General features: G+C 51.1%; 2 protein-coding genes and 1 pseudogene across 3 annotated transcripts in view; 1 reads left to right on the top strand and 2 right to left on the bottom strand.

The window, feature by feature from the left end:
• Window positions 1-51, bottom strand: part of LOC311202162 (olfactory receptor 14C36-like) — a gene marked incomplete at both ends in the record, with an annotated part of 1,035 nt that extends 984 nt beyond the window's left edge. Inside the window, one exon of the mRNA XM_084276704.1 lies at window positions 1-51. This exon is cut by the window's left edge and continues 984 nt beyond it. Coding sequence (XP_084132830.1) covers window positions 1-51 — 51 coding nt within the window.
• A 23,038-nt stretch (window positions 52-23,089) lies between these two features.
• Window positions 23,090-35,697, bottom strand: LOC311202160 (ATPase family AAA domain-containing protein 2-like; the record flags this gene model as incomplete). Its single annotated transcript, XM_084276701.1, has 12 exons — window positions 23,090-23,140; window positions 24,446-24,574; window positions 25,518-25,579; window positions 29,827-30,141; window positions 30,579-30,669; window positions 31,148-31,307; window positions 31,649-31,737; window positions 32,005-32,179; window positions 33,351-33,466; window positions 33,705-33,837; window positions 35,260-35,398; window positions 35,694-35,697. The coding sequence occupies 12 exons, from the start codon at window positions 35,695-35,697 to the stop codon at window positions 23,090-23,092; spliced, it is 1,464 nt and encodes a 487-aa protein (XP_084132827.1).
• Window positions 35,698-40,246: 4,549 nt separating this feature from the next.
• Window positions 40,247-41,007, top strand: LOC311202159 (dnaJ homolog subfamily C member 9-like; annotated as a pseudogene). The gene has a single exon. The product of its transcript is annotated as a dnaJ homolog subfamily C member 9-like (transcript).
• The last annotated feature ends 30,528 nt before the right edge of the window (window positions 41,008-71,535 follow it).

Genomic DNA, 71,535 nt, shown 5'->3' with positions numbered 1-71,535 from the left:
TGCAAAGGCCAGGAGGAGGAACTGGCTGATGGAGCTGCTGCTGTTGGACATCTGCTGCCATCAAGTGAGGAGACCTGTCCAAGGAGGAAAAGGCACAATGAGAAATTAGGGAACTGTTCTTTGAGGAAAACCTCTTCCAATTCACATTGTCTTTCTACATTCAGGAAGACTTTTGTCAGGTCCCTTTTGAGAGGTCTGCTTTGTGCTGGCTTGAGTGTGTCACTGCTGGGAGGAGGGGTGGCTGTGGGGTCTTGAGAACTCAATCCTGCCTGGCAGCAGTCAGTAAATAGAAGGATGGTGTGATCTCAGACTAAATCCCCTGTTGATAGCAATGAGCTTTTCAGCACTGTCACTCCAATTTCACCCAAGGGCAGAAGAGATATTTGGAGCTTTGTTTTTCTTCCTGCCTGTACCTGAGGAGAGTTTTTCTGTCAGAACTGCCTGACATTGCTGCTGCAGTGCCAGTAAAACCTTTCCCTGAGTGCAGAGTGTGGAGACCTGCTCTGTCCATCAGGCCTACTCTCAGGTGCCCTGTGCTGGACACTCTGCTGCCTGAAGCTGTCACTCTACCTGCTTCTTTTTGCCTATTTCCCCTCCAGCTCTGTACTCACACACCTCATCCAATCTGCCCTGTACTCAGCTCTGCTCTGCAGACTCCTCCTGGCATCAGGACACTGCCCAGGGGAACCTCTGTGTGTGCAGGGCTCAGGAGATGCTCTGACAAGTCCTAATGACCAATGAGTTTGCACCTGGAGTGGAAAATGTATCCCCGGTGTTCTTAAAAAGTCACTGGGAAGTTCCCTGGGATCAACTGCAGCTGGTAGCAAACCTATCCTACACAGCACACTTAGACAGCAGAAGGACCCTACACTGTCCTTCCATGGGTCACACTTGCCACCCACAGCTTCTTTCTGCAGCGGTGCTGATGGAAGCCCAGCAGGCAGGCTGAGTGCTGACCCTGGCAGCAGCAGAGTCCTTGCCCCAGCACACACCCCCAGGGTGCATGGACCCTGCTCTCAAGGACAGCCCTGAGCACCCATCAAACATGCCCAGGAGAAGACAGCTGTTCTGCCCTGTCCCTCTGATGGGGCACAAGGGCATCCCTTCCAGGCAGCACCTTCTGGTCCTATAGAGAACCTGTCCTCCTGACAGACCCCACACACTGCCCCATGTTCCAGCTTTAGGAGATCCCTCCAGGAACAGAACCTGCATTGCCCTGCACCCACAGACATACCAGGCAGAGACTGTGCAGATTTCTCCTCCAGTGACCTCTCAGCGTCTGTCAGCTCTCTCAGCATCACAGGTCTCCCCTTGTTGCCTACAGGCAGTGTCCCCAGCCCTGTGTGCTTGGCAGAGGAGGTGCTCCTGGGCACAGCTGTCTCTCTGCAGCTCTGCTGGGATGCCATGAGCTCCCTTCATCCCTGAAGCCTGGCCCAGGTCATCAAGAGAAGACCAGTTCTTGTAGGCTCCCTGCTGGTGTCTCAGGCTTCATGGGGATTGTTCTCATCTCTGACATTCTCAGGATATCCCTGCCCAGGGGCTGGGGGTCAGCATTGGCATTGCTGCTTCATCAGACCAAGCCAGGGTGTCCTCAGCCATCAGAGCTGCCTGTGCTTTGCCTGGGTTTGTCCTCATGGCCTCCAGTTGTCTGCTCTAACGAGCCCCTGGGGAGGCTTTGTCAGGAATGGCTCCCAGTGGGGCCTGTTAGTGCTTCAAGGTACTTTGGGCATTATTCCTGACTTGAACTTCTTGAGAGGTTTCTTCACTCTCATCTTGGTATCTGAGGTCTGGGGATTCAGCAGAAAAGACACCATGGGGCTCATTAACATCCAGAAAGCCCTTACAAGCATGGCTCTTCAACTAAGTTTCATTAAAGAGCTCAAAACTCCTACAACTACTTGGATTATAGTTGGGTCCTTAGTGATACAGGTTTCAAAGGAATTTCCCATGGAGGACCTTTTTCCAGTCACAGGTATTTTCTGTCATGGCTCAGTTGATAGAAGAAGTGACAGCAGCATCCTCTGATGGATATGGGTCTGCTAAGGAGATTTGGACAGGCAGGAAAAGCAGTCCCTTGAGATCCAACCCTGTCTGGATATCCTTGCTCTTCCCCAAGCCCAGCAGTTCCCTCACTGGCCTCCTGGGACTCCCAACACTTTTCCTGGCATCATCTGTGCTCACAGGCACAGACAGATTTCTCTGACAACAAACAGCAGTTAAACATGATGCAGTTTAATAACCATGAAATCTCTCTCCTCAGCTGCTGCTATGGCCAAGCAGCATGTGAAGGGGGTCAGCTTTCAGAGGAGATTCTCTCCCAGAACAGTTTTATTCAGATACATAGAAAGGTCAGTTATTGTTGCAGTCTGGCGTAGCTGGGTGCTGGGAGAGGATGCGGGCTGCAGAAGTGGCTCCTGCAAGAAGCAGCTAGAAGTTCTCTGCAGGCCCTGCAGAGCAAACATTGGTTGATCCAAGGGCAGAGTCACTGCTGACCAAGGCCAAATTCATCAGTGATGGTCACAGTGCCTCTGGGAATCACATTTAGGAAAACATGAACACAAGAAGCTGCCTTTTTCCACCAGAGAAGGGAGTGAGAAGATGTAACAAGCTGTGCAGACACCAAGACTGGGAAGAGGAGGGAGGATGCCCAATGTGCCAGAGTGAAAGATGCCCCTGCACCCTGGGGAGAAACCCATGGTGGAGCGGGTGTCCCACCGCAGCCCATGGAAAAAGCCCAGACCCCACCTGCAGCCTGTGGAGAGGCCCCACGCTGGATGGAGCAGGTGGAGACAGACAGGAGATGCTGTGACCCACGTTGGAGCCAGCCCCTGCCAGCACTGGTGGCTCATGGAGAGAGACAGAGACACAGAGATGAGCAAGGGAGAGATTTGTGCCAGAGCAGTTTTGCTGGGGGGAGGCTGGTGACCCCGTGGAGGACTGGGACTGAGAGACACTGTGACTGATGACTGCACCCATAGCAGTGACCCACGGTGGGGCAGCTGGGGAAGAGCTGAAGTCCTGTGGGAAAGGACTCACCTTGGAGAAGGTCGTGGAGGACTGTCTGCCATGGGTGGGACCCCACGGTGCAGCAGGGGGAGGGTGTGAGGAATGAATGACACCCCCACCCCGGCCAAGAAGGAAACCAACTTGCAAGGGACTGACGGAAGCCCCCATCTCCCAGTCCCTGCCCCTCCCATGCCACAATGGGGGGGAAGAAGGGAGCAAAATCCTGACTACACTGAAGTCTGCAAGAAGGGAGGGGTGGGGGGAAGGTGCTTTAAGATCTGGTCCCGTTGTTTTAAGATCTGGTCACGCTTCTCATTATCCAACTCTGGTGTCACTGGGTGTGCAGTGCAGTGTAAGAAACCAGAGAGTTTTCTGTCCTTCCCTCTCTTGAGTCTGTTTTGCCCATGTCGTTCATTACAGGATGATCTCTCCCTGTCCTTATCTTGACTCCTAAGCCTCTTGATATCTATTTTCTCCCCTGTCCAAATAAAAAGGGGAGGGATAGATCGACTTTGGTGGGTGTCTGGCCTCCAGCCAGGGCTAAACCACCACACCCACACAAGCTATATGCCTCTCTCAGCATCAAAGCTAATCCAGCACCAATGAAACCACAATGTCATGCACAAGTAAGGTGCACACTCCTGGCCTGTCCACCACTCAGGCAAAGGTGATACCACAGCATCTACCACTGACATGTCCCCATTCCTGGCTTGTCAGCTATTTTGGCACCACTGACATCACAAGGACATTCACAAGATATCTGTCAGTTCCTGGCCAATCATACATCCAGCCACCAGTAGCCTCAGAAGGACCTGTACTGTCCATAAGCCTGGTCCTAGACTCAGGCTCGAGATATTTCCTCAGAACCCACACAGCCTATTGGTCTTTTCCCAGCCTATCAACTATTCAGGAAGTAATGATACTCTCTACAGCAGTTTTGGGCTTTGTCTGAGCTATCAGCTACTTGGGAACCACTGACATCACAACACAGACCATCTGCCTTCTCTTGTCCTGTCAGCTGTTCTGGAATCAGTGACCTCACAACAACCTTCACTGTCCACAGCCTGCTCCAGATCTGTCAGTATGACCTCACAAGCACGTATTCCCCTATTGGCCAAGGACACATTGTTGAGATATTCAGTTCCCACTGACCTCACAAGCATCTACCCAATCCATGAGGCTACTCTCCACATGCTTGAAGTATTCCATCTCAGACTTCTCAGGGCTCATTCTGCAGCCTGTTTAGGTGGGGGACCCGGATGGCTTTATCTTTGTGTTTCCTGTCACCTTTAAACATTTATTCTTCATTAAATTAAACCTTATTGAAGCAGGTTTGATCCATTGCATACCTAAGTGTCCTGGTTTCAGCTAGGATGGAGTTAATTTCTTTTCTTATAGTTGATGGAATGCTGTGTTTAGGAATTAGGATGAGAGCAGTGCTGAGAGCACCCTGATGTTTCCAGTTGTTGCCAAGTAATCAAGGACTTTTCAGTTATTCATATTTCCCTACTAATGAGAAAGGATGGGACGCAGCCAGGAAAGGTGACCCGAAGTGGCCAAAGGGGGTATTCCATACCCATTCTGTCATGCTCAGCACAAAAGCAGGGGCTGGTTGGAGGAAGCAGCTCCAGGACGTGCAGTTTTAGGGACAGTCCAGTTTTCGGGATGGCTCTGGGCTGGTTCCCTGGGAGGGAACATCTAAGCCTGGGCTATAAAGGACAGTGAGGAAGTTATGCCTGGGGTAACTGCTACCAAATTCCACGGTGTTCAAAATTCTTCTGTTTCAAGGAAATCCACAAGATGAGCTGGTCCAGCTGAGCCTTGTCTCTTTTGGGAAACTTGGGCTGGTGACCTGTGTAATTGTGGGTTTCCCACTCACCAGTCGGAAACCAGTTAATTCAGTTACAAATTTATTTTTATTAATTTAGCAGGCAGAGCAGCGCTGGGCAGCTGGAGAGTCTCAGCTCTACCAACGGCGCGCACGGTCCCCGTCCGAGTTAAGGTTTTTATAGTCTTCTAGTTCCAGGTCCCAATTGTTCCACTGAGACTTCGTTTAGTTTCCCGCGCGTGCGCCAGTTGTTGGTAGGGGCTCGTCTTCTACCTGCTGGTGGTCAATGGGATGAAGTCGCTTGTCTTCCTCACATGTTGACCCCTCTCCCGTATTTGGTCATCTTTAACAGCAAGCTCATTCATTGGCTACTTGATTTCTGTGGTTTCTACTTCTAAGTGACCTATAACTCAGTTCTATGCTTCGTTAGCAACTTACAATATACGTTACACAATCACTCTTACAAAATCAGAATGTTACGGCCTGTTTCAAGGTACATGCGGTTTACTGAACAAAGGCTCATCTATCACACCCATTTTCCCAGTCCCTGCCCCTCCCTGTGCCACAATGGGGGGAAGAAGGGAGAGAAATCCTGACTGTAGTGAAGTCTGCTAAGAAGATAGGGGTGGGGGTAGGGGCTTTAAGATCTTGTTGCACTTCTCATTACCTGAGTCTCAAGTCACTGGGTGTGCAGTCTTAAATTAGAGAGTTTTTTGTCCTTTATTCTGTGTTGAGTCTCTTCTGCCCATGACACTGATGATCTCTCCCTGCCCTTATCTCAACTCCTGAGCCTCTCAATATCTCTTTTCTCCCCTGTCCAACAAAAAAGGGGAGTGATAGACCGACTTTGATGGGCATCTGGCCTCAAGCCAGGGCTAAACCACCCCAGGTATTTCATCTCATTTCTCATTTCTGTGACAAAACAACATCACCTGAAATATAGTAGGATATTTCAAGGTCCCGTTGTCAGACTGTTTTCACCACTGACCAAGTGATGTTGGGGACACCATTCATGACAATACCGTTTTAATTTATCCCTATTCAGGGGTGTCCCTCCAGATTTACTCCAGTTCTTTAAGATGCAGCCTCAGGGAGAGCAGAGAAAGACTTATTTGGATGAAGAGAAACTTCCCTGCGTTACCAATACAGCGTGTAGGAACAAACCCACGCTGCTGATAGGACGTAGGCAGAGCTTAAGCCAAGCAGAACTCACACTGCTTCCTGAAAAGCCTTGCTTTCCCCCCATTTCTGTCCCTATGAAGTGGAAAACTCTACTTTATCAATACAAAGCCTTCCCCTGGGGCAAGCCTTGAGGTTTCTGTCATCACAGAGCCACTTTCAGTGCTGGTCCCCAGCCCAAAGTTCCCCAAGAGACAAGGCTCAGGAGGACGAGGCCATCTTGTGGATTTCCTGGAAACATCAGAATTTTGCCAGCCATGGAATTGGGGAGCAGCTACCCCAGGAGTATCTTCCTCACTGTCCTTTCTACCCCAGTCTTAGGTGTTCCCTGTCAGGGGTGATGAGTAACATGATTTGGGAGGAGAGGTGAATACGATGGACATGTGCCTGTGCCCCTTTGTTGGGATTTCATCATCTCAGGGTGTCAGCTTTGACAGCCAAGAGAACCAGCTCCCCTGGGCTGCTCTGCAGCCACTGTCACCTCGTCTGTCAGGCAGGTCTCAGCGTTGCTCTGCAGTCGCTGTCACTCCCTGCAGCACGCTCTCCAGCACACGGGACATTTCAAAGATCCAACCAGAGCTCAGGAATTGGGGCAGTTGCCCATCAATGCTGGTTTTCACAGAATCACAGAATCGTAGGTGTTGGAAGGGACCTCCAGAGATCATCGGGTCCAACCCCCCTCCCAAAGCAGGTTCTTTAGCACATATCGCACAGGTCGATGTCCAGATGGGGCTGGAATCTCTCCAGGGAAGGAGACTCCACACCCCCCTGGGCAGCCTGTCCCAGGGCTCCCTCACCCTCACTGGGTAAAAGTTCTTCTGCATATTGTTGCAGAACTTCTTGTGCTCCAGCTTGAAGCTTTTTCCCCTTCTCCTGTCTCCACAGACCATGGAAAAGAGGCTGGCCATTTCCCCCTGTGTCCCACACTTGAGATATTAATAACCATTAATAAGATCCCCTCTTAGCCGCCTTCTCTCATGGCTGAACAGCCCCAGCTCCTTCAGCCTTTCCTCATAGGGGAGATGCTCCAGTCCTTTCATCATTCTCACAGCCCTTTGCTGGACTCTCTCCAGGAGATCCCTGTCTTGTTTATCCCAGGGAGCCCAGAACTGGACACAGTACTCCAGATGGGGTCTGAGCAGGGCAGAGTACATGGGGAGGATCGCCTCCTTTGACCTGCTGGCAAGGCTCCTTTTGATGCTTATGGCAGAGCAGCAGGTGAAGGCAACACCTCTGGGATCCTTCAAGGTGTCCCTGCAGCTCCAGGGAACCAACTTGGACTGACACTGAAGTCCTCAGTGACATTTCCTCCCTTGGTTGGGGAAAAATCCTTCTGTCCATCAGAGCATAGCTGGACAGGAGAGTCACCTTTCCTTGAGGAGGCAGGACCCCCAGGCAGGGATGGGGACGGGGGTCTTTCCCCTGTGGAGTATAGGGGGTATGACAAGTGACTCGAGACACCTCATTCTTCCCTTTCAGCTCTGGGGCTGGAATTGGATGCAGCTCTGGCCTATGGCTGCCACAGACCCACCAGTGCTGGGATTCCACTTTCTGAGTTCTAGTGGGCACAAAATAGGCACTTTCTGTTTGGGACCTCTTGGTCCCAGCTCCTATGGGAATTACTGGGGCTGGAGGGAAGGTGCCAGGATCCCCTTCCCCATGAGTGAAATTCATCTGATGGAAAGTGTGTGTCAGCCCCGTTTTCCCATACCCAGAACTGAAGACCAGGAAGGACTCTTTGGGAGCCCATGGGAGAGGCTTCTGCTCCTCAGCACACCTGGGAGTTTGAGAGACAAATCCACCATTTTAGATTTCCATGTTATAAATCTCTCCAAACTTCTGTCTTTTCCTTTTGCAACACTTTTCTATACCCAGAGTCAGCAAATGTCCAACAGCAGCTCCATCAGACAGTTCCTCTTCCTGGCCTTTGCAGACACTCCTTGGGAATTTGCAGGACTGGTACCGATAGCAGCAGAATAAATACTCACTTTTCCTTGTACCTGCATTACCCCATGTCTGACTCTGTCCTCTCCCTCATCATTCAGGTGTTTTTACACCTCCTGATGCAAAGGCCATGCCTAAAGACATCTTTTCCTGAGACTGGCTGAATGTATGCACTTCACTTGGCTCACTGGTTTTCAACTCCACTTGCTCTTTGGTTATTCAGCTGCCACTCAGCTCTCTGGTTTATGCTTTGGGCTTCAGAGAGTTGGAAAACATCTCATCATTCAGAACTCTAATGAAATGTTCTGTCAGAAGGTCAGTGTGTTGATAAGTGACCTTTCTATGTGTCTGATTACAACTGTTCAGGGAGAGAATCTCCTCTGAAAGCCGACCCCTTCACACGCTGCTTGGCCATAGCAGGCAGCTGAGGAGAGAGATTTCATGGTTATTAAACTACATCATGTTTAACTGCTGCTTATGCAGCCCCAGGGCTGCAAAGCAAGGACGAGGTGCCTCGAGTCACTTGAGATACTCCCTACACTCCATAAGGGAAAGAGCCCCCTCCCTGTCCCTGCCTGGGGGTCCTGTCTCATGAGGAGACAAGGAAAAGTGATTCTGCTGCCCAGCTCTGGTTTGATCAGGAGAAAGGACTCTGCTGGACAGAAGGATTTCTCCTCAGCCAAGGGAGGGAATGTCAGAGATGAGATCACAGAATGATCCCCATGGGGCCTGAAGGAACCAGAGGGGGCCTAGAAGAACTGGTCTTCTCCTGCTGAGCTGGGCCAGGCTCCTGGGATGGAGGGAGCTCATGGCAACCCGGCAGCACTGCAGAGAGACAGCTCTGCCCAGGAGCAGCTCCTCTGCCAAGCACAAAGGGCTGGGGACACTGCCTGTAGGCACCAAGGGGAGACCTGTGAGGCTGAGAGAGCTGATGGATGCTGAGAGCTCACTGGAGGAGAAATGTCCACAGCCTCTCCCTGGTATGTCTGTGGGTGCAGGGCAATGCAGGTTCTGTTCCTGGAGGGAACTCCTAAAGCTGGGATACGGGACAGGGTGTGGGGTCTGTCAGAACAGGATCATCATTGGACCAGTAAGTGCTGCATAGAAGGGATGCCCTTCTACCTTATCAGTAGGACAGGGCAGGACAGCTGTCTTCTCCTGGGCATGGAGGCAGAGGTGTGAAGCAGCATGTGCACCCAGGGGTGCCCGGGCTGTCCTTGTGAACAGGGTCCCTGCACCCCAAAAACTGTGTGCTGGGGCAGGGACTCTGCTGCTGCCAGGTTCAGCACTCAGCCTGCCTGCTGGGCTTCCAGCAGCATCACCCCAGAGTGGCCAGTGACCCATGGAAGGACAGTGTAGGGTCCTTCTGCTGTCAGTGTGCTGCGTAGGACAGGTTTGCTCCCAGCTCCAGCTGATCCCTGGGAACTTCCCAGAGACTTTTCAAGAACACCAAGGACGCTTTTTCCACTCCAGGTAAAGAGTCTTTACTTTGAATTTTTGGCTCCTGTTTGCTGGGTGGGAAGTGGGAGCTGAGCTTTTCTTGGTCATTAGGACTTGTCAGAGCATCTCCTGAGCCCTGCACACACAGAGGTTCCCTGGGGCTGTGCCCTGATGCCAGGAGGGGTCTGCAGAGCAGAGCTGAGCACAGGCCAGAATGGATGAGTTCTGACAGCACAGAGCAGGAGGTGACATGGGGAAAGAGAAGCAGCTGCAGGGACAGTTCCAGGCAGCAGAGACATTGTCAGGGAGGGAGAAGGAGCTGCTCCCAGAAATGCCCTGGCTGTGGAGATTTGGGACCTCCCTGATATCCCCAGCAGTGTTGACACACAGCTACCCCCTCATTTCTACCACCCAGACTTCCAGGGTTTCAGAGTGAGTTCCTTTCTGTCTGTCTTTCCCTGACTCTCCAGTTATGAGTTAGCCCAGGCTAACTCAGCTCACCAGTGCTGGCTGCTTGGGGAGGTTAACTCTGGACTGGCCTTAACCAGGACACTGGCCTTGAGGCAGCTGGTGTTTGCTCTGCGGGACCTGCAGAGAGCTTCTGGCTGCTCCTTGCAGCAGCCACCCCTGCAGCCCCCCTCTTCTTTACCAGTACCCAGCTCCACAAAGCTACGACAGGCTCTGAGCCCCAAGTCCAACTTGAAGCCCTGACATACAGGACTCCATTCTCTCTTCTGAGCCCCAGGACTGGCCCCATGAGCTGGGTTTCAAGCCCCCGACATGCCAGACTTGGGCTCTGCTGTAAGCCTGCACATGTAGGGCCCGTCTCTGCCTCCCATGGGGGTGCCCCGACACTATGGGCCTGATCCCAGCCTCACCACATGCAGCTGCTTCGCCCAGCCTTACCCCACGAAGCACAGGTGAGGTCTCAGCCTGGCCCAAGGCTCCTGGGCCAGGCCTAAGGCAGAGTGGGAGCTGAGCCAGAAGCCCCCGGTGCCCACTCTCAAGGCCCCAGCAGCCTGGAGCTCACACCCTGACACCATTACCATTATTGTGGTCGTCGTGGGGACACCACGTTGGTCCTTGTCCTCCCCTCCTGACCCTGGGCCAGAGCTTGGTGCAGCAGGTTTCTCCCAAAGACCCCTCCCCACTAAGCTTCTCCCCTCCTCCCTGAGAGCGCAGCTCAGAGCAGCCCAGGCCCCTCAGCCCCAGCGCAGCCCACGGCTGCCAGCCCCCAGATCAGACCCAGCGATAGAGGAGCCATGTTTAGTTTATTGGCAGGCTGTGCTGTCCTGGGGCAGGTGGCCCCCACTTCCTGGGGACCGCCTGCCACCTCCCTGTCACAGGTCCATCGACGGCTGGAAGGGTCCTGCGCGGGAGGGTGCGGACGCTGCGCTTACGGTGCCCTCCTCCTGCGCCGCCGCCTCATCCTCTGCTTGCCGGTGCGGCGGCGTAGGACAGAGCGGCCACCTGGGGAAGAGGGAGTCTGTGAGTCCCCTGCCCCGCTCCCTGCTGCGCGGCCGCCCTTCCATCGCCCACTGCCCACAGCCCCAGGACGTCCCACGGCGCCTGGGAACAGGCCCCCGTTTCCATCGCCTACCTCGGCGTTGCCGCCTGCGGCTGGCAGCTGGCTGCCTCCGCCTTCTCCGGCTGAGTGTCTGCCCGGAGCGCCTGGAGCGGGGTCTCTGCCGTCGTCTGCTCCGGCTCCGGCTGCGGCTGTGGCTGCGGCTGCGGCTGCGGCTGCGGCGGTACCTGGCCATGGCTCCTGCTGCCACGGCTGGTCTTGGGCTTCTGGCAGCCCCACGGCCACGATGCCCCGATCTGTAGTAGGGGTGAGTGTGAGGTGTGATGACATCACAGTGTCGAGGGGTGACAGTGCAAGGGGGCAGCCAACCACTTGCCACCTCGTGGGTAACGTCAGCTCCTGGTGTTGCCCGGCAGACCAAGAGGAGCCGGCGCTGGCCATCAACATGCCCCCAGCCCCTTGCCCGAGGAGCTGAGGGTCAGCCGGGGGCTGAATTCATTCGAATTTCTAAGAAAAGACAGGGTCATGCACATTATTTCCAGGAAGTCATTCACATTCACTCCTCCCAGATAGAGCACACTCGGGGACACTTAGGGGGTCTTCTGGTGGTCTTCAGCACATGTTCTTTATGGTTTTCTCCATAGTTTCTAAAACTCATTCCTGCACAAACTCATTAATAACCCCTTATAGCTGATAATTGGTCGTTGGTCTCATTTATGACTCCCCTGTCGTCTTTATCTTCAAGACTGATACACTGTTTGGGTTAAATTCTGTAGCTGCTCTCACAAAAGAGCTCACACGGCTACAGCCATATTCTACTAACATCCAAACCAGATCTATTCTCAAAACAATAATATAATTTCTTATATTAAAGTGATATTAATTAATTGTCTCCTAAGCTACATCTCTATGAATCTACTCAGCATTACTGCATTTCATTGAATCAGTATTTGAGAGGATTCCTTCCACCTTTCAGGTGAGGACATTCCCACTTGGCTGCTCCGATGCTGGGATATGGAGGCCAGTAGCCTGGAATCATCCGACAGGGAGGCCAAGCAGCTGGGATCCCTGGATAAGGAAGGAGGAACTGACAAGGCAACTGGGAAAAAGTCAAAATCTCTTCAGCTTTTGGAGGAGACTCACTTCAAGTGTGAGGGAAAGGCATCCCTTTGGTGAAGATCTTCTACGTCAGCCAATCCAATGGCTTGCCGTGGAGAAAGCGATCCAGTACCTGAGACAATGAGCTGTGCCAGAGATGCTTTATTACAACCCCGACAAGGTGCAGTTTCCCACCCATCCTGATGAAGCCCAATGGACCCAAGCCACGGGGTGTAAGGGTGCACAAAGCCACCATCTCTGTACACCAAGTCACTGTCAAGAACAGACTGGAAAGCCAAGCAGCACCAGCATGGAATGAACTGGCAGTCGGACTCCAACAACAGGAAAACAGTCTTGCTCCTTCCCTTGCCTCACCAGTGGAGAAACTGGTCCAGCAACTCCAAAGACAACCTGCCCTACTCCTCACCTCTCCAGAGCAGTATCCCAGCTCCAAGGAGAAGGCATCCCTCTGCTCTAGAGAGAGACTAGAGAAGGTATATGCCACAACTCATGCAGGGTTTGTACCCGTGTGACAACAAACACGCCCCTCCCCAAAACCCCACAACAAATCCCAGGTGAAGAGGAGAGAATGGCGCTTCCAGCCAGCTTGGTCTGGTTTCATCTGGCAGCAAAGCCACTGGCACCCAGGAGGTGCCTTGGTCAAGTTCTCTAGGGCATGTGGTGGAAGCCATCCCTTCTGTAGGAGGCCACGCAGGTGCTGGCGGAATGGCTCGAGTCCCAGTGGGAGCAGCGACGGGTTCTGTCGGAGCACCAGCTGCAGGAGCTGGACCAGCGGCAGCGGGTGGCAGAGACCCGCCAGCTGCAGCGCTGGAAGGAGGCTGAGCTCCGCCAGACACAGGCGCTGCTGCAGCAGGAGTGCAGCACTGCCACTCGCCGGGCTCGCCACCTGCAGCAGGCCCTGGCTGAGGAGATGGTGAGGCCCATCAGGGGCAGGAGGGAGGCCCTCAGCAAGCTGCGGGATGTCATCAGCCAGCTCCCGTGGGAGAGGGATGGCAACCAGCCCGTCCGTATCCGCATCCTCCAGAACCAGCTGCGGCTGGAGAGGGAACTCTTCCTGTTCTTCCTGCAGCGCTTCAAGGGTGAGCTGCCCACCTCCCCTGGCACGGCCCAGCCCAAGGACCCTTCTGGGCAGCAGGGAGATGCGGAGAAGCAGAGCTCCTGCTCCTCTGGCAGAAAGGAGCCCCAGGCCCTGGCAGCACCACAGAAGAGTCTGCTGGAAAGCCAGAACCCTGGACACCTCACAACAGGCAAGGCTGTGGCACATGCTCAGCTCCAGGTGCCGGAGGGGGAAGAACTGGTGCTGCCTGGCAGCATACGCAGCCTTCTACTGGAGAAGAAGAGCTGCCTGCAGCAACTTCTCCAAGACCTGGAGAAGGAAGGGAGGGCCATTGGGATGAGGACCACCCAGCTGAGAAAGGAAGGCTTTCCAGAAGCAGGCAAGGAGGTAGAGAACATGCAGCAGACAAGGGCTAAACTCACTGCCCTTGCCATGAAGCTGGCTGAAAAGTCCAGGCACCTGGAGCAGACCATGAATCACCTGGGCAATACTCCAGTGCCATGGCCCATCCACAGCTCTGCTGAGGAACTCTGCACGGCACCGGTTCCTCAGCAGCAGGATGGAGAAATGGGAGAGCCTGGGCAACTCACACCAGTGTCAGGGGAGCCAGACTCTGCCACCCAAGGAAACATCTGTGTTCCCACCCAGCCTGAAGAGGCCCAGTGGAAACTGGAAGCTGAGAGAGAAGTGGCAGAAAGGAGCCCACAGCTGCAGAAGGAGCCAAAGGGGACAATGTTCTTGCTCCTGAGGAAAGGCAGGCGTTTGTGGAGGTCTGAGGCTGAGCTACTCAGGCAATACAGAAAAATCCTGCAGGGCTTTCAAGCCTGCTTGGTTGACCTGAATGTCCTGTTGGGCATGCAAAATGGACACCAGAAGCTGTACCAGGAATGGGAACAGCTGGAAAGATCCAGCTGTATCAATTCCAGGCAGCACCAGGCTCCCCGTGACAAGGAGTCCATCCTCCTGGAGCCCATGAGAAAACAACCATTCAAGCTTCGAGCCTTCATAGCTCAATACAGCTACAACCCTTTCCAGGGTCCCAACCAGCGGCCTGAGCTGGAGCTTCCTCTTGTTGCTGGACAGTATGTTTACATCTATGGAGATGTGGATGAAGACGGGTGGTATGTGGGCGAGCTGACAGACGGCACCAGAGGATTCGTCCCCTCCAACCTTGTTGAAGAAGTCTCCGATGAGGCACCACCTGATGACAGTGGAGACTCTTCAGACGACAGTGACTGGTCCTTTCTTCCAATGCCTTCTCCATAAAGCTTTTCTTGACAATCTCTGTGTAATCTCAGTCTTGCTCCACTGTGTATGTGAATAGAAAAAGATCTGTCATCACACATGCCACTGCTTCAGAAAAAGGGTTTCTAGGATGCTGAGTCAGAAAAAGAAATTGGACGGGAAAAGGAACAGTGGGGCAAAGAGGAGGAGAAGGGAGAGGAAGAGAACACAGAGGAAGCACTATGCTGACAGAAAGAGAAAGTATCAGAAGAGTGGAGGAAAGGAAGAGAGGGAGAAAGAGAGGGAGAGAAGGAAAGGAAAGGGAAAGGGAAAGGGACAAGGGCAGGAAGGGGGAGAGAGAAATTTCATTTCTGGTGAAAAATAATCAATGAAACTCAGAAAAGAACCCCTCAAAAAAAAAAATCCCACAACAAGTTCTCATATTTGGAAGGGGTAAACTGGTGTGTCCAAAGAAAGAGAAACACGATCCAAATCCCAGAAACACTTTCAGTATTGATTCTTGGGACTATTGGGCAAAGGCCTAAAGTGAAGTGATATCTTCTGTGAGCCAGTCCATGAGAACATAACTGAAAGGAGCTTCAGAGGGATGAGAAAACACTCAAGGCAATGGCAGAGCTTACTCTTTTCTTCCACTGGACCAGCTGGGCAGTGACACCACCCGCATCAGGACATCTCAGTATCACAGAATCACAAGGTTCAAAAGACTTTTAGGATCATCGAGTCCAACCATTCCCATCCTGTGCTAAACTATATTCCTAAGTACCTGATCTCCCCTTTTTTGAAACACATCCAGGGATGGTGACTCAACCCCCTCCCTGGGCAGCCTGTTCCAGGCCCCAACAACTCTTTCAGTGGAAATATTTTTCCTAACATCTAATCTGAACCTGCCCTGGCAGAGCTTTGTGCCCTTTCCCCTCGTCCTATCTCCTGTCACTTGCAATTTTAGCATAGAAGGCAGGTTGGTCAGGCAGTTGGTAAACTCATGCCGACTCTTCCTAATCCCTTTCTGCCCCCAGCTTTCATCACGAATCTCCTGAAGGACAATGCTCCAAACCCCAGGGGATGGTGGGCTTCCTTTCTCTGTGCCAACACACTTGCAAATCTTTGCATAGTGTTTTTACTTTCTCATTTGAACACCCAGAAAGCACTGAGCAGATTAAAGAGCAGTTTGCCACTTAGTCCAACACTTTCTCTTCATGGATCTTCCTGTTGTCAGTGTTGGTCAGTGCATAACCAGCTCAGGAGGAAATATTTCTGTCTACTGCTGAAGGGAAACTCTGGCAGAAAATTGATTTACTCAACATCACACCTCAGTCTGTTGTCAAGGCGGGAGCAGAACTCGGGCCATGCTCCCTCCTGGTCACATACTCATCCCCAAATTCATCACATGACAGCTATTGCCAAGAGCATACTCTTCCATTCCAACCTGTGAGACAAATAAATACTTCTTCCATCCCGTGACCTCAGCCTGAGGTTTCGTTTACATTATAAACACACGTGTCTAATTTACAAACCAAAAAGCGACACAAGGGCAAAGTGAGGTATCTGAACTGCAACATGCACTTGGCTCTGGAATAAGGCATTACTGGGACCACCAGCTCCCTGGGGTTGGTGAAAAGAAAGCATGTACACAATTGCAAAAGCACAAAGAACATTGTTTTTGTTGGAAATGGGAAGTGAAAAATATCTTATTCAGGGTTTTAATAGGAAAACGCCCAGCAGGGTGATGTCCTGATGCTCCAGGGAAGATAAAGCAAGGGCAGGATGTGATTGTGGGGTGGGTTTCACGTCTTCTCTCTGTTTTGTAAGAGCCTGTGGAAGGATGTGTTACACAGCAGGACTGCTGCCACGTGAGACCTGAGGTTAGGAAAGGTGCTGCGCTTCAGTGTGACTCCCTGAGTTACGTCTGCAGCAGATACAGACAGATTTGCTCTCTCCGGGGTGGTGGGAAAGAGGCCTGCAAGTGGATCCCGGCTGCTCCTCGGGGTGGCAGTCAGCAGGTGCTTCCCTTTAAACGCTTCTATCCCCCACCCGCTTATTCAAGTTCATGTGGATCCCAGAGATCTCACAAAAACAACCCCCCAAAATGCCCAGAAAATGCTCCCCTCTGTTCTCCACTCCCCAGGGGTGTCAGGTTGGCACTACACACGATGGTCAGAGCACCACGGCCGCCCGGCAGCCCCTGCCCCAGGCCTGCAGCTCCCAGCATTCCCCATGGCAGGCCTTCCCGCGGCCTGACCCTTGCAGGGACACTGTGCCCTGGCCCACTCCCGCAGGGCTCATGGCAGCAGCCCTGGAGCCACAGGGAGAGCTGGGACATGGGACTGGAGGAAGGAAAATGCTGCTGAGGGGCTGGCAGAGGGAACGAGTGGGAAAGAGACAGAGGGGCAGGGGAAAGCGGGGTGCAGGAAGAAACCGCCTGTGAACCAGCAGCCCCGAGGCTGCGAGAGAGGAGCAGAAGGGCCGGGAGGAGGGCAGAGGGATGGGGTGACACAGGCAGAGCGAGGGAGCGGCACAGGGGGCAGCGAGAGAGAAAAGGGGGAAGAGAGCTGAGTGAGAGGCACGTGGGCCGGGGAGCAGGCCAGAGGCACAGAGGGGAAGGGGTGAGTGCAAAACTCCCCTCACATCCCAACCACTCAAATCGTTTTGTTCTCCAGACATGAAAGATCAATCCATCCAGTAATATTATGTATCATCCCACTAATGAAGGAAGGAGTTTGTGGTGTGAGGGATACTTTGTGTTCCTGAAACAGTCAGTGTCTGTCACTGGTTGGTCAGTGAAGGTTAACAGCAGCCAAAGTCCAGCATCTGGCAGCTCAGCGCTGAATAGTTCTTGGCTTTGCTGATTAAAACATTGTTGCATTATTGCCAGACTGGGTTCTGACTGAGAAGGGGGGGCTGCAGAAGCTCTCTGCAAGCCACAGGGAGTAAACATCGGCTGACTGAGGGCAAGAGTTGCTGCTGACCAAGGCCCAGCCCATCGCTATTGTCACAGTGCCTCTGGGAATCACATTTAGTAGAAAAAAACCCCACAAGCAGCTGCTTTTTGCCCCCAGAGAAGGGAGTGAGAAGATGTGAGGAGCTGTGCAAGCACCAAGGCCAGGGAAGGGGGGGGGAGGAGGCTGTCGCAGGTGGGACAGAGGGATGCACTTCACTCTTAAGGGAGAGGCAATAATATGTTTATGGATATAAAACAAAAGTCTGTAACGGTGTTTGGTAATAAACGTGACAGTGATTAAGATTCCATGGTAAGGTAATCGTGATTAGTTAGTGCACAGAGAACAGGGTCAGATGAATCTATCAGCGAGACCCTCCCGTTGAGTCACGAGGTTCAGAAAGAATCCCCTTGCTTTCTAAACTCCTGCTCAGAGAGGAGAGCCCAGGTGCGGCTGGATTCAGTCTCAGTGCCAGACTTGGTCAACGGTTTATGTCTAAAGGATTATGTGTACAATCAATCCTTTCTATTTCTTAGCCAAGATCACAAATGTTAGTGCACTTATTCCCATCTCACTTACCCAGGATCTGTTGCGGATCTGTCGCAGCAAGGATTCTCTCGACCTCGAGGAGTCACCTTGAGAGGCGTCCCTTTCAAGGGGAGATCCTGACGTGCAGCCCGCTGTCATCTCAGGAGAGCTCAAAGGGCTCTTGGACCGCTCACTATTTATGGAGTAAGATGATTGGCTCATAGTCATATTTACATACCACCCGTATATGCCAGTGGACACTGACCAGTGTTTGGTGTGCACATGAGCATAGATAACCCTTGGCTATTGTGTTGTTATCTGTCTTCCTGAACTGTGAGACAGATGCAGAAATCACAATCAGCACCAATGGTTACCAATCAATCCATATAAACAGGAAAAAGTCAGGAAAACATGGGGGCAATGGGGGAAGCATACCGTCACATCTGCCCAGCCAGTTTGTAACCCAGCTGAGGCTCCACCTGTCTAGGCCAGTGGCAGCCAGTTTCTCAATCAGAATGCAGACAGCTGATTTTTCATGCACAGAACTGGGAAGTAGGGGAAACCAGCAGGTGCTTTTTTATATATTACTTTTTAATTTTAGCTCTTCTAAAGGCATACAGGAGGAAAGAGACACAAGGAACTTCTGCTGTTATTCAGTGTTAGCTGCGTTAAGAATCTGGCTCTTTGCCTCTAAAAAAAGCAGTCTCAGATTAGTATTATTCTAAAATAATTCAATTTAAAGGAGCAGCAGAATGCTGGATCTACTTTTACTGCATGACTAGCGTTTTTCAGAGTAGCTCATAGGAAATCATAATCATCAGGGGAATCAGGATAGATTATTTTGTCAGTCTGGCTGCCTGAACATCCAGCCTGGAGGTTTGCGCACAGCCTGTAACTGGAAGTTCTTAAAGAGCTGTGGCATCCTGGGAGGGTCTGAAGAGGAGGAATGCTGACGTCCTTGTTCGGCAGAGTCTCTGGATCCCATAAGGCAACAGAGCCCAGAGTTCCAGAACTGAACCACAGGCAGAATGAGCTCCATGCACTGAAGTACAGGGACTGAGGGTGTTCCAGAAGTGAGAGGTGCTGAAGATGGATGGGTGATACACTTTTGATGGAATGATAGGTATATTTGTAAAGGGAGCAGCAGAGACTTTTCTGGAACATCCTGTATGGTACTCTGTGGAACTCACGTTAGAAGCAGTGCCGTAGGATAGTAGTGCATCACATGGAATTGAAATACACGCAAGCGGACTGATAGATCTTCACAAGTATTGTCTGTCAGTGAAGAATCATGGTGGAAGGGCAATTTTTCTACCAACCTTTTCCAGGTGACAGTGCTTGATTCAGCCCTAGTCACCACCTGCTTTATTTAGCGGGTGTAAAATTGCTGCTCTCAAGGTATGTGAACGGTGAAACATAAAAGAGCATCAGAAACAAAAATGGAAACTAAAGCCATGCAAATTCACACGTGACCTGAAAGCAGTATTTGAAGAGTGAGGACACTGAGACTGGAATGAACTGGAAGTGTTTAAAACTCCCTTTTGCCCGGAGCACACAGCACACATCTCAGGGGTTTGCTGCATTCGGGCTGAGAGGCAGCAGAGCCAAAGGATCCAGGCTGATGCCTGTCTCAGAAACACTTCCCATGCTGATGTCCATGGCCCTCAGAGCAAGGCCTGCAGTGAAGCGCTGGCTTCTGCCTGCCAGCCCTGGCTGGGCTGACTGGGCCTGAAAGCCCTGGCCCAGCCCTTGCAGAAGGAGTGTTCAGCTCTGCCCCTGCCCGGCAGCAGCCTGGATCTGTCAGGCAGCTCCTGACAGGAATCTCTCCCGGCTGCCTGGATCCTGCCCATGCAGGGAGCTCCAGCAGGCAGCAGAAGCCCCTGCGCTTGGCCAAGGGCCTTGCTGCCTCACAGGGACCCCAGCCTTCAGCTCAGCTTGGTCGCAGCTGGAGCAGAGACTGGGCCTGGCCAGACCCCCATGGCCGCCCAGTAGCCCCATGACCCAGGCCTACAGTACCCACAATGCCCCGGGAACCACCATGGCCGCCCAGCAGCCTCTGCTCTCTGACTCCTACCATGCCCAGGAACTATTATGGCCGCCCAGCAGCCTGTGGCCCACAGCTCCCATCACGCAGCGGGGCCGCTGCTTCCTGCAGTGGGACCGTTAAGAGACACCGTCCCCCAGGCCGGCCCTGCCCCCGCAGGCCCCATGGCTGCCTCCCCAGGGCTGCCCCTGCCCAAGAGGGACAGCAGATAGACAGAGGGACGGCCAGAGAGCAGGACGGGGGGACAAAGAGAGAGAAGAGGCGGAGGGGAGGAGAAAGGATTGACAGGAAGCAGAGAAGGGCAGGGAGCAGGAGAGAAACGTCTGGAGAGAGGGAAACAGAGCAACAGGCTGCAGGACAGACAGACAGGGACCAGGAGGGACAGACAGGCAGTCAGGGAGAGACAACATCAGCCAGTGTCTCTGGGCCAGAGAGGGGAGGAGTGAAAGAAGAAGACCAGGCAGCAGAGACAGAGAGGGAAAGAGACAGTTCCTGGTGGGCTGCAGGCTGGGAGGGAGGAATCACAAACTGGGGGCAAGGGTCTGGACAGAGCACTGTGGGGGAGATGAAAACCAGCACTGATGGGCAACTGCCCCAATTCCTGAGCTCTGGTGTGATCTTTGAAACGTCCCGTGTGCTGGAGAGCTGCTGCAGGGAGTGACAGCGACTGCAGAGCAACGCTGAGACCCGCCGGACAGAGGTGGTGACGGTGGCTGCAGAGCAGCCCAGGTGAACCAGTTCTCTTGACTGTCAAAGCTGACACCCCTAAATGTGGTAATCTCAAGAAAGGGGCACATGCACATGTCGATTGTGTTCACCTCTCCAAATCATGTTACTCGTCACCCCTGGGAGGGAACACCTAAGCCTGGGCTATAAAGGACAGTGAGGAAGTTACGCCTGGGGTAACTGCTACCAAATTCCACAGCGTTCAAAATTCTGCTGTTTCAAGCAAATCCACAAGATGAGCTTGTCCAGCTGAGCCTTGTCTCTTTTGGGAAACTTGTGCTGGTGACCTGAATTGAAAATGGCTGTGTGATCCCAGAAACCTCAAGGCTTGCCCCAGGGCAAGCCATGGTATCTATAAAGTAGAATCGTCCACTTAACAGGGACAGAAATGGGGGAAAGCAAGGCTTTTCAGGAGGCAGTGTGAGTTCTTCTTTGCTTAAGCTCTGCATAAGTCATATGAGAGAGAGATCCAGCAGCAGCATGGCTTTGTTTCTACACGCTGTATTGGTAACGCAGGGAAGAGATCCCTGGGTTTCTATCTGAAAGTTTGGAATTCTGGCCTAAGAAACGTTGGTTTAGGAAATAATTTTTTGGTACCAAGATGAGTTTCACTTCTTGCAAGAAAGTTTTTCTCTGTTGTCCCTTTGGAAGCATCTTAAAGAACTGGAGTAAATCTGGAGGGATGCCCCTGCCTAGGGATAGATTAAAATGGTATTGTAATGTGTGGTGTCCCCAGTATCACTTGGTCAGTGGTGAAAATGGCCAGAAAATGGGACCTTGAAATATCCTACTCTATTTCAGGTGCTGTTGTTTTGTCCCAGAAATGAGAACTGGACAGAGAGCGCATATGCGGGCTTGCTCTTGGCATTGCAAAGTGATTTGGATATTAGACAGAGATATGGATGGATTTGGAATACCAGAAGAGAACCTATACTTGAAGTGAGGAAAAAAATAAAAGGAAAAGGTCTGTTTGTGTTGTGCTGCTCGTAAGCTCAGAAAGGAGGGGGTGTGTTGTGAGGATTCTAAGATGAAAACCGAGTGTGTTTGTTGTAGTGACTGCAAGATGAGAAACACTGAAGCATCAGAGTAAACTACTTTGGAAAAGAAGGATTATTGCAACTTCCAGTGTCTTTAGAACTAGACTGGCTTTTGTTTTGGATATGGGGTATTTTACTCACATGAAAGCAGCTGATCTCAGTAAAAGAATATTCCTGTTTCTAAGAAGAGGATAAAGTAGGCAATATAACGGTTGTGTTTGGCTTCAGACTGTTGATTGTTCCAGAAAGGGTGATACTGAATACAGCTGTGTTCTTAGGCATGATTGCTGCTAAGTACCAACCATACCAGCAACCAGGGCAATGAAAATCCTGCCCAGGAACTTCCCATCTGGTTTGAAAATACCTGTGTGTGTGTATCTGCATGCTTGACTTTGTAGCTGTGAATAATCCTTCTGAGCTTAGGGCAACAGTTCATACCCATAAAATCATTTGCATGTAGAGCTCCAGCAGTGAGGCCAGAGTTGCAGACTGGGGCAGATGGAACGCACAGAGAGAGATTTAATATCGAGGACAGAATGAGCTCCTGCTGATGGGATTCAGTAGCTTTAGTCCATTAATGACTATTTGATTGTTCAGGACATTTTTCCCCCTGCTACCTACTTTCTACCCAGACTGGGAACTCACAGATGGGTTTTGTATGTAGGAAAGGTTCTGTTGACTATCAGAATTAGTAATCCTTTTTTTTTTTCATTTTACAATGAGGTGTTTTTTGGTAAATGACACCACTTTAGATTTAAATGTACAAAATTATGGACAAGTTGGTGTGTCAAAGTAATGAAAGGGAAAGCAGAATGGCAAAGGGCTCCAGAGATGCTGTTACCTGACAACTGACAAATTATTTGGCATTGAAGTACTTTAAAATGCTTTTAAATCCTGTGTTTCTGGACACTGGAGTTGGTGTAACTTTCATCCCCACCAGTCAATCCTGAGGCCCACATCCCCTAGTAGGACTTTGCTTAGGAGGGACCTTCCTTTCCTAGCAGTAGGAATATATTTCCCAGTCAGTCTCTGATCTCTGTTCTGCATTGGTGCCTGCTGGGCTTGCAGTGAGGATCAGTCACTCTGCTGCCCAGCATGGCAGCCGTCCTGCTTGTCATAAACTGCAGTTGGGATTCTCAGGCTGGGACTTGAGACAGCGCTTGTGTGTTTTGGTAGGAGAGTGTTTCCTGTGATCCAAAGCCCAGTCTTTCCCATTGATTAACTAAGTGGTGTTCCTGGACTTCGAGGTTAATTTCCCTGTGAAAACCAGGAGTCCCTCAGTGCAGAAAGATCAGGCAAAGATTTAGGATGGGCCTTCTAGATAATGATGAAAATATCAAAAGCAGCTAAAGGACTTTGAGTGTTCCTAATCAATTTTACAATATATTTGTTTAATAGATGTGCAAGTAACATTTATTGAATAATGCAGCAAGAACAGCGTGCAGTGAGAACAGCCAAGTGGAAGAATGCTGAAGTCAGTCATGATGGAAGGCATGACTGAAGGCTTCAATTTCTTTCTTCATTTCCTAGGAAGAAGAAAAGACAAACCAGCAGTCAGCATGAACAAGAGCTCCAGGACCCTGCTTATTTATTCATCACAGGAATAAAGAATCTGTCCATACATGCAACTGTTAGCAATATTTAGCAAATACATGTGCTGCTACCACCACCACCACATCTTTCTTTACTTCCACGGATGTTAAACACGTGTATCTTTGGATCCTGTCAGCACAGACAAGAGAGACAGTGTGGATCTGTATCACGGGACCATGGCTCTGTATCAACAGTGGTTCCAACAGGTAGAAAGAAGAGCCAGTTCCAGAAAAGCCCCAACTAAATGCTGGAAATGCTCCCTTCTGCACCCTGAATCATTACTTGTTAAAGACTTTTCTCTTCATACACAGATATGCTCCTGACTGACTTGGAGCATCACTCTGAATAGGAGGCTTGGGGTTTTTTTGGTTAAAGCTAAAGTAGGAAACTAAGAAATCAAGTCTCTCTTAATTTAAGCATTACAAGTGAAGTCGCAAAACCTCACAAGCCCCAGGCAACAGAAACATGTCCCTTCCCATGCTAAGCCACATCACTATGCTGGATGAGAGATGGGCCTGTTTGTCAGGAATGGCATCCCTGAATCCAAAGCATCCTCAGGGCTGCACAGGCAGAACAGAACATCCGGTCTAACTCTTTGTCAGATGTGGAAGACAAGGGCCAAAGACCAGGTCTTCCTCTTTTGCAAGGCAGGCTGAGAAGTAGAAGGAATTTGCTCTCTTCTCAGGCACAAGCAGCTCAAAGACAAATGGATTCAAGGATCTTGTATCTAAAGACTCAATATCCAACCTATCTAAATGGACTCAAGGCTGGGAACGCCTGACTGGCACCATGGGTGCCTCTGGACGATTTCTGCTGAGTTCTGACAAGTCAGAAGTCCTCTCTTAGAGGAAGGGATCAGAGAATGTGACTATTAAACCATCAGAGGCAGAAATCTCCCCCTGTGTCAAAATAAAGATGCTCACGACAAAGGTTGTGGGGAAGGACTCCTGACAGACTGAGGTTAACTGCTTGGAGATGGCTGTGGGGGTGGACCCACTGTCTTCCAGTTCAAGCTGTTCCCTGCAGAAACTGCCAATGACTCTGCCAAGTACAACAAGGGTTTTGCAATACGGAGAAATGGCCTCAGAGTGAAATGGAAAAGTCTTCTACCACAGGCAACTAAGCAGTGAAGAGTAACACCCTGCTAAGTGCCATGTCCAGAGCGCACACACACACAGGCAGGACTCATGCTCACTTAACAGTGATACAAAGTGCTGTAAGACACAGGAAAGAATCACCTGCACTAGTTGGGTCGTGTCGTAATCTTCCCGATGCCGGTAAATGCACCGAGCAAGAACACCATAGAGTCTTTCCAAGTCAGAGACGGTGAAGTTCTTAGTTGCCACAGTGGCTAAAGTCAACAGTTGCTGAAGAGAAAATGGGAACAAGTTCAGAATAGCCCCAAATCCTCTGAACAGGCTCCTCATGCATATTTTCAGAAACTAACCAGTAACAACGCCAGTGACATCCTACATTTTCTACAGCAAAAGAAAACACGAGGGACCCTTCAGAGAACACATTAAATACCTCCCAAGATTTAACTGGAGAAAAGGAGTTACTTTTTCATACTACAGAGGAAAGGCAGGCTAACATTTCAGGAAATATTTCGGTACTCATCTGGCTATCCCATCAAGAATCCCAATTGCAAATCAGCTGTTTCCAGAGCAGCACGGAATGCAGGTCAGGGAGCCAAGTTACATCAGCTGGCACCTACCTCTAGACTGGGTAAATGAGCAGAGTGACTCTGCCTGTAGCAAGTTGCCAAGCTTGCACACAGTCCTGCCTGTTACCAAAGATGTGAATGTGATAATCTCTGGGAAAACAAAGTAGCAGCAGCACCTTCTTCCACTGCTGTGGCTGTTTAGCTTTGGTGTTGTGTGAGGCTGTGAAGATGGAGTTAAAAGAACAGCCATAGCACATGACAATATTCCTGCCTCACAACTGCCCGTCATCAAACTCTGCCTCCTTCAGATCCACTAGCCCTCAAGTTCATTTCACTCCACCTGGAGATAAGACATATGTCCCACTTCCATATTAGCAACATTGAAATTCAACTTACTCTGAGCTCACTGCCATCCACAACCCCTGGCCCTCTGCGAACTCTCGCTGCGTTACCGTCACGGGAACAGCTCGCACCAGTCACAGGGTGTACCAAGGCACCTGGAACGGCACAAATTGCTTCAGTCGGGATTTCTGCTTCTCTGGGTGGGCTACAGGGTCAGTGAATTATCCTGGAATACAGTCTCTCTGCAGGGCCAGAGTCAGAACTGTTGCCAGTTATTTCTTCACTGAGAAGCACTTGACTTTTACCTTCTCTCTGGCCAAAGTCACTGCTCCATCAACAGAAGGCACTCGGGCATACAAGAAAAGCACTAGAGAAAAAGGCAGGGTACAGCCGGGGAGAAATACACCAGCGTTGCCATGACAGTCTGGCAGGCTAACACTCACTCCCAAGTCATGTAGGTTAGGAAACACCTTGCACTGCAAACTGGAGCATGTAAGCCTTCTGTTCAACAGGTGACTCTGGGGCCACACTGCTTGAAGTCCAGCTTTTTAACTCACACTGGTCATTACTGGGAAGATACTCATACAATAAAAGGAAGTCAAAGGCTGTTTTCCCTTTAGGTACCATTTGAAAAACAACCTGCAGGAGCAGAACACCAGCATCTGCAGAAAGACACGACTTGGGCTTTCAGTAACTACAGGGGCAGCATCCTTACGCAAGAAACACACTGTGCTGACTGCAGAGAGGTGTTACAGGAAGAATGGAACCAAAGATGGCTCATCAATAGTGTAATCCAAAAGCAGCTTAAATGAGCTGCTTGACCTTAGCTTTTGAATCTCTGTCTTCAGAACCTTGTGCTCGTTGGCACCCCAGCATTTCACTCCTCCTCAAGCCTGAATGTTCAGGAAGCACCACACTCTCCTTCTCAGAAACAGATGTTGCCCACCAGAACTTTCTCGCTTTTATTTTAAGTCCCAGATTTAGTTTCATGACCATTTTCATGTTGTTCCACCACATCAGAAACTCTCATTCAATCCATGTTACCCCAAGACAAACCTGTGAAAAGTTACTGAGAGAAAAATACCACAAAGCAAAAACTCTACAGCTACTGACTTACAGGTACCCACGTTTTGTATGTAGAATATCCTCACCTGCATTGCTTATGGACTGAGAACGTGTAGGAGCTTGATTTAGAAGTAGGTCTTCAAAAAACCTTCTTCTTTCTCCCTCATCAGGACACTGGACATTGAAAACTTCATTTTGACCAATAAACAGCTCTCGTATCTATAGCCCAAAGAGGAAAGTTATTTCAGATACACGGCGACACACGCTCAGACTCTATTCCCAGAAGATGAGTACCTGTCTAAATTCTAAAGTGTCACCTGAGTAAGACAGACTGTGAGGAGTTGTCTTCCTGCCCTTTCCAAGCATCTGATGACAACCACCTCTAGGTAAGCTGACCCCACATTTGAGACAAAATAGGTCTAGGATGCTCAGCATGGACTCTTGCTGAATTTTGTGAAGGAATACGCCTACAGATCGATTTACAAGTGACTAAACAGGAGTTGGAATTCAGCTATCGACTCTGTAAAGCTTTCACTTCTATGAAAAATGCTTATTCAAGAATTGAAATACAAAGTTACAGTCCATTGTTACAGCGTGACCACCGTACTTTCTCAGTAAAAATATCCCTTTTCAGTAAAAATGTTTTCAGTTTAAATAGGTTTCCCAGTGCCATTGCCAGCACTGCATATTCTTGACTAATGTTCAGACCCAACCATCTTGAACTCACATGAGTGCTTGTCTGAAGATAACGGACACATCTGTCGAATAGGCAGGAGTGTGTGAGAAGGGGGGAAAAGTTGGGTCAAAGTCAATCCCTTTACTCAGAAAACACTTGAGACAAATGCTTTTGGCATTGCTTTGTCTAAGCAGATTTGAGGAGACCTGGCTAGGGTGCCCGAGTAATAACAGGATGCATTTGTTTAAGTACCCCAATGCTTCAAGGAGCTCTAGATGAACAGGAAATTGAATAAAAAGAGAAGGAAAAGTATTCATGTCAATACCTCTCTTGGGAGATCTGTGTAACTCACATCCGATGTTGCAAGCAGCAGAACTGGGGCAAATGATGGGATGTTCTGCAGTAGTCTTGTAAAGGTTGTTTTCAGTGGATCTCCAACAGCTTTCCACCACAAGTCAATAAGTGGAATATAAATGATACTTGGTGCCTTTCTTTGAGCTTCTTGCATCACCTGGCAAAATGAAAGCCTGGATAAGAAGACTGAGCCATTTGGAACAGGCTCATAAGTAACCAGGGATCAGTCAAACGCTCTTACCAAATAGGAGTACACAAAAGTCAAAACACAAAACCAAACCACCCCCAGAACAACTCTCCAACCCAAAGGTAGAATTTTCACTTTGACTCAAAGATAGACATTGCTACACAGACAGGAACAGAGCTGGTGTAAGGAACCTCACAATGTACATGTTGTATGTGGTGGTGTGCCTGAAAAGACAAGACTAACCCTGTCTTCTTCAAGACAGCTTAGTTGGGGTAAATGGTTACATGATGGAGACCAGACCATTTTCAGTTTGGAGCAGGAACACATCTGAGTCAGTCGAGTCTGGAGCAGTCTGAACAGGCAGAGACCAACGTGAAAAGATGAGAGCTGATGCTGATGAAGTGGATTTCCAGGCAGAAGTAAACCAAACAGCACGTCCAAACCAGGCCACCTCCATTAACAATGAATGTCACTTCCTTTACTAGTTTAGAGACAGTTTGTGAATCCCATGAGCATAAAAAGAGGAGATACCTGTGCACACGTTTTTTCCCATGATGTGTTGCCAGCAAACAAAACAGGCATGTCCAGCGTATAAACAGGAAACTTTTCCAGGGCATGTATTACTGCAGGTGCCAAATGAGAAGTTTGCCCACACCCTGGCTCTCCAACTAGTAAGCACCGTGGCCTCACACAGGTTGGCTGGTAAGGAGCAGTTCTAGAACAAGGAGGAGGAAAGAACTTTCAGAGTCAAGTGATGAATAGACACACAGCTGTCAAAGGCTTTTCCCTAACCTCCTTTGTTTGTAAAGACTCTCTCTGTTCCAGCATGTAAGAAGCTGGTCTGTGATCAGAAAGACTTTCAAAACCCATTTTCTTACCAACTCATCCCATAGCTCCCCTACGAAATCCCACCAATCCTGCTATTTGCTTGGCTGGGTGAAGCAACAGCTCTTGAATCACACAGGGGACTGTCCAGCTCAAATACACACACACCAGCTGGTCAGTAACCTGATATTGGGCAGAACAACCCTCACTCAGGACACACCTCTCTGGATCTCTTCACCACCCGTCCACCCCAATTTTCAGCTGCAATTTGCCTATTGTTACTGGAGACGGAAGGAAGGGAGGGAGGGAGGGAGGGAGGGAGGGAGAAGAGAATTAGGAAAAAACAATTGAGGTGGGCACTGAAACACGTTCCCCGTATCTGAAGTGCACAACTGATTGGTTAAATTACAGCTGTACCCGAAGTATGTGTAAGATTTTCTCAGTCCTTCTCATTGTTTGAATTGTGTTTGGCTTTCCTAGTAATCACTCTGCACTAGCACGAAATACATTTGTCAAGAGCCCTTGTTGTGTGCTACACTGTTGTGCCTTTGCTGGCTGAAGTCCAAGATCCCAGAGACATAACCAAGCTCAGCAGGTCAGGTTTCTCTGGACAGCACAGCGACAGAGATTGAGAAAAAGAACTGACCCAACAGTAGTGGCAACAGGAAAACTTTTCAGCTGTTAGCTTATACAAGCTGCACATTAAAATGTCTGAAGATCAGCATGAACAGTTACCCTCTAGGATGGAGGAACTGCCTCTCTTCTCTTCTGGGCTTTTTATGCGGTGGCATTTCTTCAAAGGTTGATGGTGATCCTGGTAGGATATTTTCCAGAGATTAGCATAATAGCAGTTAACAAACCTCCATTTGTCTGGGGTGGAGCAAGTTTATCACTTTACAGACTCTCACCAACGGACAGACTAAACCGGCTCAGGCCTGAGGCTGTCATAGGCAGGACCTCACATCTGCTGGGCAAGCCGAGCCCCAGCGTATATAGTGCTAAACCACTCTGATCTCATGTACAAGTGTGCACTGCAATCCACAGGCAGTCAGGTTAAAACCCTAGGGTTAGAAATCACGGTAGCTCAAGCAGTATTTAGCTTAAACCACTTATACGTGACTTGTGGGCCTGACATTCTTCAGACAGGCATTAGAAGCCTTCCCTTCTGCCCCTAGTTAAATGTTTTGAAAGAGCTACCTTGTACATTCAATCTTAGATCCATATTTACAACTGAGAAATAGGATGTTAGCTACTGCCACAAACAGGATGCTGAAGTAGAGAAGGCTGTTGTTGACTGCATACAGCGAGTCATTCACAGCTCCCATCCTGCACTTCAGTTTAGAATCCAGAACACAAACTGTGTGTGGTATTCCTGCAATGAAGGTGTGCCCCTGCCTGTTACACAGTGCTGCTGCCATTCTGCTGGAGAGGCTGGTGGATGGTGATGGCACAAATGAGCAGCTTTTGCTTTGGCAGAATGTTAAAGAAGTGAATGCTACTGTTGTACCTTGTTGGTGGTCCTTCCGTAGCGCAGACTCTGTGTGGGGAAATACTCTCTGCAAGGCCTGTAAAATCCTTGCGAGGGAGTTTTCAAGCAGCGGTTTGGCAATAGGGCATAGCGCTCGCCCAGGGGAAGCCAAAGCCCTCTGTGAAGCTGGAGTAATCTTCTGCATAGCCACAAAAAAATCCTCTGCTGTTATTTCAAGAGAAGCAACATCGATTGGCAGCTTCTCGTTACTTTCATAGATCTGAGGATAGTGGCGGCGCAAAGCACAGAGAGCAGCTTCAGCACATAAGGCTCGAATGTCAGCACCGCAATACCCTAAGAAACAAGACAAAAGCCAAATGGGACATCAGTCTCAGGCAGCACACCACTCAAAGCCCAGGTTTCTGAAGTGCAATACTGAGAGACTTTGCCCGCAGCCAACAATTCACAGGTTAACAGAGCACTTCAAGAGGCACCGCGCTGCAGACAAGTTTTGTTACGTCGCTCGCAGCCTGGTCTCCCACACTTAGGAAGCAGTCTCCTCATCAGAACTTTGCTCCTGAGGAAGATGCCCCAAACCCATTCAGCGTTCTCAGAGACACAAAAAGAATATTCACAAAATGAAAAGAATCTCTTCCCTTCTCCCACGCCGTGCCAGGTGCCTCACTGCCACGCTGTGCAGCAAGGTGCAAGAGCCTGGGTACTGCCTGGTAGAAGCTCAGATTCCTTCGGACTCAGCCACGTGCAGAAGCTCACTTTGTTTTCAAACTTACCAACACATCTGTCAGCGAGCTCTTGCAGGAACGTGCCTGGTGGCTGAGGCCTCCAATGTTGTGTGTGAATCTCAAAAATCTCCTTTCTAGCCTGGAAAGAAAATGGTTGTGGTTTGTCCTACGTCTTCTCTTAAAAAAAAACAACCAAGCCAACCAACACAAAATGCCCCAGATCCTCACATGAAGACAAATAGAGGACAGTGTCTAGGTGGATACAGTACATAAACAAACTGAACGTCTTTGGGAATGAAAACAAGTTCATTCACTCCGGCACCAGCCTTGGTAAAAGTTTTTCCTAGCAAAAGAGGAATGCTTGTGTGCACAACATTTCTTTGCTTTTCAAGATGTGAAAGCAGTAATTTATAGTTAACTGAGACATTTACTGCCAGAGTCACATATAATCACAGAGATCCAGTACCCGACCTTACTGCCAATGCAGCGTCGCTGTTGTCCAAGTTGTCAATACTGATTTTCACCTGAACTGCTCTGCAATACCGCACTGTGACCCTGGTTCTGTTCTCAAGAAGGACTTTGTCACATCAACATGAAGGTTGAGTTTCAATTCTGACCTTTGTATCTGGCAAGCTGAAGAAGAACTCGCGATCAAAGCGTCCAGGTCTTCGTAAAGCAGGATCTACAGAATCCAGCCTGTTGGTGGCTCCGATTACCACCACCTCTCCTCTGCTGTCAAAGCCATCCATAAGGGCCAGAAGAGTTGTTACGATAGAGCTAAGGGAAAAAACAGAATTTCCATTCACTGGTTTAGAACATTTTCTTATATTCTACACAGTCTTCTCCAATGATGACTCAAAAAGAACAAGCTTTTATCATTGAGACACTGGTTAGCTAAAGACCCATTGGAAGACATAAAGAAACCAATAAGCTAACACAGGCCTTGTGCTCCTATCAAGCTTAGCGAATTGATTTCAATTCTTGTTGAAAAATACTCTGTTATTTAGCAGCAATTACTGGTTTGCAGGATCAATTCCCGTGTCACAGCGTTAAACAGGTTCTGGTCTTCTTTTCACAGAGGTCGAGAAGCTTCTATGTAGCTGCAAAAAAGGCACTACCTATGAATCTGGTCTTGTTTGTCGGACCGCACAGGAGCAAGGCCGTCTATCTCATCAAAGAAAATGATTGAAGGTCGCATCTTGTAGGCCTAGAATGGAAACACAGGATCCTGACATCATAATGCAAGCACTATTTTAAGGAGAAAAAATCCTTAAACGGGTTTGTTTCGCATGGTTTTCCCATTTGCTCTATTTATCTTTCCCAATACAGGTCAAGACCTCATGCCCCTCAATAACCCAGTGCAAAAGGAAACACTGACAAAACACAAAAAAGCAGGGAGTTCTTCCTAAAAATACTGACCACAGAAGTTTACAGTTACCACTCGGACAGAACACAGGGCACATTTCAGCCTTACCTGATCAAACAATTCACGAAGCTGTCGTTCAGTTTCCCCTGCCCATTTACTCAGGCAGTCGGCACCTTTTCTCATAAAAAAGGCTATTCTCCTGCCACCTCGGCTATATTCGTTAGCCAGCGCACGAGCAACCAGTGTCTTCCCAGTTCCTGGTGGACCGTAGAACAGACAGCCTCTGCAATGAAAACAAAACACAACCCCACAAAACCCCCATTAAATTCACATATGACAACCCCCCTAATGGAAAAATACCTATTACAACCCCCATCCCGAAACTACACACCTCTTCTCTCCTAACCAGAACTAGCGGCAACAGCTGAAGAGGGAGAAGGCAAAAAGAGATGGAAGTTCTGGGTTCCAACGCAATTTAACAAGGCAGGAAGTGCAATTGATAGAGAGGAGAGTGGAGATGTACAAACCTTGAGAGCACATCATTGCATCCCAGAAGGACACTGCCCACAAACTAGCAGGGCAGGTTACAGCACAGCACAGCCAAGCAAGAATAAACCTTAGCACAAAATCCCAGACTGGCATAACTTGGGAATCACCAGTTCATTCTTCAGTGATACGCTGCATTGAAACGCTCTCCCCTCAAAAGCTCTAAGTTACTGGATTTGCTCTCCCAGACCATGCATTGCTGATGCTAAAAAAGGTGCAGGTCTAAGGCTGGGAGAGAAAACTGCATTTCCAGATAAATACAGTCATCAGTGAGAACAGCTGAAACGTTGCTGTTTCAAAAAGAATTTCAGTGCATAAAGAAGCCAAACCCTGGAAGACTTTCCTTCCGTTATTTGTAATACTTTCAAACCGACTGAAAGCAAAGAATTTCACTGTAGAACTTTGCTGATCAAACACATACAAAGCTAACAATTACATTTCTACTTGTTTCCTGACACAGAACTAATATAGCAGCGTAAAAAGTGGACAGACTCTTATATTACCCCAACCACAAACACCACTGCAACGCTGTGGCTGTAATTCTCAGTCTTACTTGATCACTTGCGACAAAAGACTCTTGAGAAAGAACACTGGACTTGCAAGCAATGAATTACAGTTGACTACAGGTATAGTATTCCTTCCTGCTTGTAAACTAATCAAGTTGGCTTGTACCTAGAACGCAAAACAAGAACACCCCAAGCCCTCCTTTTAAAGGCAAGGCAGTGACAAAGGATGCCCTTGCTGCAGCTGGATTCTAGATTCTACCCATTTTAAATAAATTCTTTTTTACTACTGCTAAGAAAACCCACCAACAAGGCTGAAGAGTTTGAAGCATGGAAACATATTGATAGCTCAGTTGAATACTCTCAGGAAAATGGGTTAATTAGAATGTACACAGTATCTGTTACCTTGGAGGCTGAATTTGGAATCTCTCAAAGACTTCAGGGTAAAGCAGCGGTAAAATGACCATCTCTTTTAAAGCTGAAATGTGGTCAGAAAGACCACCCACACCATCAAATCGTACCTAAAGAGAAAGTCAACAGAGCACATCTCATACATCACAGAAAGCTATGACCTTGACAAGGTTCCATCAGAAAGTCTGTGTCAGCACAAAGAAGAGCTCTGGGCAGTATTCAAATTGCTTGAGAGCAGAACTGTAAACCCCCTTTCCATTAGGGGGGTTACCCATAGGCAGCACGTGACTGGAAGCTTTCAGAAACACTGCAAACACCTCGCTGGCACGCTGATCTAGCATTACTTACTGAATGGCCTGTTTGCATTGGATCAACATCAGCCAGACTTGCTCCCCTTTTCCTTCGATCCTTCTTGAGGTTTAGTGGAAGGCACCTGATTTGAACGAAGGAGAGGAAGAGGAAGGCATTTGTTAGCATGCAGCTAGAAGATTTTTACATTTATAACGACAGCAGGTGAACCCAGAAGACCACCTAAGTGAGATCAACCTCGTAAAGAGGTAAATATTTGTTCAAATTGGTTTACATTTAATGTCCAAGAGTAAACAAAGGAAAATGGTCACTCCAGACATGAAGCCAGGCTAACTGACAACTCTTAGCGCTTACGAATATCCATGGCAGACCACACAACACACAGATGAATGCAAGCTGTGAACAAGGAGTTCCACAGATGCAGACTGTGAACTGACCATGACTTGGGTGATAGAAGAACCCCCCAAAGCACACTTCCAAGTACACACTAAGTAATATCAACATTTAAATGAATTCCATCTCAGAATTTCCTTTGAGATCTGTTAGTTTCAGACGACTGTTCTCCTGATGAATCTCATTTCAAAGCCGTTACACGATTTCCCTTGTGACAGGGAAATTTCGTGTTTCTTAGGAAGGTAAAATGTTTAACTGTTTTGCAAAGAAATGGCATAAACAAATGATTCATGGTGTCCTCTCTCTCTCACACACATAGAAATGGAGTTTCACCTCATGTCATATATCCACTCTGTGGAAAGTCAAACCTTCTACACCGGTTTAAAAAGACAGTTTCCTGAACCCGTCCTTCTCTGTCTGCTCTTGAGGATGCTGAGCAAAGTGCTCCTCATATCTAGCAAGAGACAGCGTGCTCCATGCTCTCGCTGCTTGCAGGATCCAAACCCCCTCTGTCATGACTGTGGTCATTTAGAATTTCTAATTTCATTTAGCCTTTTTCTTGGTGAAGGACAGTTTCCTACTCAAACATGAACTGATTCCAAAGAGAAGCCAAAATCAGTACTTGAGTGATTAAGTAAATCCACACAGGGTCTCCCTCTACCTAAATTAGTTTTAAGAAAGTAACTGGTATCCTCCAAGCTTAAAAAGTCTGAGAGCAAAATGTTTTTTCAGAGGGACATTCTGGCTTCAAGTCAAGAAGGAGAGAATTTCAGTTACATCATCTCAGCCCCACCCTCCATAATCACCTCATTGAGGACAACAAATGCTGCATTTGAAATAATTAATGGCTAATAAAAAGTATGGCCTCCCCCCTCAATACTTGCTTTCCTTCTACCCTTGGACTACCACAGCAGTAATCCTAACGTTCATCTGTAATTCCCACCAATCCAAAACCTCTGGAAGCATTAGTCAGCAGTGTCACTGACAGCACTACTGAGAAATAAGGACCATCACCAAACATTCACGAACCTGTCAGTTCTTTGGCTGCAGGAGTCTTCTAGTCTTTGAGGACTTCCAAATGGGGACCTCTGTCTGGCATCTGAAGAGCAGTCTGAAACTTTGCTCTTACTTTGCCTTGGTTCTGTTGAAAGCAAAGAGAAGTTGAGTGCCCGTATGCATTTTCATTCCAAAACCATCTCACTGAAAGAAATCAGCTCTGAAGAAAAACCCTGCAGAGAGCCTACTTTTCAGTGGTGGTTGATAGTCCTCATCAGGTTTCCTCCTCTCTCGAAGGTGATAACGCTTCTGAGTATCTTCTTCATCCTTCTCAACACTTTCTTCTGGCAGAACAACTGTACATTGAGATAAGACTGAACTTCTTAAGTACTCTTGTAAATTAAATTCAGAATGCACTACACAGAGGTTCTGTCCTTGCTGAGATGACTGGGTGGCTTCTCATCGGTCTTAGTAACAACAGTTCTGTCATCTTCTTTAGCTGAGGCTTGAGGCACAAGGGCTTCAGTTTCTCTGCTTTTCTGCTCCCCGTGTCCTTCCCCTTGCTCTGCTGGGAGAGCCCTGGAGGGGCCCAGGTGGCTGTTCCTCCTCCATTTGATTTGGGTGCCTGCCATTGCGTACCCATGCGCTCGTCTGGGCCTGTGCAGGTAGGGCTTGGATGGGCTGACGGCCCTGGGAGCAGCCCACTGGGGTCTTCTTTGGGCTCCCCCTCCTGCCACTGTGTCTCTGAGCTCCGCTGTGGGGGTGCAGGGTTGGTCCATCACAAAACCTAACACTGGTTGGCTCAACTACCACCACATCCTTTCCTGTCCTTAAGCATCCTCTTGCCTCGTTCTGTCCCATCCAGAAATCTCCTACAAGGATCGCTGGGCCGACTGCCCTCATCACAACCATCATTCCCACTAAACCTTCACATTTCCCCCCTCGCTCCAAGCATAAAGTCAATATGGCCTTTTACATTTTTACCAAATAACCTCATTGCTCATTTAGTTGCCCACTGAGCTCTGGGGTGACAGCTCCTAATTACAGGCCTGGGCAGCAGCTTCCTCCAATCACCAGCTAAACACAGAAAGGAACACCACTCTCTTCTCCCCTGCTGATCTTCACACTCTGCAGGAGCTTTCCATACACACCTGGCAACCTGCCTTACTTCCTGAGAAGTCTCTCCCTGCTGCTCACAAGCAGGAAATCTGGCACGTTCCTGTTGTAGTGAGATTGCTCTTCCTCCTTCTGAGGAATAACTTCTCTTTGTATTCCCACCTGTGCACAGCCATCTGCTGCCTTTTATCTTGTAAGCTTTCTGGAGAAGCCTGATGATTATTTTCCTCTCTGAATACCTGTTCTGAGCTCACTGGAGTACAGCCCTGAAGTACAGCCCTGACTATAGCTTGTAATGCCAATAGCAAGACGGATCATTGTTTTAAAGAGATTAAAAATGCCCCACAGTTCAGCTTGTGTCAAGTGTTTAGGACAAGGCTTTTGGCTCGAGCATAGGAAAGAAAACTTAAACCAGAACTAAGCCACAATCCCACCTTGCTCATCAGTTATTTCTTTGCCAGCTCTTGGCACTTCTTTCTTTCCCTTGGAGGTCCCATTGAGGTTCTCCTAAATAAGAAAAAAACAACCCCCAAACCAGAAAGATCAGTCACAGGCATGTAGAAAACCTGACGTGTGTATTTTATCGGGTGCCCCTGTAGTAACATCATCACCGTGCTCCATATAGACAAACGAGTGAAGTAAGGTACAGGAGGAGAGAACAGGTACATCACTGGCACCCAGGAGCAGTGACAAGAATTCCTGCTCTAAAATGGGACTTTGTACATGTGACACTTGAATACAAAGCCCAGTCTATCAATTAATCACAGATCAATAATCCAAGAACCCAGGCAAAACCTAGGAAAAACAATGTCTAGCAGATAAAACATGCATCTGGGCACTTGAGGGACCATGTACTCGCTGATCCTTAGGGGTCTCTCCCACCTCAGGATCTTGTATCATTCTATGAAACTACCTGCAATTCTGCTTTCATTAAAAACAAAAAGGTAACTCAGATCTAAACTAAAACCTGTGAAAGCAGCCTATGAGGATGTTTCAAAAACAAAGTGCCCCTCATTCAAAAGGACAGCAGAACCTAAATTCATAGAGCAAAACTAAGATGTGAAGTGAAAACCCAAGCCCTGAAACAGCTGTATGCAAAGAGCATGCATTCAAACTCACAAGGCAGTTCAGAAAGTGTAGTAGAAGACATGGATTTCAGCATAACACTGCTATTTCATATCTCTTGAAGAAGAGTCTTCCACCACCCACCCTTACGACTCTCTCTGTAGCCCAGCCGTAAGAGGAAGATGTTACATTCCAATTAGGGGGCAAAACCTCACATTCTTTTAGAGTAGAGTGGGTTTTGGAACCGCTAAATTAAAATCACAACTAATTCATTTCCCTATCTGGACTACACCAGTTATACAAAGAGAACAGAACAGATTAGCAGCGCCCACGCTGTGGAATACCCCAGGGTCTTCTCCCATTTGTCCTCTGCGCCTCTTCCCCATGTCGTCCACTTTCTGCTGAACTGCTTCTGCAGTACTAAGACAAAAAGTTGATGTAAGAGCAAGGACAGGCAAATACAAACCAAAACATTGAAAACAGTACACAAAATCAACATCTGAACATAGCATGCACAAGCCAAGAGTCACTGGCAGAATGAAAGACAGGCAGAAACACTAAGACCACTCTGGCTGCATCCAACTTTCCTCAGTATCTCAACTCAAATGAGCATTATAAAAATACTCTTAAGTATGGAAGAAAAGTTGAAATGAAGGCACTTCCAATGCTAAGAACACTGATTTGGAGGGCAACTTAAATCTACCAAAAGTCACAAGGTGAAGTGGTCCTTTTGATTCACAAGGCAACACAGAAACCCACCCAGCACATACACAGAAGACCCTCTCAGATGAGGATCTTTCCGCAACTGGCAATCCAAAAGGAAGATGCCAGGGGCCAGTGTGAACACTGTCTGTACCCAAATTCTCTACACATGAAGCATCTTTCCAAATACGTCCTCCTTAAACAGCCACCAGAACCTATTCCCAAAAAACTCCTTTTAAACACAGAATCACAGAATTGTAGGGGTTGGAAAGGACCTCCAGAGATCATCGTGTCCAACCCCCCCCTGCTAAAGCAGCCTACCTAGGACAGGTCGCACAGGTCGGTGTCCAGACAGGTCTGGAGTATCTCCAGAGAAGGAGAGATCCCCCTCGCAGGGGATATGCTCCAGGCCCTTAGTCAGTGTAGCTGTGAAGAATAAAAGGCCAGCCCTCAACCAACTCAGGGTATATTAAGACTGAGTGATTACAGGACCTACTGGAGGACACCCTACCTGCTCAGCAGTTACTGAATGCTAATGAGCACCTCCAGGTCCAATCCCAATCAGGCTCTATTATGACACGTACCTACATGTCACGCTGACCATTGTGACTTACCACAGAAGCAGAGAATGCTGGGAGTTGGAAGGGCCCTCTTCACAGCATCTAGTCCAACCCCCCTGCCAGAGCCACATCTCCTACAGCAGGCTGCCCAGGACAGCATCCAGGTGGGCTCTGAGTAGCGCCAGAGATGGAGACTCCGCAACTTCTGGGCAGCCTGTCCCAGTGCTCTACCACCCTCACAGGAAAGATGTTCCTCCTGATGTTTAGGTGGAACTTCCTATATACAAGTTTATGCTCATTGGCAAGATTATTCCAGCCCCTTCTGCTCCAGCTAAACTCCCAAATGCCAAAAAGCTCCATCGCTTGCTGCTTCAACAAAAGATCAGCCCAGTATTTACCACACAGCATCCTCTCTCACTGCTTCCCTCCTTGAACTGTGTATGGGATTTGCATGGCAAAGTTTTGGTAGGGGGGCAGGGAGGAGCTACACGGGGACTCACTCTTGAGCAGCCTGCTCCTCAAGGTCTGCACCCTTCAGAGACACATTACAGGATTTCCTTCAGGGGACAGCATTTCTCTACAAAACCAAAGGCAATTCCAGCTAAAACTTTTATATGACTGTTGAACTTTTGGCATTTCTGCAAGGAGAACCTATCACCCTGACTACACGAGGAAAGCTGTGATGACAACGAGGGGGCTCTTGTTCAGTTCACAAGCTAAAGTTTCTTTGGGAGTGCACCAAGCTAAGCTGCTAAGCTGCATTGTGAAAAGGGCAGAAAACTTGGTGACATATCTTCATGAGACAGGCCTTTTGACGAGGACGACTTCAACCACCTGTCTCTTTACTGGGACACCCCAGGAGCGCAGTGCCAGGGGAGCAGCCCGGCCCTGCTCCAAGCGAGCCCATTGCTCAGCCCAAGGCCTGGCTCCAGGGTGAGGGACCCCACAGGGCCACAAGTATCACCTAACAGTCCAAGCAAGTGCCTCTGCCTGGAATAGGACTCACTGGGGGATGCTGACCACTAGTCTGTCCTGGCTTATTTATGTAATGGTGGTTCTGAGTCCTGCAGCACAGAGATCCAAGTGGCAGCAGCAGGAGAAGGGGCTGCAGTTCCTTGCAGCCCGTGCCATCCCTAAGACACCAGGCCAGCATAGATGACAAGTAGCTTCACTTGTGGGAACCAGGAAAGGCCCCGAGTCTGGGCCACATACAGGAGAGTCTGGGGAGGTCGGAGCCAAGGGCTGGGCTGGTGGGCAGAAGGCACAGCTACTGGAGAGGCCATAGGCCTGGGGCCCATCTGTGTCTGCACATGATGCAACTGAGAGGACAGGTCATTCAGGGCCAGTTAGTGGCTTGACTGAGCATCTAAGGAGAGGGAGAGGGCTATACAGAACACACGCACGCACACGTGCACACACATGGGATCAAAATGCCAACAAGCAGAGCAGGGCTGTTGTGTACCTCTGGGGAAAGCAGAGCGAACTACAGGCAAACTGGTGCCCAAGAACAAAAAATACAGACATGCATGTTGCACATACGCACCTCTGTGTGCATTTTCCCTCTAATGGTTTTTCACCCCCCTAGCCAGAGAGGCAACAAACATCATGTCCTTTGTACTGTCCACAAGGTTCAGCCAGACCGAACATGCAGCACTTGGAAATGAGGACATTTTAACTAAGAGACTTTCTAACAGCAGCGGCTGTTGGTGCGCTCTTAGCGGGCGGGGGCGGTGCCGGCGCCGCAGTGGGATGGGGCTGCTGGAGCAGAGCGAGGCTGCCTTCGGCTCCTCGGACCTTTACCGCGTCCTCGGCGTCCGCCGGGAGGCCTCAGCCCAGGAGATCCACCGCGGTTCCCACCGCGCCTCGCTCCGCGTCCACCCTGATCGCGCTGAGCCCGATGCGAAGGAGGAGGTGACGCGGCGGTTCCAGATCCTGGGTGAGGCGTACGCCGTCCTGAGCGACGCGGAGCAGCGCGCGGTGTACGATGAGCAGGGCACGGGGGATGAGGAGGGCGAGGCCCTTCGTGGCGAGCGGGACTGGCAGGAGGACTGGCAGCTGCTCTTGAAGAAGGTCTCTCTGAAAGACACTGAAGACTTTGAAAAGAGCTATAAAAATTCTCAAGAAGACTGGCCGGTACTGAAGCAGCGTACGTGGATTTTGAGGGGGACATGGACAGGGTAATGGAGTCTGGGCTGTGCCTGGACTATACAGACGAACCCAGAATATGGAAAATCATAGAAAACACCATCGATTCCGGAGAAGTCCCATCCCACCGAGGCTTTGTAGAAGAGTCGAAGCAGAAAAGGTTCTCAAGAAAACGCTGGGCAGAAAAAGAAGCTGGAGAGGCAAGAAAGATGAAGAACGAAGCGGGCCTCAGTGGAGAAGATGATGTGAAAGCACTGATTCAAAGCAGAAATTAACATTGAAAAATGGAAACGGAGGACTTGTTGGCACAACTGGAAGCAAAATACAGCAACAATGCTAAAAAAGGAGGAAAGAAGAAAAATTAATTAATTTTTTTGGGAGCTGGCTGTCTTGTGTGCTGTCTCCTCCACTTGTCAGTAACAGAGTTCCCTTAAGTATCTCCTTCCCTTGTTATTCCTCAAATTCTTCCCTGAAATTCTGTTTTCACTGCCGTGCCTGGGAAACCAGTGCTTATCCTGATTTCCTTAGACAACTAATGCCTTGTGCTCTCTATCCGCAGTACCTCATGTGATCCCATGATGCGAAAAGCCCCGTGACATTTGCAGTGCTTCCTGATGTTCATTATCAGTTATTTACCATTATTTGAATTGCTTGTTGTATGCTATATAACAAAATATTATCGATTCCCCATTATTTTTCAGTCTTTATTCTTGCTTGTAGTGTTTTTGTTGGTTGCTGATGTTCTCTTTTTGTATTCGTGTTGGGGAAAAAATGTCTCTTGAAAGAAGGGATGTTTATGCTGTGACCTTCTGTCTCTGGATTTCGGAATGGCATTAAAAGGATGCTGTTAATACAGCAAATGTTTCATTGCCACCTCTGTTACATTCATTCTGATGCAGCAGAGTTTCATTGAATGGTGAATTTGACTTTTGGAGTTGCAGCAGGTACTTTGCATCTGCTAACTAACAGTCCTTTTGTTTTGATGCAATGTTGCTTTATCCACTGTTGCCTGTTTTTTCACTCTTACTCCAAAGGATACAGTTTTAGTAGATAAATGCTAAATTCAGGAATGGGTTATCATTTAAGCCCACTCCCACATTTTGAGGATTTGAACATACTATTGCTGTTAAACATGGGGGGGGGGAAAGTGTTGCAGCAAGGAGGGATGCAAGCGAGCTGGGGTTTTGCTGTGATCTTATTTGAGATCTGCAGGCACTCTTTGTTTCCAATGAATCGTGCTTCCACTTCCATGTCCTTCCCCCTCTTTGCAAAAATAAGGTGTTACATTCTTCTGCTAAAAGCATGAAGAAGACTTCCATCTTCTTTCTTTTCAGGCCTTCAAGTACCTGAGAGGAACATACAAACAGAAGGGGAATCAACTTTTTAAAAGGGTAGACAATGGTAAGACAAGGGGGAATAGATTAAAACTAAAGGAAGGAAGGTTTAGATTAGATATTAGAGGGAAGTTTTTTTACAGAGAGAGTAGTGAGGTGCCGGAACAGGCTGACGAGAGGTGGTGGATTGATCAGCTCCCGTGGCAGCAAGGACAGCTACGGCTGACCATGGCCACACACTACAGCAACGCACTGCTCTATCCCTGCCGTGTTCAGTTCTGACTTGCAGCTGCCACTGCTCAGCCAAACCAACCCCCTTTCAGACCTGTCAAGTGCTTTGATGTCAGACAGCATATCCTTGGGAACCAAATACCTCAGCCCTTCTGCAGAGAGGAGGATATTTGCATCATTCACCGCCACACCAAACACCTGGTCTGGTTTCACAGTCCCCAGCTTAAAGCCCTCTCTGTCCCCATCAAATTGCCCAACACGACTGCACAGCTCCGACCAGAAAGACACTGGAAAGATGTCCCTGACAGACACAGAGAACAGTCACTCTGCTCAACGTAAGCAAAGACACAGCACGGAAAAGAAAACTGTTAGTTCTCATCCAGGCTTTTCCCTCATCTGATATTTTAACAGCAGTTCAAGCCCAGACACATTCTGCAGCACAGCTGAGTCACTTGGGGCCACACCAGTATGACCACACGAGACCCAGCAGTCGCAGCAGAGCAGAGATGCTGGAGGAAAAACACCAGGTACTGACACACTTGTAAGAAAATTGAAAAAAACCTCAAGAAGGACCCCCTGAAATAGAGAGACAGAGAGAGAGAGAGAGAGAGTGTGTGTGTGTCTGTGTCTCTGTGTCTGTGTGTGTGTTTGGGAGTGTCTGTGTGTGTGTGTGTGTGTGTGTGTGTGTGTGTGTGTGTCTGTGTGTGTGTGTGTGTGTCTGTGTGTCTGTGTCTGTGTCTGTGTCTGTGTCTGTGTGTCTGTGTGTGTCTGTGTGTGTGTGTCTGTGTGTGTGTATGCACAAAGACTCAGTAACAGAAAGGGGTCAGCCCTTCCTAGAGTCCTTCCAGTTAGAAATGGCCTTATCCCCACTCAGCTCCTTGGGGGCATAAAACCACCTTGCCAGGCAGCGGTTACATCCTGCTGCATCAGCTGTCAAGTATTCCTGCTGAACGAGACAGCCAGCAGACTGGGGTACAAAAGACAACGCTCCATGGAAAGACAGCTTCACAGACAGATGCACAAGACAGCTGGATGGACCACGACCTTGCCCAGACACGTGGCTCTCTTGGAGGAAGAACCCCGCCGAGAGGCACCTTCATGGCTGGCAACAGAAAGGGGGTCAGATCATGTGTACCTCGGCTTTGTTCTTTCCTTCCAAGCAAGAACCAAAAAGCCACAGAGCAGGAGAAATGACCCTGGCTCTGGAAGCACACGGACATTCCCAGCTACACTGAGTCCTCTGGCAATTGCCACCCATGGGCCAGAAGCCCTCTCACCCCTCCCGGACCCGGCTCTGGCTCACCTGGCACTCAGTCTCCATGGACCACAAGTGCACCAGACCTACTGACTGCCCAGAAAGGAGTCACACTGTGCCACAAGGGACACTGCCCAGCCTGCAGCAGACATATTAGACTCTGGGGGGGAGGCCTTTGTTCATGCAGCTCCTCAAGTGTCACGGTACCTTTGTGTCAATGTTTTCTGCCTCCAGGCTGCGAACAACTTCTGCAACGGAACCAGCTACACCAAAAGGCTACAGAAAAATGCAGAAGCATCTGCAGCAGCTTGTTTTAGCCACCCTAAAAGAATTCTAGTTTTTTTCTTGTAGCTTAGAAGATGATTTTGATCTTAAAGGAGTTACAGCAGCTCTGAGAGTATAAAGCCCCTTCAGGCCATTAGCAATAGGTAACTAGGACGGTGTGTGCCTTGATCTCTGGGGGAAGCTTTATGGGCTCTGTATTAAAACAGTGGCTACTGGCTATGGACCTGGACTCAAAAAACCATGATAAGGACTTTCAGGAAAGAACATAAATACGCTGAGCATTACCCTCCCTTCTTTATATTCAAAGGAATCAATAAAGTTAACCAATGATTTCTGTAGAATAAGGATATAGGTAAGGTGAGACAACTGAAAGCCAATCTGTATTTGAAGAAACAAAGCCTGAGCCACACAGTAAACCCCTACACCGCTGTCAATTTGGTCTCATTATCTCCCCCCCAAATGACCTTCATCACCTGAGGAGGAAGTTGTGGTCCCATAAATGCAGCCAGCTCACTAGTAGCCACCTGCTGACCAAGGAAGGAACAGGGATCAGACGGTGCTGGGAACTAAGGAGCACGTTCTCCAGGTCTCCAATCACAGCACCTTGGGAAAAGGGCTGTGATCTTGGTTTGGAGTTTTCCCTTCAGCCAACTCTTGGATTAAAACCCATCCTACAGTTCTCTGGGAACAGGTGACATGGCACAAAGACACAGGCAGAGACTTCACCAAGACTACTGACCGGACATCAGGTAAGGGTCTTCCTACAGTGACTGTCCTCTTCACAGCAGGAACTCATCCTCCCACCATCGATGGCTCCTCTCAGGTTCTCACACAGCCAGAGGCAGAGAGCAGACAACCAGCAGCAGCTGAAGGCCAAGCACTGAAAGGGAATAAATGACACTGAGACTGTCAGGTTTCACAGCACTGAATCACCCCAACAGCAACCTGCTCCTAGGACAAAAGGAAAACACTTGGCAAGAAGGGAGATGTGAAGACTGGAAAGGAAATATATTCTAAACACATCTGGTATTTGTTCTTCCCTGATCGAACACAGTACCTGAGCTCACTGACTGGGAGCTGTTTGGGTATCAGAGAAGTGAACTGAGGCATCGTTCATTTTATAGCAAAGTTCATTAGTGCTTGTTGTAGTTTTGTGTGGCTGGGTTCAGGTGGAGCAGGGGGGCTGCAGGGGGGGCTGCTGCAAGAAGCAGCCAGCAGCTCTCTGCAGGCTCCACAGAGCAAACACCACCCAGCTCAAGGCTGGAGTCAATGCTGACGGAGGCTGAGCCCATCAGTGATGGTCAGGGTTCCTCTGGGAATCACACTTAGGAGGGAAAAACCCACAAGCAGCTGCTTTGTACCCCCAGAAAAAGGGAGTGAGAAGATGTAAGAAAATGTGCAGGCACCAAAGCCAGTGAGGGGGGTGGAAGGAGGCACCCCAGGTGCTGGAGAGAATGATGCCCCTGCAGCCCCTGCAGAAACCCCTGGTGGAGTGGGTGTCCCCCCACAGCCCAGGGAAAAGGCCCAGACCCCACCTGCAGCCCGTGGAGAGGCCCCACGCTGGAGCAGGGGCAGACAGACAGGAGCTGCTGTGACCCACACTGGAGAAAACCCCTGGCAGCACCTGCAGCCTACAGAGAGAGACTATGGCACAAAGATGAGCGAGGGACAGAGAGATCCATGCTGGAGCAGGTTTGCTGAGCGGGGGGGCTTCTGACCCTGTGAAGGACAGGATGGAGTAGTCTGGGCCTGATAAATATTCTGGGATTTTATGACTGCACCCATAGCAGTGACCCACGCTGGGGAAGCTGGGGAAGAGATAAATCCCCGTGGGAAAGGACTGATGTTGGAGAAGTTGGGGATCTCCAAAGAAAAACAGAGAAAAGAGATGGAGGAAGGGACAGGGAAAGGGGAAAAGGGGGAAAAAAATCCCAAACAGCAAAAAAAAAACCCCACCCCAAGGAAAGACAAGGAGAAAGGGGCGGGTAGGGAGAAGAAAAAGAGAAGGAAGAGCCAGAGGAAAGGGCTGGAGGCAGGTGAGTAAAAAGAACCCAACCAAAGAGAAAAAGAAAAAGCAAGAGGAAGAGGTGGGTGGGTGGAGGGTGTAAAGAGAAAAAGACAAAAGGAACGATCAGGAAACAAGGCGGATGTGGGGGGGTCGGTTGCTTGTGGAAGGGTCGGTTGCTTATGGGAGGGTCAAAGGGCTTTGTGGGGGCCCCTCGAGCAGCTCTGGGTGGCCAGGCCTCTTTGGTTGCGCAGCGAGGAGAAGCTCTGTGTCGGGGAGCCTTGGGAGCCCCTCAAGCAGTCTGCCTGAGACTCCTGGAGAGACCCCAGAGCTCCCCAACAGCTCCGGTGATCTGCTCAAGGGGGTCCCAAAAAGCCACAGGGATGGGATTTTTGGGATCCTGGTGAGGGACACCAGTACGTCATGGAATTTCTGGGCCATCTGAGCAGCCCCTGCACTTTTTAAAGGCTGGAGTGACAAGGGCTTTGGTCTGATCTTCAGGCCCCTCGCCTGTTTGCCAGGACCTTTCTTTCCCCTCACAGCCCCCAAGAGCTGCTGGGGGGGGCTGAGGGCACCCCCAAGCCCCTGCCCTGCCCGGGAGGGGCTGGGAGGCAGATGGGGCGGGGCAGAGCACAGGCAGTCCCTACGTCACTTCCTGGAGACTCCAGAGAGTCCTTAGCAACCAACCATCACCAGGGACCATGGTGCTGCCACAGCCCGGCCCAGGGGCCCCCCGGCCCCTGCAGACTTCTGTCCTTCCCCACAGCGTCTACCCCCAGGGAAGGACCCAGCCCGAGCCTTCAGCCCAGGGACACTGCGCTCCTGGGGGCTGAAGCAGAGCTGCCCACCGCCCAGCGCTCCTGTCTCTCTCTCAGGCTCAGCCAACCTGTGCCCACCGCCTGCCCAGCAGCAGCAGCCCTTCCCTGCAGCCCAGGCACCCTTAGTGGGGGGCACCCCAGGGCCCCCAGGCACCACCAGCAGCTACAGCAGCCGCCGTTTGTGCCATAGGGACCCATAAGGACCCACAGAAACAGATAGAGAACCACAGAGACACATAGAGACCCATAGGGACCCACACAGACTAACAGCAACCCATAGAGACCCATAGAGACCCAGAGGGAGAGATAGAAACACATAGACACCCACAGGGACCCATAGAGACCCCTAGAAATACACAGGGACACTGATTGACCCATAGAGACGCATAGGGACACACAGAGCCTCATAGGGATCCCTAAAGATACAAAGAGACACATATGGACCCATAGAGACCCATAGAGACCCACAGGGAACCACAGAGACACATAGAAACCCATGGATACCCATAGGCACCCATAGAGACCCAGAGAGACACACAGAAACACATAGCGATGCAAAGGGACACATAAAGACCCACAGAGACCCAGAGAGACCCAGAGAGACCCACAGAGACACACCGAGACCAATAGAAACCCTTAGGGACACATAGGGACCTATAGGGACTCATAGATACTCGTAGAGACTCGTAGGAACCCACAGGGAACCATAGAGACCAACAGGGATATATGGAGACCCATAGAAACCTATAGATTCCCATAGGGAGCCACAGAGAGCCATAAAGACACATAGGGACCCACAGAGACCCATATGGACACATAGAGGAAACAGGAAACCGCAGACACCCATAGACACCCATAGATACCCACAGAGATTCATTGAAACCTGTGGAGATCCACAGAGACCCATAACGACCTACACGGACACACAGAGACCTATAGAGAACCATAGAGACCCAGACAGACTCACAGACACCCACAGGAAACCATAGAGACACACATAGACCCATAGAGACCCATAGGGACCCATAGAGACACAACAGGGACCCACAGGGATCCATAGAGACTCATAGTGACACATAGAGACCCATAGGGACCCACAGAGACACACAGAGACCCACAAGGAGCCATAGATATCCACAGAGACCCATAGACAGCCATAGGAACCCAAACAGACATATAGAAACTCATAGAGACCTATAGAGAATCACAGGGACCCCTTAGAGACCCACAGAGACCCATAGGGACCCACAGAGACCCATAGGGTCCTATAGAGACACATAGTAAGCCACAGAGACCCAGAGGGAACCATAGAGAAACACAGAGACCCACAGGGATCCACAGAGTCCCAGAGGGACCCACAGAGAGCCACAGGGACTCACAGAGACCCATAGAGACCTATAGGGACCATAGAGACCGAAAGAGACCCATATGGACCCACAGAGAACCATAGAGACTCATAGAGCACCATAGAGCCCCATAGGGACACATACAGACCCACAGAAAACAACAGGGACACACAGGGACCCACAGAGACCAATAGAGACCCACAGGGAATCATAAAGACCCTTAAAATCCCAGAGAGATCCAAGGGGGACTCATAGAGACCCACAGCAACTCAGAGGGACCCACAGGGACCCATAGAGACCTATAGGGACAAATAGAGACCCATAAAGACCCGTAGAGACCCACGGGGACCCATAGAAACCAAAAGAGACCCATAGAGACCCATAGGGACACAGAGGGACCCATAGAGACCCATAGAGAAGCATAAATATAGAGACCCATAGGGACCCATAGAGACCCACTGGGACACATAGAAATGCATAGACACCCAAAGTGACACATAGAGACCCACAGGAACCCATAGAGACATATAGGAAAACATAGAGATGCATAAAGACCCACAGGGAACCATAGAGACACATAGAGACTCATAGAGACCCACAGAGACCCCTAGGACCACACAGGGACTCACAGAGAACCTTAGAGATCCATAGAGACCCAGGGGGACTCATAGAGACCCATAGCGACTCAGAGGGACCCGTAGGGACCCATAGAGACGTACAGGGACCCATAGAGAACCGTAGGGACACACAGGGATCCATAGAGACCCATAGAGACCAACAGGGACATAAAGACACCCATAGAGACTCATAGAGACCTACAGAAGCCCATAGGGACACCGAGGGACCCACAGAGACCCACAGAGACCCACAGGGACACATAGAGACAAATTCGGGGAAAAGGGCTGGGCGAGGGGTCGGGAAGCACAAACAAAGGGAAGGGCAAAAGGCACGGGGGGAATCGAATAAAAAGCAAAACAAGAGAAAGGAAACAGCAAGTGGAAGGGGCAGGAAAGAGGGAAGAAAAAACCCCAAAACCAAGAAAACAAGAAAAGGAGAGGACAGAAGGTGGGGACAGGGACGGGAAGAGAAAAAGAACCACCAACAACAGAAGAAAAAGCAGGAAGCAGCAGGGGGGGGATGACATGGAAACACCCCCCAACAACCACCACCACCAAAGAAGGAAAGAGCATGAAGAAGGGTTTGGAGATGGGGGTGAAGAAAGGAAAATAAAAGAGGAGAAAGGGGGGAGGAAGCAAAGAAGAGCAGATGAAGAGCACAATCAGTTTCATGCTGGGGCAGGTGGGTTATGAGGGGGGGGGAGAAGTAGGGAAAAAACCACCAAAGAGAAATGAAAAGGAGTGAGTGGAAGGGAGGGATTCTGGGCTGGGGGGGAGAGGCTGGAAGCAGTTGGAACACCTCAGTGCTGGGGGTATTTGGTTGCACCTCGAGCAGTCTGCAAAAGGACGCTGAGAGACCCCAGAGTTCCCTGACAGCTCCGGTGATCTGCTCAAGGGGCTCCCAAAAAGCCAAAGGGATGGGATTTTTGGGATCCTGGTGAGGGACACCGGTGCATCGTGGCATTTCTGGCCATCTGAGCAGTCCCTGCACTTTTTAAAGGCTGGAGTGACAAGGGCTTTGGTCTGATCTTCAGGCACTTCGCCTGTTTGCCAGGACCCTTCTTTCCCCTCACAGCCCCCAAGAGCTGCTGGGGGGGGCTGAGGGCACCCCCAAGCCCCTGCCCTGCCCGGGAGGGGCTGGGAGGCAGATGGGGCGGGGCAGAGCACAGGCAGCCCCTACGTCACTTCCTGGAGACTCCAGAGAGTCCTTAGCAACCAACCATCACCAGGGACCATGGTGCTGCCACAGCCCGGCCCAGGGGCCCCCCGGCCCCTGCAGACTTCTGTCCTTCCCCACAGCGTCTACCCCCAGGGAAGGACCCAGCCCGAGCCTTCAGCCCAGGGACACTGCGCTCCTGGGGGCTGAAGCAGAGCTGCCCACCGCCCAGCGCTCCTGTCTCTCTCTCAGGCTCAGCCAACCTGTGCCCACCGCCTGCCCAGCAGCAGCAGCCCTACCCTGCAGCCCAGGTACCCTTAGTGGGGGGCACCCCAGGGCCCCCAGCCACCACCAGCAGCTATGGCACCCCGCTCTGCTCTGGCCCCCAGGCACCTTCCGCATCGCCCACCCCGGGCGCTGCCAGAATCCCCCTCACCCCTGTCCCCAGGGCGCTTTTGGCACAGGGCTTCAGCAAGCCCAGGCAGCGTGCCGGCTCTCGCCTGGCTGACGCCTGCCCAGGGAATCCACAGCATTTCCCAGCTCCTTGTGCCCAGCTCTCCCGGGTCACCTCACACAAACAAGGCTCCTCCCTGCTTTTCAAGCCCCTCCTGCTGTGGCAGCAGCTCAGTGGGTACCCAGAGCCCAGACACAAATTCCCAGCGTGCTCAGGAAAGAGCTGGGGCCCTTTGGCCATCGGGACCCGCTTGCTGGTGGGGGCCTTGCGAGTCTCCCCAGCCAGTCACCGCTCCCTCTCCCTCACACAGGTCTGGAGAAGGCTCCAGGCAGCTGCTTCTTCCATCCCACGGGGGAGTGGACAAGCACAAACCTGCCTCCATAGGCAGCTCCACCTTTGGCCACGGCACCACCCAAGTTCTGTCATCACCGGAAAGGTACCAGGGGGAAGCAAAGAGAGAACAGAAACAGCAGGAAACAGGGGGGGGTTGGCAGGGGAAAAAATGAACATGAAACCGCAATTCAAAAGAAAAAGAAAAGAGCAGGAAGAATCAGGCAAAGAAATATGAAAACAAATCCAAAATCAAACAAGACACGAAAAGTAGGAGGGGGCGGGCAGGGGAGGAAGTGAAAAATGAACCACACAAAACCAGAAATGAGAAGGAAACTCCTGGAAAGGGGGTTGGATGGGGAAGTGAAACAATAGGAATAAACAGAAGGAAGGAAGTAAAAAGTAAAAGGCAAAAGAAAGTGGGTGGGTGGAAAGCAAAAGTAAGAAGTGGAGGTGTGAGCAGGGAGCTGCCAGCAGAAAATAAAGGAGATGAAGAGGCGGCAAAAAGGAAAAATCATTGGAGGTGGAAGCGGTGGGAGGGAAACCCAAAGAAACAGCAGATGGAAACAGCAGGCTGGAAGAAAAATAAAAGTTTTTAAAGAAGCACAGGGCAGGAAGCAATAAAAGAGGCAGGTGGAAGGGGCAAGCTGGAATCTAAAAACCAGCAGATTTAAAAAAAAAAACAGCTGAAAACTGGAAAAACAAAACCTGAGGAGACAGCAGAAGGCATCGATGACATGCGGGTGGCGTGTACCACTGGGCCCAAATATGTGGTGCTGTCTAATTGCCTGATGCTTCATGATTTTATATATATATTTATATCACTCTTTAAATGCATATATAGACATCTTTTTATATTTATGTTATTGTCAGGTAGGCACGGTATAGGCAGCAGGGCCTGTATTGCCCAGGACAGTGTGCACTGTCCTGTCTGCACTGTGCTGTGTCACACGCTGTTCATTTCTCCATCCTATTGCTCAGTGTATTTTCTGTTGCTCCCCAGGGGACTTTCTGTTGTAGTTTCCATCATTCTGTTGCCTGTATTTTTTAGTGCTCTGTACAGTCTCTTGTGGGCACTGTGTGGTGTGATGTGTCTGACACGTGTGGTCCCGCAGTGGGGGTGTTTTGTTGTTTCCTTTCACTGTCAGGGAGAAAAAATCCCAAACCAAACCAGTCCTAAAAGCCCAAGAAAAGACAAGGAGAAAGGGGCGGGTAGGGAGGGAAAAAGAAATAACCCAAGAAAAAAAGATGAAGGAAGAGCCAGAGGAAGGGGCTGGAAGGGGGGTGGGAGAAGGAAGAAAAAATCAGAAGAAAGAGAAACAGAGCAAGAGGAAGAGGTGGGTGGGTGGAGGGTGTGAAGAGAAAAAGACAAAAGGAACGATCAGGAGAGAAGGTGGATGTGGGGAGTCGATTGCTTATGGGTGTGTCAAAGGGCTTTGTGGGGGCCACTCGAGCAGCTCTGGGTGGCCAGGCCTCTTTGGTTGCACAGCGAGGAGAAGCTCTGTGTCGGGGAGCTTTGGGAGCCCCTCAAGCAGTCTGTCTGAGACTCCTGGAGAGACCCCAGAGTTCCCCAACAGCTCCGGTGATCTGCTCCAGGGGGTCCCAAAAAGCCACAGGGATGGGATTTTTGGGATCCTGGTGAGGGACAGTAATGTGTCCAGACATTCCTGGGCCATCTGAGCAGTCCCTGCACTTTTTAAAGGCTGGAGTGACAAGGGCTTTGGTCTGATCTTCAGGCACCTCGCCTGTTTGCCAGGACCTTTCTTTCCCCTCACAGCCCCCAAGAGCTGCTGGGGGGGGCTGAGGGCACCCCCAAGCCCCTGCCCTGCCCGGGAGGGGCTGGGAGGCAGATGGGATGGGGCAGAACACAGGCAGCCCCTACGTCACTTCCTGGAGACTCCAGAGAGTCCTTAGCAACCAACCATCCCCAGGGACCATGGTGCTGCCACAGCCTGGCCCAGGGGCCCCCCGGCCCCTGCAGACTTCTGTCCTTCCCCACAGCGTCTACCCCAGGGAAGGACCCAGCCCGAGCCTTCAGCCCAGGGACACTGCGCTCCTGGGGGCTGAAGCAGAGCTGCCCACCGCCCAGCGCTCCTGTCTCTCTCTCAGGCTCAGCCAACCTGTGCCCACCGCCTGCCCAGCAGCAGCAGCCCTTCCCTGCAGCCCAGGCACCCTTAGTGGGGGGCACCCCAGGGCCTCCAGGCACCACCGGCAGCTACGGCAGGCGCCGCTTGTGCCATAGGGACCCATAAGGACCCATAGAAACAGACAGAGAACCACAGAGACACGTAGGGACCCATAGGGACCCACAGGGACTAATAGCGACCCATAGAGACCCATAGAGACCCATAGAGAGCCAGAGCGACCCTTAGGGACCCAGAGAGACCCTTAGAGACATAGAAGGACACACAGAGACACATAAAGACCCACAGAGACCCATAGGGAGCCATAGAAACCTACAGAGACTCTTAGGGACCCACAGAGATACATAGAGGCTCATAGAAACCCAAAGAGACCCACAGAGACCCATAGAGACACACAGAGACCCATAGAGACGCTCAGAGACCCACAGGGACCCATACAGACCCACAGACAGCCATAGGAACATATATTGACACATGGGGACCCATAGAGACCCATAAATCACCACAGGGACACATAGAGACCCAGAGACACCCACTGGGACACATACCGACCCACAGGGACACAGAGAGACCCACAGGGATCCAAAGAGACCCACAGAGACCTACAGGGACCCGTAGAGACCCATAGAGACCCACAGGGACACACAGAGACCCATAGAGAACAATAGGGACACACAGGGACCCTTAGGGACCCATAGAGACCCACAGGGATCCATAGGGACCCATAGAGACCCATATGGACCTATAGAGGCCCATAGACACTCATTGAGAACCACAGAGACCAATGGAGAACAATACGGACACACAGGGACCCACAGGGACCATCAGAGACCTACAGGGACCCACAGAGACCTATAGGGACCCATAGAGACCCGTAGGGACACATAGAGACCAACAGATACTTAGAGCAACTCATAGGAGCCCACAGAGACCTACAGAGACCCATAGAGATCCAGATGGACCCACTGAGATCCACAGGAACCCACAGAGAAGCATAAAGCCTCATAAAGACCCATAGAGACCTATAGAGAACCACAGGGACACATAGAGACCAATAGGGACCCACAGAGATGCACAGAGACACATAGGGACCCATAGAGACCCATACAGAGACATAGCAACCCAGAGAGACACACAGGGACACACAGAGACCCATAGGAATGCACAGGGACACCTTAAAGACCCACAGAGAACCACATGGACCCACAGAAACCCATAGGGACCTTTATGGACCTATAGAGACACATAGAGACTCATAGAGACACATAGGGATCCACAGGGATCCATAGAGACCCATAGAGATCTACAGAGTCAGAGGGGGACCCATAGAGACCCACAGGGACTCATAGAGACACATAGAGACCTAAAGGAACCCGTAGAGATTGAAAGAGACCCACATCGACCCAGAAAGACCCATAGAGACTCATAGGGGCCCACAGAGACCCATAGAGTCCTATAGGGAACCATATGAAAATATAAGGAACCACAGAAACCCATACAGACCAAAAGAGATCCACAGAGACCCATAGGGACCCATAGACAACCACAGAGACCCATGGACACTCATAAAGACCCATAGCGACCCATAGAGACACACAGGGATTCATAGAGACCCATACGGACAAATAGGGACACAGAGACACACAGAGAACCATGGTGACCCACAGGGGACCACAGAGACCCGTAGAGCCCCACAGAGACCTACAGAGACCCATAGAGACCCACAGAGACCCACAGAGACCTACAGGGGCCCATAGCAACCCATAGAGACCCACAGAGACACATGAAGACCCATAGAGACCCACAGAGACACATAGAAAACCACAGGGTCACATAGGGACAAATTCGGGGGAAAGGGCTGGGCGAGGGGTCGGGAAGCACAAACAAAGGGAAGGGCAAAAGGCACGGGGGGAATAGAATAAAAAGCAGAACAAGAGAAAGGAAACAGCAAGTGGAAGGGGCAGGAAAGGGGGAAGGAAAAACCCAAAACCAAGAAAAAGGGAAAAGGAAAGGACAGGAGGTGGGGACAGGGACGGGAAGAGAAAAAGTCCCAACAACAACAGAAGAAAAAGCAGGAAGCGGGGGGGGGGGGGCGACATGGAAACACCCCCAACAACCACCACCACCAAAGAAGGAAAGAGCGTGAAGAAGGGTGTGGAGGAGGGGGTGAAGAAAGGAAAATAAAAGAGGAGAAAGGGGGGAGGAAGCAAAGGAACCCCCTGCCAAAAGAGTAACTAAAGAGCACGATCAAGTTTCGTGCGGGGGGGGGGGGGGGGGGGGGGGAGAAGTAGGGAAAAAAACACCAAAGAGAAATGAAAAGGAGTGGAAGGGAGGGATTCTGGGGTGGGGGGGAGAATCTGGAAGCAGTTGGAAACTTCAGTGCTGGGTGTATTTGGTTGCCCCTCGAACAGTCTGCAAAAGGACGCTGAGAGACCCCAGAGTTCCCCAACAGCTCCAGTGATCTGCTCAAGGGGGTCCCAAAAAGCCACAGGGATGGGATTTTTAGGATCCTGGTGAGGGACACCGGTACATCGTGACATTTCTGAGCCATCTGAGCAGTCCCTGCACTTTTTAAAGGCTGGAGTGACAAGGGCTTTGGTCTGATCTTCAGGCACCTCGCCTGTTTGCCAGGACCCTTCTTTCCCCTCACAGCCCCCAAGAGCTGCTGGGGGGGGCTGAGGGCTCCCCCAAGCCCCTTCCCTGCCCGGGAGGGGTTGGGAGGCGGTTGGGGTGGGGCAGAGCACAGGCAGCCCCTACGTCACTTCCTGGAGACTCCAGAGAGTCCTTAGCAACCAACCATCCCCAGGGACCATGGTGCTGCCCAAGTGCCCGGCCCAGGGGCCCCCCGGCCCCTGCAGACTTCTGTCCTTCCCCACAGCGTCTACCCCCAGGGAAGGACCCAGCCCGAGCCTTCAGCCCAGGGACACTGCGCTCCTGGGGGCTGAAGCAGAGCTGCCCACCGCCCAGCGCTCCTGTCTCTCTCTCAGGCTCAGACAACCTGTGCCCACCGCCTGCCCAGCAGCAGCAGCAGCCCTACCCTGCAGCCCAGGTACCCTTAGTGGGGGGCACCCCAGGGCCCCCAGCCACCACCAGCAGCTATGGCACCCCGCTCTGCTCTGGCCCCCAGGCACCTTCCGCATCGCCCACCCCGGGCGCTGCCAGAATCCCCCTCACCCCTGTCCCCAGGGCGCTTTTGGCACAGGGCTTCAGCAAGCCCGGGCAGCGTGCCGGCTCTCGCCTGCCTGACGCCTGCCCAGGGAATCCACAGCATTTCCCAGCTCCTTGTGCCCAGCTCTCCCGGGTCACCTCACACAAACAAGGCTCCTCCCTGCTTTTCAAGCCCCTCCTGCTGTGGCAGCAGCTCAGTGGGTACCCAGAGCCCAGACACAAATTCCCAGCGTGCTCAGGAAAGAGCTGGGGCCCTTTGGCCATCGGGACCCGCTTGCTGGTGGGGGCCTTGCGAGTCTCCCCAGCCAGTCACCGCTCCCTCTCCCTCACACAGGTCTGGAGAAGGCTCCAGGCAGCTGCTTCTTCCATCCCACGGGGGAGTGGACAACCACAAACCTTCCTCCATAGGCAGCTCCACCTTTGGCCACGGCACCACCCAAGTTCTGTCATCACCGGAAAGGTACCAGGGGAAAACCAAAGAGAGAACAGAAACAGCAGGAAACAGAGGGGGGTGGGCAGGGGAAAAAATGAACATGAAACAACAATTCCAAAGAAAAAGAAAAGAGCAGGAAGCATCAGGCAAAGAAATATGAAAACAAATCCAAAACCAAACAAGACAAGAAAAGTAGGAGGGAGCGGGCAGGGGAGGAAGTGAAAAATGAACCACACAAAACCAGAAATGAGAAGGAAACTCCTGGAAAGGGGGTTGGATGGGGAAGTGAAAAAATAGGAATAAACAGAAGGAAGGAACTAAAAAGTAAAAGGCAAAAGAAAGCGGGTGAGTGGAAAGCAAGAGTAAGAAGTGCAGGTGTGAGCAGGGAGCTGCCAGCAGAAAATAAAGGAGATGAAGAGGCGGCAAAAAGGAAAAATCATTGGAGGTGGAAGCGGTGGGAGGGAAACCCAAAGAAACAGCAGATGGAAACAGCAGGCTGGAAGAAAAATAAAAGTTTTTAAAGAAGCACAGGGCAGGAAGCAATAAAAGAGGCAGGTGGAAGGGGCAAGCTGGAATCTAAAAACAAGCAGATTAAAAAAAAAATCTGAAAACTGGAAAAACAAAACCTGAGGAGACAGCAGAAGGCATCGATGACATGCGGGTGGCGTGTACCACTGGGCCCAAATATGTGGTGCTGTCTAATTGCCTGATGCTTCATGGTTTTATATATATATTTATATCACTCTTTAAATGCATATATAGACATCTTTTTATATTTATGTTATTGTCAGGTAGGCATGGTATAGGCAGCAGGACCTGTATTGCCCAGGACAGTGTGCACTGTCCTGTCTGCACTGTGCTGTGTCACACGCTGTTCATTTCTCCATCCTATTGCTCAGTGTATTTTCTGTTGCTCCCCAGGGGACTTTCTGTTGTAGTTTCCATCATTCTGTTGCCTGTATTTTTTAGTGCTCTGTACAGTCTGTTGTGGGCACTGTCTGGTGTGATGTGTCTGACACGTGTGGTCCCGCAGTGGGGGTGTTTTGTTGTTTCCTTTCACTGTCAGGGAGAAAAAATTCCCAAACCAAACCAGTCCTAAAAGCCCAAGAAAAGACAAGGAGAAAGGGGCGGGTAGGGAGGGAAAAAGAAATAACCCAAGAAAAAAAGATGAAGGAAGAGCCAGAGGAAAGGGGCTGGAATGGGGGTGGCGGAAGGAAGAAAAAATCAGAAATAAGAGAAACAGAAAGAGCAAGAGGAAGAGGTGGGTGGGTGGAGGGTGTGAAGAGAAAAAGACAAAAGGAACGATCAGGAGAGAAGGTGGATGTGGGGAGTCGATTGCTTATGGGTGTGTCAAAGGGCTTTGTGGGGGCCACTCGAGCAGCTCTGGGTGGCCAGGCCTCTTTGGTTGCACAGCGAGGAGAAGCTCTGTGTCGGGGAGCTTTGGGAGCCCCTCAAGCAGTCTGCCTGAGACTCCTGGAGAGACCCCAGAGTTCCCCAACAGCTCCGGTGATCTGCTCCAGGGGGTCCCAAAAAGCCACAGGGATGGGATTTTTGGGATCCTGGTGAGGGACAGTAATGTGTCCAGACATTTCTGGGCCATCTGAGCAGCCCCTGCACTTTTTAAAGGCTGGAGCGACAAGGGCTTTGGTCTGATCTTCAGGCACCTCGCCTGTTTGCCAGGACCTTTCTTTCCCCTCACAGCCCCCAAGAGCTGCTGGGGGGGGCTGAGGGCACCCCCAAGCCCCTGCCCTGCCCGGGAGGGGCTGGGAGGCAGATGGGATGGGGCAGAACACAAGCAGCCCCTACGTCACTTCCTGGAGACTCCAGAGAGTCCTTAGCAACCAACCATCCCCAGGGACCATGGTGCTGCCACAGCCCGGCCCAGGGGCCCCCCGGCCCCTGCAGACTTCTGTCCTTCCCCACAGCGTCTACCCCCAGGGAAGGACCCAGCCCGAGCCTTCAGCCCAGGGACACTGCGCTCCTGGGGGCTGAAGCAGAGCTGCCCACCGCCCAGCGCTCCTGTCTCTCTCTCAGGCTCAGACAACCTGTGCCCACCGCCTGCCCAGCAGCAGCAGCCCTTCCCTGCAGCCCAGGTACCCTTAGTGGGGGGCACCCCAGGGCCCCCAGCCACCACCAGCAGCTATGGCACCCCGCTCTGCTCTGGCCCCCAGGCACCTTCCGCATCGCCCATCCCGGGCGCTGCCAGAATCCCCCTCACCCCTGTCCCCAGGGCGCTTTTGGCACAGGGCTTCAGCAAGCCCAGGCAGCGTGCCGGCTCTCGCCTGCCTGACGCCTGCCCAGGGAATCCACAGCATTTCCCAGCTCCTTGTGCCCAGCTCTCCCGGGTCACCTCACACAAACAAGGCTCCTCCCTGCTTTTCAAGCCCCTCCTGCTGTCGCAGCAGCTCAGTGGGTACCCAGAGCCAAGACACAAATTCCCAGCGTGCTCAGGAAAGAGCTGGGGGCCTTTGGCCATCGGGACCCGCTTGCTGGTGGGGGCCTTGCGAGTCTCCCCAGCCAGTCACCGCTCCCTCTCCCTCACACAGGTCTGGAGAAGGCTCCAGGCAGCTGCTTCTTCCATCCCACGGGGGAGTGGACAACCACAAACCTTCCTCCATAGGCAGCTCCACCTTTGGCCACGGCACCACCCAAGTTCTGTCATCACCGGAAAGGTACCAGGGGAAAACCAAAGAGAGAACAGAAACAGCAGGAAACAGGGGGGGTTGGCAGGGGAAAAAATGAACATGAAACAGCAATTCAAAAGAAAAAGAAAAGAGCAGGAAGCATCAGGCAAAGAAATATGAAAACAAATCCAAAACCAAACAAGACACGAAAAGTAGGAGGGGGCGGGCAGGGGAGGAAGTGAAAAATGAACCACACAAAACCAGAAATGAGAAGGAAACTCCTGGAAAGGGGGTTGGATGGGAAGTAAAACAAGAGGAATAAACAGAAGGAAGGAAGTAAAAAGTAAAAGGCAAAAGAAAGCGGGTGGGTGGAAAGCAAAAGTAAGAAGTGGAGGTGTGAGCAGGGAGCTGCCAGCAGAAAATAAAGGAGATGAAGAGGCGGCAAAAAGGAAAAATCATTGGAGCTGGAAGCGGTGGGAGGGAAACCCAAAGAAACAGCAGATGGCAACAGCAGGCTGGGAGAAAAATAGAAGGGTTTAAAGAAGCACAGGGCAGGAAGCAATAAAAGAGGCAGGTGGAAGGGGCAAGCTGGAATCTAAAAACCAGCAGATTTAAAAAAAAAAACAGCTGAAAACTGGAAAAACAAAACCTGAGGAGACAGCAGAAGGCATCGATGACATGCGGGTGGCGTGTACCACTGGGCCCAAATATGTGGTGCTGTCTAATTGCCTGATGCTTCATGGTTTTATATATATATTATATCACTCTTTAAATGTAGCAGCCCTTCCCTGCAGCCCAGGCACCGTTAGTGGGGGGCACCCCAGGGCCCCCAGCCACCACCAGCAGCTACAGCAGCCGCCGTTTGGTGCCATAGGGACCTATAAGGACCCATAGAAACAGATAGAGACCCACAGAGACACATAGAGACCTATAGAGACCCACAGAGATGCAGAGAACCATAGGGACCCATAGAGACCCATAGGGACCTATATGGACCTGTAGAGATTCATACAGACCCATAGAGACCTATAGAGACTCATAGAGACACATAGGGACCCACAGGGATCCACAGAGACCCACAGAGATCTATAGAGTCCCAGAGGGACCCATAGAGACTGACAGAGACTTGAAGGAAGCCGTAGAGACCAAAACAGACACAGAGGGATACATAGAGACCCACTGGGACCCACAGGGACCTATAGAGACCCATAGAAACCCAGAAGGACCCATAGAGACCCACAGTGAATCACAAAGACCCATAGAGAAACTTAGAGACCCACAGAGATCTATAGGAAGCCGTAGACAGCCATAGAGACCCACAGGGACACATAGATACACATAGAGACTTATAGGGACCCATAGAGTCCTATAGGGACACATAGGGACGCATATGGACCCATAGGGACATGTAAGGACCCATAGAACCCCACACAGACGAAAAGAGGTCCATAAGGACCCATAGAAGCCCATAGAGACCCAGAGAGATTTACAGGGACACATAGGGACCAATAGAGACCCTCAGACACTCATGGAGACTCACAGAGACGCATAGTGACCCACAGAGACACACAGGGGTTCATAGAGACTCATAGAGACCCATAGGGCCAAACAGGGAATGATAGGGACTCATAGAGACCCACAGAGAACCATGGTCACCCATAGAGAACCACAGAGAACCATAGAGCCCCAAAGAGAACCAAAGGGAACCACAGAGACACATAGAGCCCCACAGAGACCCATACAGACACATAGGGACATATAGGGACAAAAAAGAAACACCAGAGACCTATAGGGACCCCTAGAGACCCCTAGAGACCCACATGGAACTATAGGGACCCATAGGGACCAACAGAGACCCATAGGGACCCACAGAGACACAGAAGAACCCATATAGACAAATAGAGACCAATAGGAAAATATAGAGACCCACAGAGACTCACAAGAGCCAGCAGAGACCCATAAAGACTCATAGAGACCCAAGAGGACCCATAGAGACCCATAAAGACCTACAGGGGCCCATAGAGACCCATGGAGACCCACAGGGACTCTTAGAGACCCGTAGAGACTCACAGAGATTCACTGAAACCCATGGAGATTCATAGAGACCCATAACGACCCACACGGCCCCATAGAGACCTACAGAGAACCACAGAGACCCAGACAGACTCACTAACACCCATAGGGAGCCACAGAGACACATAGAGGCTCATAGAAACCCATATGGACCCACAGAGAACCACAGAGAACTACAGGGAACCATAGAGACCCATAGAGACACATAGGGACCTATAGAGACACACAGAGACCCATAAAGACCCATAGGGACACAGAGAGACCCATAGGGACCCACAGAGATGCATAGAGACCCATAAAGAGCCATAGAGATCCATAGAGTCCCATAGACAGCCACAGGAACACACACAGACATATAAGGACCTATAGAAACCTATAGAGACTCACAGGGACCCCTCAGAGACCCATAGAGACCCACAAGGACCCACAGAAACCCATAGAGACCCATAGGGACCTATAGAGAAACATAGTAACCCATAGACTCCCAGAGGGACCCACAGAGAGCCACAGGGACTCACAGAGAGCCACAGAGACCTATAGGCACCATAGAGAACAAAAGAGACCCATATGGACCCGTAGAGACCAATAGAGACTCATAGAGCACCATAGAGCCCCATAGGGACCCACAGAGACGCACAGAAAACAATGGGGACACACAGGGACCCACAGAGACCAATAGAGACCCACAGGGAATCATAAAGACCCTTAAAGACCCATAGAGACACAGGGGGACTCATAGAGACCCATAGCGACTCAGAGGGACCCATAGGGACCCATAGAGACCCATAGGGACACAAAGAGACCAATAGAGACTTAAAGAGACACACAGAGAGACACAGGGAAACTTAGGGAACCATAGAGACCCACAGGGAGACACAGGGATCGATAGAGACCCATAGAGACCAAGAGGGACACACAGACACCCATAGAGACTCACAGAGACCTACAGCAGCCCATAGGGACACCTGGGGACACACAGAGACCCACAGGGACACATAGGGACAAATTCGGGGAAAAGGGCTGGGCGAGGGGTCGGGAAGCACAAACAAAGGGAAGGGCAAAAGGCACGGGGGGAATAGAATAAAAAGCAGAACAAGAGAAAGGAAACAGCAAGTGGAAGGGGCAGGAAAGGGGGAAGGAAAAACCCAAAACCAAGAAAAAGAGAAAAGGAGCGGACAGGAGGTGGGGACAGGGACGGGAAGAGAAAAAGTCCCAACTAAAACAGAAGAAAAAGCAGGAAGCGGAGGGGGGGGCGACATGGAAACACCCCCAACAACCACCACCACCAAAGAAGGAAAGAGCGTGAAGAAGGGTGTGGAGGAGGGGGTGAAGAAAGGAAAATAAAAGAGGAGAAAGGGGGGAGGAAGCAAAGGAACCCCCTGCCAAAAGAGTAACTAAAGAGCACGATCAAGTTTCGTGCAGGGGTGGGGGGGTTATGGGGGGGAAAAGTAGGGAAAAAACCACCAAAGAGAAATGAAAAGGAGTGAGTGGAAGGGAGGGATTCTGGGGTGGGGGGGAGAAACTGGAAGCAGTTGGATCACCACAGTGCTGGGGGTATTTGGTTGCCCCTCGAGCAGTCTGCACAAGGACACTGAGAGACCCCAGAGTTCCCTGACAGCTCCAGTGATCTGCTCAAGGGGGTCCCAAAAAGCCACAGGGATGGGATTTTTGGGATCCTGGTGAGGGACACCGGTACATCGTGACATTTTTGGCCATCTGAGCAGTCCCTGCACTTTTTAAAGGCTGGAGTGACAAGGGCTTTGGTCTGATCTTCAGGCACCTCGCCTGTTTGCCAGGACCTTTCTTTCCCCTCACAGCCCCCAAGAGCTGCTGGGGGGGGCTGAGGGCACCCCCAAGCCTCTTCCCTGCCCGGGAGGGGTTGGGAGGCGGTTGGGGTGGGGCAGAGCACAGGCAGCCCCTACGTCACTTCCTGGAGACTCCAGAGAGTCCTTAGCAACCAACCATCACCAGGGACCATGGTGCTGCCACAGCCCGGCCCAGGGGCCCCCCGGCCCCTGCAGACTTCTGTCCTTCCCCACAGTGTCTACCCCCAGGGAAGGACCCAGCCCGAGCCTTCAGCCCAGGGACACTGCGCTCCTGGGGCTGAAGCAGAGCTGCCCACCGCCCAGCGCTCCTGTCTCTCTCTCAGGCTCAGCCAACCTGTGCCCACCGCCTGCCCAGCAGCAGCAGCCCTTCCCTGCAGCCCAGGTACCCTTAGTGGGGGGCACCCCAGGGCCCCCAGGCAGCACCGGCAGCTATGGCACCCCGCTCTGCTCTGGCCCCCAGGCACCTTCCGCATCGCCCACCCCGGGCGCTGCCAGAATCCCCCTCACCCCTGTCCCCGGGGCGCTTTTGGCACAGGGCTTCAGCAAGCCCGGGCAGCGTGCCGGCTCTCGCCTGCCTGACGCCTGCCCAGGGAATCCACAGCATTTCCCAGCTCCTTGTGCCCAGCTCTCCCGGGTCACCTCACACAAACAAGGCTCCTCCCTGCTTTTCAAGCCCGTCCTGCTGTGGCAGCAGCTCAGCGGGTACCCAGAGCCAAGACACAAATTCCCAGCGTGCTCAGGAAAGAGCTGGGGGCCTTTGGCCATCGGGACCCGCTTGCTGGTGGGGGCCTTGCGAGTCTCCCCAGCCAGTCACCGCTCCCTCTCCCTCACACAGGTCTGGAGAAGGCTCCAGGCAGCTGCTTCTTCCATCCCACGGGGGAGTGGACAAGCACAAACCTGCCTCCATAGGCAGCTCCACCTTTGGCCACGGCACCACCCAAGTTCTGTCATCACCGGAAAGGTACCAGGGGGAAGCAAAGAGAGAACAGAAACAGCAGGAAACAGGGGGGGGTTGGCAGGGGAAAAAATGAACATGAAACCGCAATTCAAAAGAAAAAGAAAAGAGCAGGAAGAATCAGGCAAAGAAATATGAAAACAAATCCAAAATCAAACAAGACACGAAAAGTAGGAGGGGGCGGGCAGGGGAGGATATGAAAAATGAACCACACAAAACCAGAAATGAGAAGGAAACTCCTGGAAAGGGGGTTGGATGGGGAAGTGAAACAATAGGAATAAACAGAAGGAAGGAAGTAAAAAGTAAAAGGCAAAAGAAAGTGGGTGGGTGGAAAGCAAAAGTAAGAAGTGGAGGTGTGAGCAGGGAGCTGCCAGCAGAAAATAAAGGAGATGAAGAGGCGGCAAAAAGGAAAAATCATTGGAGGTGGAAGCGGTGGGAGGGAAACCCAAAGAAACAGCAGATGGAAACAGCAGGCTGGAAGAAAAATAAAAGGGTTTAAAGAAGCACAGGGCAGGAAGCAATAAAAGAGGCAGGTGGAAGGGGCAAGCTGGAATCTAAAAACCAGCAGATTTAAAAAAAAAAACAGCTGAAAACTGGAAAAACAAAACCTGAGGAGACAGCAGAAGGCATCGATGACATGTGGGTGGCGTGTACCACTGGGCCCAAATATGTGGTGCTGTCTAATTGCCTGATGCTTCATGGTTTTATATATATATTTATATCACTCTTTAAATGCATATATAGACATCTTTTTATATTTATGTTATTGTCAGGTAGGCACGGTATAGGCAGCAGGGCCTGTATTGCCCTGGACAGTGTGCACTGTCCTGTCTGCACTGTGCTGTGTCACACGCTGTTCATTTCTCCATCCTATTGCTCAGTGTATTTTCTGTTGCTCCCCAGGGGACTTTCTGTTGTAGTTTCCATCATTCTGTTGCCTGTATTTTTTAGTGCTCTGTACAGTCTCTTGTGGGCACTGTGTGGTGTGATGTGTCTGACACGTGTGGTCCCGCAGTGGGGGTGTTTTGTTGTTTCCTTTCACTGTCAGGGAGAAAAAATCCCAAACCAAACCAGTCCTAAAAGCCCAAGGAAAGACAAGGAGAAAGGGGCGGGTAGGGGGTAATAGAAATAACCCAAGAAAAAAAGATGAAGGAAGAGCCAGAGGAAGGGGCTGGAATGGGGGTGGCGGAAGGAAGAAAAAATCAGAAGAAAGAGAAACAGAAAGAGCAAGAGGAAGAGGTGGGTGGGTGGAGGGTGTGAAGAGAAAAAGACAAAAGGAACGATCAGGAGAGAAGGTGGATGTGGGGAGTCGATTGCTTATGGGTGTGTCAAAGGGCTTTGTGGGGGCCACTCGAGCAGCTCTGGGTGGCCAGGCCTCTTTGGTTGCACAGCAAGGAGAAGCTCTGTGTCGGGGAGCTTTGGGAGCCCCTCAAGCAGTCTGCCTCAGACTCCTGGAGAGACCCCAGAGTTCCCCAACAGCTCCGGTGATCTGCTCCAGGGGGTCCCAAAAAGCCACAGGGATGGGATTTTTGGGATCCTGGTGAGGGACAGTAATGTGTCCAGACATTTCTGGGCCATCTGAGCAGTCCCTGCACTTTTTAAAGGCTGGAGCGACAAGGGCTTTGGTCTGATCTTCAGGCACCTCGCCTGTTTGCCAGGACCTTTCTTTCCCCTCACAGCCCCCAAGAGCTGCTGGGGGGGGCTGAGGGCACCCCCAAGCCCCTGCCCTGCCCGGGAGGGGCTGGGAGGCAGATGGGATGGGGCAGAACACAAGCAGCCCCTACGTCACTTCCTGGAGACTCCAGAGAGTCCTTAGCAACCAACCATCCCCAGGGACCATGGTGCTGCCACAGCCCGGCCCAGGGGCCCCCCGGCCCCTGCAGACTTCTGTCCTTCCCCACAGCGTCTACCCCCAGGGAAGGACCCAGCCCGAGCCTTCAGCCCAGGGACACTGCGCTCCTGGGGGCTGAAGCAGAGCTGCCCACCGCCCAGCGCTCCTGTCTCTCTCTCAGGCTCAGACAACCTGTGCCCACCGCCTGCCCAGCAGCAGCAGCCCTTCCCTGCAGCCCAGGCACCCTTAGTGGGGGGCACCCCAGGGCCTCCAGGCACCACCGGCAGCTACGGCAGGCGCCGCTTGTGCCATAGGGACCCATAAGGACCCATAGAAACAGACAGAGAACCACAGAGACACGTAGGGACCCATAGGGACCCACAGGGACTAATAGCGACCCATAGAGACCCATAGAGACCCATAGAGAGCCAGAGCGACCCTTAGGGACCCAGAGAGACCCTTAGAGACATAGAAGGACACACAGAGACACATAAAGACCCACAGAGACCCATAGGGAGCCATAGAGACCTACAGAGACTCTTAGGGACCCACAGAGATACATAGAGGCTCATAGAAACCCAAAGAGACCCACAGAGACCCATAGAGACACACAGAGACCCATAGAGACGCTCAGAGACCCACAGGGACCCATACAGACCCACAGACAGCCATAGGAACATATATTGACACATGGGGACCCATAGAGACCCATAAATCACCACAGGGACACATAGAGACCCAGAGACACCCACTGGGACACATACCGACCCACAGGGACACAGAGAGACCCACAGGGATCCAAAGAGACCCACAGAGACCTACAGGGACCCGTAGAGACCCATAGAGACCCACAGGGACACACAGAGACCCATAGAGAACAATAGGGACACACAGGGACCCTTAGGGACCCATAGAGACCCACAGGGATCCATAGGGACCCATAGAGACCCATATGGACCTATAGAGGCCCATAGACACTCATTGAGAACCACAGAGACCAATGGAGAAAAATACGGACACACAGGGACCCACAGGGACCATCAGAGACCTACAGGGACCCACAGAGACCTATAGGGACCCATAGAGACCCGTAGGGACACATAGAGACCAACAGATACTTAGAGCAACTCATAGGAGCCCACAGAGACCTACAGAGACCCATAGAGATCCAGATGGACCCACTGAGATCCACAGGAACCCACAGAGAAGCATAAAGCCTCATAAAGACCCATAGAGACCTATAGAGAACCACAGGGACACATAGAGACCGATAGGGACCCACAGAGATGCACAGAGACACATAGGGACCCATACAGACCCATACAGAGACATAGCAACCCAGAGAGACACACAGAGACCCATAGGAATGCACAGGGACACCTTAAAGACCCACAGAGAACCACATGGACCCACAGAAACCCATAGGGACCTTTATGGACCTATAGAGACACATAGAGACTCATAGAGACACATAGGGATCCACAGGGATCCATAGAGATCCATAGAGATCTACAGAGTCAGAGGGGGACCCATAGAGACCCACAGGGACTCATAGAGACACATAGAGACCTAAAGGAACCCATAGAGATTGAAAGAGACCCACATCGACCCAGAAAGACCCATAGAGACTCATAGGGGCCCACAGAGACCCATAGAGTCCTATAGGGAACCATATGAAAATATAAGGAACCACAGAAACCCATACAGACCAAAAGAGATCCACAGAGACCCATAGGGACCCATAGACAACCACAGAGACCCATGGACACTCATAAAGACCCATAGCGACCCATAGAGACACACAGGGATTCATAGAGACCCATACGGACAAATAGGGACACAGAGACACACAGAGAACCATGGTGACCCACAGGGGACCACAGAGACCCGTAGAGCCCCACAGAGACCTACAGAGACCCATAGAGACCCACAGAGACCCACAGAGACCTACAGGGGCCCATAGCAACCCATAGAGACCCACAGAGACACATGAAGACCCATAGAGACCCACAGAGACACATAGAAAACCACAGGGTCACATAGGGACAAATTCGGGGGAAAGGGCTGGGCGAGGGGTCGGGAAGCACAAACAAAGGGAAGGGCAAAAGGCACGGGGGGAATCGAATAAAAAGCAAAACAAGAGAAAGGAAACAGCAAGTGGAAGGGGCAGGAAAGGGGGAAGGAAAAACCCAAAACCAAGAAAAAGGGAAAAGGAAAGGACAGGAGGTGGGGACAGGGACGGGAAGAGAAAAAGTCCCAACTAAAACAGAAGAAAAAGCAGGAAGCGGGGGGGGGGCGACATGGAAACACCCCCAACAACCACCACCACCAAAGAAGGAAAGAGCGTGAAGAAGGGTGTGGAGGAGGGGGTGAAGAAAGGAAAATAAAAGAGGAGAAAGGGGGGAGGAAGCAAAGGAACCCCCTGCCAAAAGAGTAACTAAAGAGCACGATCAAGTTTCGTGCGGGGGGGGGGGGGGGGGGGGGGAGAAGTAGGGAAAAAAACACCAAAGAGAAATGAAAAGGAGTGGAAGGGAGGGATTCTGGGGTGGGGGGGAGAATCTGAAAGCAGTTGGAACACCACAGTGCTGGGTGTATTTGGTTGCCCCTCGAACAGTCTGCAAAAGGACGCTGAGAGACCCCAGAGTTCCCCAACAGCTCCAGTGATCTGCTCAAGGGGGTCCCAAAAAGCCACAGGGATGGGATTTTTAGGATCCTGGTGAGGGACACCGGTACATCGTGACATTTCTGAGCCATCTGAGCAGTCCCTGCACTTTTTAAAGGCTGGAGTGACAAGGGCTTTGGTCTGATCTTCAGGCTCCTCGCCTGTTTGCCAGGACCCTTCTTTCCCCTCACAGCCCCCAAGAGCTGCTGGGGGGGGCTGAGGGCACCCCCAAGCCCCTTCCCTGCCCGGGAGGGGTTGGGAGGCGGTTGGGGTGGGGCAGAGCACAGGCAGCCCCTACGTCACTTCCTGGAGACTCCAGAGAGTCCTTAGCAACCAACCATCCCCAGGGACCATGGTGCTGCCCAAGTGCCCGGCCCAGGGGCCCCCCGGCCCCTGCAGACTTCTGTCCTTCCCCACAGCGTCTACCCCCAGGGAAGGACCCAGCCCGAGCCTTCAGCCCAGGGACACTGCGCTCCTGGGGGCTGAAGCAGAGCTGCCCACCGCCCAGCGCTCCTGTCTCTCTCTCAGGCTCAGACAACCTGTGCCCACCGCCTGCCCAGCAGCAGCAGCAGCCCTACCCTGCAGCCCAGGTACCCTTAGTGGGGGGCACCCCAGGGCCCCCAGCCACCACCAGCAGCTATGGCACCCCGCTCTGCTCTGGCCCCCAGGCACCTTCCGCATCGCCCACCCCGGGCGCTGCCAGAATCCCCCTCACCCCTGTCCCCGGGGCGCTTTTGGCACAGGGCTTCAGCAAGCCCGGGCAGCGTGCCGGCTCTCGCCTGCCTGACGCCTGCCCAGGGAATCCACAGCATTTCCCAGCTCCTTGTGCCCAGCTCTCCCGGGTCACCTCACAGAAACAGGGCTCCTCCCTGCTTTTCAAGCCCCTCCTGCTGTGGCAGCAGCTCAGTGGGTACCCAGAGCCCAGACACAAATTCCCAGCGTGCTCAGGAAAGAGCTGGGGGCCTTTGGCCATCGGGACCCGCTTGCTGGTGGGGGCCTTGCGAGTCTCCCCAGCCAGTCACCGCTCCCTCTCCCTCACACAGGTCTGGAGAAGGCTCCAGGCAGCTGCTTCTTCCATCACACGGGGGAGTGGACAAGCAAAAACCTGCCTCCACTGGGCAGCTCCACCTTTGGCCACGGCACCACCCAAGTTCTGTCATCACCGGAAAGGTACCAGGGGGAAGCAAAGAGAGAACAGAAACAGCAGGAAACAGGGGGGGGTTAGCAGGGGAAAAAATGAACATGAAACAACAATTCCAATGAAAAAGAAAAGAGCAGGAAGCATCAGGCAAAGAAATATGAAAACAACTCCAAAACCAAACAAGACAAGAAAAGTAGGAGGGAGCGGGCAGGGGAGGAAGTGAAAAATGAACCACACAAAACCAGAAATGAGAAGGAAACTCCTGGAAAGGGGGTTGGATGGGGAAGTGAAAAAATAGGAATAAACAGAAGGAAGGAACTAAAAAGTAAAAGGCAAAAGAAAGCGGGTGAGTGGAAAGCAAGAGTAAGAAGTGCAGGTGTGAGCAGGGAGCTGCCAGCAGAAAATAAAGGAGATGAAGAGGCGGCAAAAAGGAAAAATCATTGGAGGTGGAAGCGGTGGGAGGGAAACCCAAAGAAACAGCAGATGGCAACAGCAGGCTGGAAGAAAAATAGAAGGGTTTAAAGAAGCACAGGGCAGGAAGCAATAAAAGAGGCAGGTGGAAGGGGCAAGCTGGAATCTAAAAACAAGCAGATTAAAAAAAAAAAATCTGAAAACTGGAAAAACAAAACCTGAGGAGACAGCAGAAGGCATCGATGACATGCGGGTGGCGTGTACCACTGGGCCCAAATATGTGTTGCTGTCTAATTGCCTGATGATTTATGGTTTTATATATATATTTATATCACTCTTTAAATGCATATATAGACATCTTTTTATATTTATGTTATTGTCAGGTAGGCATGGTATAGGCAGCAGGACCTGTATTGCCCAGGACAGTGTGCACTGTCCTGTCTGCACTGTGCTGTGTCACACGCTGTTCATTTCTCCATCCTATTGCTCAGTGTAGTTTGTGTTGCTCCCCAGGGGACTTTCTGTTGTAGTTTCCATCATTCTGTTGCCTGTATTTTTTAGTGCTCTGTACAGTCTCTTGTGGGCACTGTGTGGTGTGATGTGTCTGACACGTGTGGTCCCGCAGTGGGGGTGTTTTGTTGTTTCCTTTCACTGTCAGGCAGAAAAAATTCCCAAACCAAACCAGTCCTAAAAGCCCAAGAAAAGACAAGGAGAAAGGGGCGGGTAGGGAGGGAAAAAGAAATAACCCAAGAAAAAAAGATGAAGGAAGAGCCAGAGGAAGGGGTTGGAATGGGGGTGGCGGAAGGAAGAAAAAATCAGAAATAAGAGAAACAGAAAGAGCAAGAGGAAGAGGTGGGTGGGTGGAGGGTGTGAAGAGAAAAAGACAAAAGGAACGATCAGGAGAGAAGGTGGATGTGGGGAGTCGATTGCTTATGGGTGTGTCAAAGGGCTTTGTGGGGGCCACTCGAGCAGCTCTGGGTGGCCAGGCCTCTTTGGTTGCACAGCGAGGAGAAGCTCTGTGTCGGGGAGCTTTGGGAGCCCCTCAAGCAGTCTGCCTCAGACTCCTGGAGAGACCCCAGAGTTCCCCAACAGCTCCGGTGATCTGCTCCAGGGGGTCCCAAAAAGCCACAGGGATGGGATTTTTGGGATCCTGGTGAGGGACAGTAATGTGTCCAGACATTCCTGGGCCATCTGAGCAGCCCCTGCACTTTTTAAAGGCTGGAGCGACAAGGGCTTTGGTCTGATCTTCAGGCACCTCGCCTGTTTGCCAGGACCTTTCTTTCCCCTCACAGCCCACAAGAGCTGCTAAGAGGCAGATGGGATGGGGCAGAACACAGGCAGCCCCTACGTCACTTCCTGGAGACTCCAGAGAGTCCTTAGCAACCAACCATCCCCAGGGACCATGGTGCTGCCACAGCCCGGCCCAGGGGCCCCCCGGCCCCTGCAGACTTCTGTCCTTCCCCACAGCGTCTACCCCCAGGGAAGGACCCAGCCCGAGCCTTCAGCCCAGGGACACTGCGCTCCTGGGGGCTGAAGCAGAGCTGCCCACCGCCCAGCGCTCCTGTCTCTCTCTCAGGCTCAGACAACCTGTGCCCACCGCCTGCCCAGCAGCAGCAGCCCTTCAATGCAGCCCAGGCACCCTTAGTGGGGGGCACCCCAGGGCCCCCAGGCACCACTGGCAGCTACGGCACCCCGCTCTGCTCTGGCATATATACACATATACACACACAGCTTGAGAGTATTGGAAGGTTGATGCCCGGCACTATGTGCACTGCACACATCACCTTGTCTGTG

Source organism: Gallinula chloropus, assembly GCF_964237585.1.
Source record: "Gallinula chloropus genome assembly, chromosome: 29".
Lineage (NCBI taxonomy): Eukaryota > Metazoa > Chordata > Aves > Gruiformes > Rallidae > Gallinula > Gallinula chloropus.
This window is presented reverse-complemented; position numbering and strand designations above follow the sequence as displayed.